The sequence below is a fragment of the Anomaloglossus baeobatrachus genome, chromosome 2, assembly GCF_048569485.1.
Source record: "Anomaloglossus baeobatrachus isolate aAnoBae1 chromosome 2, aAnoBae1.hap1, whole genome shotgun sequence".
Taxonomy (NCBI): domain Eukaryota; kingdom Metazoa; phylum Chordata; class Amphibia; order Anura; family Aromobatidae; genus Anomaloglossus; species Anomaloglossus baeobatrachus.
The window spans coordinates 672,218,028-672,290,116 of NC_134354.1; positions in this window are offsets into that span (position 1 = coordinate 672,218,028).

Below are 72,089 nucleotides of genomic sequence, written 5' to 3' on the forward strand. Positions count from 1 at the left end.
TATGAATGTCTATTATATTAAAAACTAGCTGTAAAACCCGGGCGTTGCCCGGGATAGTAACTGTCTCTTTGTCTCTCTCCCAGTCTGTCTGTCTGTCTCTCTTTCTCTTTCTGTCTGTGTCTGTCTCTGTGTGTGGCTCTGTCTGTGTGTCTGTATCTTTCCCTGTCCGTCTGTGTGTCAGTCTCTATCCATGTCTGTCTGTGTGTGTGTGTGTGTATATCTCTCTGTCTGTCTCTCTATCTCTGTGTCTGTCTGTCTCCTTCCAGGTCTGTTTCTTTCCCCCTCTGTCTCTTTCTCCCTCTGTCTCTTTCCCCCTGTCTCTTTCCTCCTTTGTCTCTTTCCTCCTCTGTCTGTCTCTTTCCCCCTCTGTCTCTTTCCCCCTCTGTCTCTTTCCCCCTCTGTCTCTTTCCCCCTCTGTCTCTTTTACCCCTCTGTCTATCTCTTTCCCTGTCTGTCAGTCTCTGTCTGCTTATGTCTGTCTGTTTCTGTCTCTCTTCTCGCTTCTTATACTAACAATTTATTTTGTTCCTATAGCAACCAATCACAGCTCTTATTAATGATCTCTAGCTCCTATCTTCATTGACTTTAATGGAGACAGGATTTTTGAAGTGTAACTGTAAAGCGCGGGGTTACATTTTCCTGTCAAAACAGAGTCTATGACGTTCCCTGAGTCACATGGGGCGTCTGTGCAAAATTTTGTGATTGTAAATGCGACGGTGCGGATTCCTTTAGCGGACATATACATACACACATGCATACATACATACACTCAGCATTATATATTAGACTAGAATGAATTCAGCAAAAGTAATGGGATTTTTTAATTCAACACCTCCAAAATACCCTAAATCCATTAAAAGAAACCTTGGCACCTGAAACATTTTTTTTGTAGACCTGTGTTATCGATTGAGTAGTTTATTTTGTTAACTTATGGTGAAGCATGACATTTCTTGTTTACATGCAGTTTCATAAAATATGTATTTTAACTCTAAGATTATTTAAATTGAAGCTGTCATTAGATTTCACAATTCAAACTTCATGGAATATTATATAAATCTCTTAGACCTGATGAGGCAGCTTTGCTTTGAAAATCCTTGTCAGACAAGCGGTTGGTATATTGGTAGAGATTGAGTTAATAGTTTATAAAGAATCAGACAGCCAGCCTAGCATGGATTTTCAAGGTAAGAGATCTACCGTGTTTCCCTGAAAATAAGACCGGGTGTGATATTGTTTTTTGCTCTGAAAGATGAGCTAGGGCTTAATTCTAGGGCTTAATTTCAAGGGATATTTTTTTTTTGCCACGAACAACAATCCACATTTATTCTTAAACACAAAAATCAACAAACAATATAATCAGGCTGTGAGTGTGACGCCCCTGAACTAGTCAGGGTGTCACAGGGTACTGCACTCCTATCTCTTTTGGTTCAGAGCTCAACCTCCCATGGTTCTGGGATCCTAAACTTTGGTATTGCTCCATCAGCATTCAAACCCTAACCACACCTCACACCACACCCTGTCAGGCACACCAGTGGGTGGTCTAGCTGGAACAGGGCGACCCGCCTAGGAGTCAGACAAACTTGTGGGAGGGACTGAGTCAGAACAGTGGTAGCCCTCAGAGAGTGAGGAGCTGGAGGGAGTTGGAGCTCCCTGGGAGACGTTGGCTAGGTCGCAGATGGTGGTCTGGGACAGGAGGAGTCGGAGACTCGGTCGCAGGGTGTTAGAGAGGAGCGCCGGACTTAGTTTGGGAGAACGGTCGGCACCAGAAAATCTAGTAACCGAACCGGTACCGAGCACAGCGGGGTACTGGACCCTAGATCAGGGAGTAGCTTCAAGCAACCTGATAACCTGATAATTAACCTGTGGAGGGTAGCCTCTTTATGAATTTTCCCCAAGAGCTCAGAGATCGAAGGCATCAATACAACGAGGGGGATAGGGCTTTCCAGCTTATGTGGCTCAATGAAATCCCAAGTGTCAGCCATCGAGAGCACAGCTCCTCTATTTAATTATAGGGAGCGGGACCCCGACAGCTTCAGGCCAAGGGGTCACTCAGAACATCTAAATTCTAGTGCATGGAGGTAGGTTACAGACCATCAGCAATACCAATGGGAGCGGACTCCCAGACTCCCCTGAAGTGGCAGCGGCACCCAGAGACTTGGTTTACTAGTATGTAAGAGTCTGCTTTATGGTGGCATCAACACCAGCACAGCCTGAGTGGTGAGTACGCTGCTTTCCCCTGCGTCCAATCTGCAGTACGCCCCCCTACGCTCCACCATTCAGAGTCCCGGGGCCTCTCCTCCCCGTGGAGGGAACGTCATCTGGTTGCCCCGCTCCATCTCCCCTAGGTACTCCCATCGGCAGCGGCAGTACTCCCCTTACCGCGAACCGTAACGAACATTAATCCCCTGTAAATAGCCTCCCTTTCATTTTCGGGTGACCACGAGCCCCCGGGTCCAGAGACCCTCGAGCCATGGCAACCCTGGATCCGAGCAGTCCGACTGCTGCAGGGGCGGTACATGAGAATATTGTCAAAATGGCGGTTTGGTCCTTCTCTTTAATTATGGAGAAGAATAGTGTGGGAATAAATTCCTCTAATAAATAAATCTGTGTGTGACCACAAATTAGACTACCATATTCTTATATTAAAAATATAAATGTCTTTATTGATACAATTACAACATGAAATCACAATATGTAAGAAAATACATAGAGAGGAGGTATATCAAGGAAAAATCGAGAAAACACCCAAGGAACTGGAGATGGAAGTTCAATCAGTATGCAAAAATATATATGGACAGGACACATATATCATATAGATTGCCAGTTTATGTGAAAGAGTAAAATATTTTAAAACCTGACACACAAAGGTCAGTGTAGAAACATGTCGTAAGTGCCTTGAATTGAATCTAAACCAGAAACTATGTGAGGTCAATGACACTGTGTCCAATAAATAATAGCATATAAAACAGGTTAATACAGTTGGGTCCACAAGTATTTGGACAGTGACACAAGTTTTGTCATTTTAGATGTTTACCAAAATGTATTCAAGATACAGTTAAATATTCCATATGGGTTAAAGTGTAGACTATCAGCTTCAATTTGAGGGTATTCACATCTAGAAATAAGCAAACCTTTTGTTCACGTTCACCAATTTAAGATTTGGTACGAGCCTTTGCTCAAAAGTCAGCAATGATCGGTAACTGTTCATTTGCACTCCCAGCGCCATCACAGCCAGGTCATGTATTGGCATGGCTGTGATTGGCTGTGGATATCACCGTTAAAAAAAAGAAGCGAAAGGGTTAAATAAAGAACAACATATTTACCGAGTCTTCGGCACCGATGTAACTCCTCCCGTGGCTATAACTGCTCCCACGACTGTACTTCTGTGCCGCTGATTATCCCTCATACATATTCAATGCTTTCCCCACTCACCAGCATCTCTGCTTGGCTCCTGTCAGACCCCACCCCCAGACAGCGTCTGTGATTGGTTCTGTCTACGGGTGTCTATTGTAGTATAAAATAAATAAATAAAATAAATAAAACAATTGATGTAGGGTCCTCCCATCTATTGATACCAGAACTGATAAAGCTCATGGCTACAGGCTGCAGCCCCCAGCCATGCACTTATCTTAGCTGTTTATCAAAATAAGAGGAACTACATGCGTGGTTTTTTTTTTTTAAATTATTTAGATAAATAATTTAAAAAAACAGCGTGTGGTGCCTCCCATTTTGATACCATCCATGATCCCACCCAACAGCTGCGGGCTGGTATTCTCAGGCCTAAAAATAGCAGCCTGCAACCGCCCAAAATTGCCGCTTCCATTACATGTGAGAATCCCAGCACTTTACCCAGCTCTTCCCGATTGCCCTGGTGCAGGGGCAATTGGAAGAATAAGGGGTTAATTGGAGCTCACAGCTTCCACTAAGCCCTAGATTAGTAATTGGGAGCATCTACGAGACCTTATCATTACTAATCTGTACGTGAAAATAAATAAAGACAAACACTGAAAAGATCCTTAATTTGAAATAAAAGACAAAAAAAATCATCTTTTACAGCTTTATTAATCCCAAAAATACCAATGAAGTTCCGTTTTTCCCCCCAATTATTTAAATAATAATAAGAAAAGCTGCATATGGTTCCTCTAATTTTGATACACAGCCAAGATAAGCGCAGGGTTGGGGGCTGCAGCCTGTAGCTGTATGCTTTATCTGTGATAGGTATCATAATTAGTGTTGAGCCACCCCCCTAGTGTTTGGGTTTGGTTCGGTTCGTCGAACAGCGACTTCGTTCGGTGAACGTTCGACGAACACCTTCGAACCCCATTTAAAACAATGGCAGGCAAACGCAATCACATACAAACACATTATACATGTACACATACAGTTAATAAACATTGCCATTACACTTACAGGTCCCCGCGACGCATCCTGCACTCTGTCTCCCGCCGCTTTTACTTACAATCATCGCTGCGCCCTCCCGGTAACCAGCATGTGTCTATTATCTCATTGGCTACAGACTGGTCACATGGCTAGACGTCATGCTAGGTCCTGTCAGTGCATCACTCTGGTACGCGGTGCTCCTTTGAGCATCTCTGTGTACCGGCGAGATGCTTGGGCACATGGTCGACTCCCCGTCCCTGCATGTCAGCGCTCTTTACAGAGTCAGCCACATGCAAGGACTGGATGCCACAGCCGGTTACTATAGCAACGGTGGCAGCGGTGATGTCACCGCTTACAACCCGCAGCCTCTGCTCACTCACTGAGTGATTAGACTGCATGGGAGAAGCAGCATCTTCCTCCCATGCAGTGCTGTCTGATGTAGCAGAGCTGCATGGGTTGAAGGAGAAAGTAGACAGAAGAACAGAGCAGCTGGAAGAGTTGGATACAGCGCCAGATGATGGCGTTTCTATGAAAGCACCATTTTCTGGCGCGGCTGCGGACTGCAATTCGCAGCAGAAGGGCCCAGAAAGCTCGGGCCAACCTGTGCTGCGGATTCCAATTTCCAGCTGCCTAGTTGTACCTGGCTGGACAAAAAAATGGGGCGAAGCCCATGTAGTTTTTTTTTTAATTATTTCATGAAATTCATGAAATAATTAAAAAAAAGGGTTTCCCCATATTTTTAGTTCCCAGCTGGGTACAAATAGGCAGCTGGGGGTTGGGGGCAGCCGTACCTGCCTGCTGTACCTGGCTAGCATACAAAAATATGGCGAAGCCCACATCATTTTTTTGGTGGGCAAAAAACTCCTGCATACAGTCCTGGATGGAGTATGCTGAGCCTTGTAGTTCTGCAGCTGCAGTCTGCTCTCCTGCATACACTAGTGGATGAAGTATGCTGAGCCTTGCAGTTCTGCTCCCCCTGCCTCTCCCTCCAGCATACAGACCTGTATGGAGGATGCTGAGTCTTGTAGTTCTGCAGCTGCTGTCTGCTCTTCTGCATACACTAGTGGATGAAGTATGCTGAGCCTTGCAGTTCTGCCCCCCCTGCCTCTCCCTCCAGCATACAGTCCTGGATGGAGGATTCTGAGCCTTGTAGTTCTGCAGATGCTGTCTCCTCACAGACAGACAGCAGACAGCAGCTGCAAAACTATAAGGCTCAGCATACTCCATCCAGGACTGTATGCAGGAGTTTTTGCCCCCCCCCAAAAATTACCTGGGCTTCGCCATGTTTTTGTATGCTAGCCAGGTACAGCAGGCAGCTACGGGCTGCCCCCAACCCCCAGCTGCCTATTTGTACCCGGCTGGGAACCAAAAATATAGGGAAGCCCTTTTTTTTAATTATTTCATGAATTTCATTTAAGGGAAAAAAAAAATGACGTGTGCTTCGCCCAATTTTTGTGTCCAGCCAGGTACAACTAGGCAGCTGGGGATTGGAATCCGCAGCTCAGGGTGCCCAAGCTTTCTGGGCACCCCTGCTGCGAATTGCAGTCTTCAGCCACCCCAGAAAATGGCGCTTTCGTAGAAGCGCCATCTTCTGGTGCTGTATCCAACTCTTCCAGCTGCCCTGGTGATGGGTGGCTCGCTGGGTAATAATGGGGTTAGGGCTAGCTGTATATTATCAACTGGCCCTAAGCCAGAAATTCATGGTGTCACGCCAATATTAGACATGTCCACCATGAATTTCTAGTACAGATAAGAAAAAACACAACACACAGAAAAGTATTTTTATTAGAAATAAAACACAACACAATTAGTGACTCAATCTTTATTGAAATAAAGAACCCCCCTCCGCAGTAATCCTGGGTCAAGGGTCCTGCGCCGTCCAATCTGGATCCAATGTCATCTGATCGGTTTGCTTGAAGGCAAAGCGATCAGATGATGTGTCAGGTTCAAGGGCCTGAATCACATGACACAGCAGCTGATTGTATAAACAGCTTTTATACAATCAGCTGATGCATCAGTGCAAAAAAAACGAACAAAAAAACCTACACACTTCTGTGCAGGCTCCTGTCCGACAGCAGCAGCTGATAGTTTAGCCGGCTGGGCGGTAAAAAGCCGGCCTCACCGCTCGACTTATAGTGTCAGCTGATTCCGTCAGGTGACCGCATCAGCTAATCATCGCCAGGTCTGAGAGAGAGAAAAGATAGAAGAGAGAGAGCGAGAGGGAGAGAAGAGAGAGAACAGATTGAAAAGAGAGAGAAAGAGAGAGAGAAAAAGAGAGAGGAGAGAGAAGAGAGAGAGGAGAGAGCAAAGCAACCTCAATCCGTGAACTGCTCCGATTTTAGAGGTGTGTCCCGCGGCTCACAGCTGATGTCCGGCTCCTCCCCTCAGTGCATAATTAAATTAAATTAAATTCTAATTATAAATAAATAATAATTATAATTTAAAATTATAAATAAATTAAATTCTTTACCGGGACAGCCGGAACTCGAAGTCGTGAACTAACTCTCCTTAGGCGGCAGCTCTATCCATTGAGCCACTGCCTGTAATGAAAAGTATAGGAAGATTTGGTAATCTTGACATCTGTATTGCAGTAGGGAATCCAGAAGTGGCTTATTCAGCTACAAAGAGGAGAAAGAGAGACAGAGAGAAAAAGAAATAAAAAGAGAAAAAAAGAGAGAGCGAGAAAAAGAGACAAAGAAAGAGAAAAAGAGAGAGCAAAAGAGAGAGAGAATAAGAGAGAAAGAGAGAGAGAGGAGAGAGAGGAGAGGAAGAGAGAGAGAGAAGAGAGAGGAGAGAAGAGAGAGAGAGACGAGAGAGAGGAGAGAGCAATGCAGCCTCATTCCGTGAACTGCTCTGATTTTAGAGGTGTGTCCCGCGGCTCACAGCTGATGTCCGGCTTGTCCTCTCAGTGCATAATTAAATTAAATTATAATTATAAATAAATAATAATTATAATTTAAAATTAAAAATAAATTAAATTCTTTATCAGGACGGCCGGGATTCAAACTTGTGAACTAATTCTTACTTAGGCAGTAGCTCTATCCATTGAGCCACTGTCTCTAATGAAAAGCATAGCAAGATTTGGTAATTTTGACCTCTGTATTGCAGTAGAGATATATCACGCCAGGCACTACCTGAGTGAAGTCTCCGGTGACAGCGCGGCTCACTTCAGCTGCTGCGTGGATCTGACTACGGCGCTCCTGTGAGCTTCATGTAGCAGAGCTGGATGCGTCGCGGGACCTCGTGGATTACGCCGGACCTGGAGGGGTATTTGGGGATTTTAATAAAATAGTGAAAGAGGGTGTTTTTTTGTCTTTTATTCCAATTAAAAGATTTTTCGTTGTGTGTGTTTATTTACTTTCAATTACAGGTTAATCATGGAAGGTATCTTGGGGGGACGCCTGCCATGATTAACTCCTTATTACTCCGATTGCCACCGCTCCAGGGCAATTCAGGATGAGCTGGGTAGAGTCCCGGGACTGTCGCATCTAATGGATGCGGCAATTCCGGGTGGCGGCTGGGTTATATTGTTAGGGTGGTGGGCTCCCCATAACATGGCGCTCCTTATCCTGACAATACCAGCCTCCAGCCGTGTGGCTTTATCCTGGCTGGTATCAAATATGGGGGGAACTGCATTTTTTTTTATTATTTATTTATTTATTTTACTGCACGATATAGACCCGCCGACCAGCGGCTGTGATTGGTTGCAGTGAGACAGCTGTCACTCATCATGGGGGCGTGTCTGACTGCAACCAATCATGGGCGCTGGTGGGCGGGGAAAGCAGAGAATATCAGATTGAATAATGAAGCGGCAGCCATTTTCAAAAGAGGAAAAGCCGCCGGAGCTTTGTGACAGCCGTGCAGCGCCGCGCCCGTGATTGGTGAGTAGGAAACAGAGAGGGATTGTGCTGGGGATGCAGGACGTATGCAGATACGCAACGTGCGCACATAGCCTTACTGTGAAAAGCCACGCTTTTGGTGATCGAACCGTTTTCGAACGTAACTCGAACAGCCGAACTTGAAGCAAATCGTTCAAGTTCGTCGAATGACTCGAACGTCGCCCAAAATCACTCGAATTTGAAATTGGCAAACCGTTCGAAGCGAACATTGCTCAACTCTAACCATATAATACGAGGAGACCCTATGCCAATCTTTTTAATTTTTACACGCCGCAGACAGGGTATGTGATTGGTTGCAGTCAAACACTGTCACACAGGCTGGGGGTGCATCTGACTGCAACAAATCACAGACGCGAGGACTGCCGGTGGGTGGAGGAAGCAGTGACTACGCGGCCCTGGAAGAAGAGTGAGCGGACCAAGAAGCAGCGACAGCTGCGCCGGAGGCTCGATAAGTATAGTGCGCATACTTTATTTTTATTTTTCCTTTTTTTTTATTTACAGAGTTGCCGGAGCCCGATCATTAGCCAGACTTCCTGAGAACTCTGGGCCCGGGTCTGCCACCTGGATACTTTTGAAACCATGCAGATCTGGACTTTTACAGTCCAGGTCTACCAATCACTAGCTATTACCTCTTTAATCCATTATCGGTTAAGTCTGTAAAAGGTTTGGAGCTTATTCCATGTGAGGCATTTGAATTTGCAATCTGTTGCTGTGAACCCACAAAATGCAGTCAAAGGAGCTCTTAGTGCAAGAGAAACAAATCATCATTACTGTAGACTGAAAAAAAGAAGAAATCCATCAGATAGCAGAAATGTTAGGAGTGACCAAATCAACAGTTTGGTACATTCTGCCAAAAAAGAGGGTGCCCTGATGAGCTTGGGAACTTAAAAAGGCCTGGATGTCCATGAAAGACAACAGTGGTGGTTGATTGCAGAAACCTTTCCATGGTGAAGAAAAACCCCTTCACATCATAAACCCAAGTGAAGGACACTCTCCAGGATGTAGGTGTTTCAATATCAAGTCTACCATAAAGAGAAGACTTTATGAGAGTCAATACAGAGGGTTCACCTCAAGATGCAAACCATTAATGAACCTTAAAAAGTAGAAAGACCAGATTAGACTTTGCCAAAAAAAAATCTAGAGAAGCCGCCCAGTTCTGGAAAAGTATTCTATGGACAGATAAAGCTAAGATCAACCTGTACCAGAATAATGGTAAGATGAAAGTATGGGGAAGGCCTGGAACTACTCATAATATAAAGCAAAGCACTTCTTCTTTAACACATGGTGGAGGCAGTGTGATGGCCGGGCATGCATGATGTCCAATATCCCTGGGGCACTAGTGTTTATTGATGATGTGACTGAAGACAGAAGCAGTTGGGTGAATTCTGAAGTGTACAGGACGATACTTTTTGCTCAGATTCAACCAAATGCAGCAACATTAATTGGACGGTGCTTTTCAGTACAGATGGACAATGACCCAACACAACACATACTGTGAAAGCAACCCAGGTGTTTCTTAAGGCAAAGAAGTGACATATTCTGCAGTAGCTGAGTCAATCACCAGATCTCATCCCCATCGAGTTGCATTTCACATGCTTAAGACAATTGAAATACTATGTCCCAAGAATGACAAAAGTATTTTAGGAGTGATACCTTTATAGGCTAACCAGAAAAATCTTAAGACAAAACTTAAGCCATAAAGACCCACAATCAAGCAACAACTGAAGACAGCTGCAGTAAAGGATGGTAAAGTATCACAAAGAGAGAATCCCAGTTTCGTGATGTCTCACACTTCAGGCAGTCATTGCCTGCAAAGGATTCTTTATAAAGTGTTAAAAATGAACATTTATTTGGACAACGTTACTATGTCATAATTACTTTTGAGCCCCTGAAATGAGTTTTTGGAGAAAAATAGTTGCAATTCCTAAACATTTCACAGCGTAGTTTTAATTAAACCCCTTTGATTAAACTGGTAAGTCTACACTTCAATTGTATCTCACTTGTTTCATCTTAAATAAAAAATAGTGGCCTGCACAGCCCAAATCAAGAAAGATTCAGTCACTGTCCAAATATTTCTGGACCTAAAGGCCCCGTTACACGCAACGACGTATTAACGATATATCGCCGGGGTCACGGATTCCGTGACGCATATCCGGCATCGTTAGCAATGTCGTTGCGTGTGACAGCAAGGAGCGACTGTTAATGATGGAAAATACTCACCTTATCGTCCATCGTTGACACGTCTTTTTTTTCAAAAATTGTTGATTGTTCAGCTCGCAGGTTGTTTGTTGTTCCTGAGGCAGCACACATCGCTACGACAAACAACAGCTTACCTGCGGCCGCCGGCAATGCAGAAGGAAGGAGGTGGGCGGGATGTTACGTCCCGCTCACCTCCGCCCCTCCGCTTCTAATGGGCGGCCGCTTAGTGATGCCGCTGTGACGCCGAACGAACCGCCCCCTTAGAAAGGAGGCGGTTTGCCGGACACAGTGACGTCGCTCAGCAGGTAAGTCCGTGTGACGGGTCCGAGCGATGTTGTGCGCCACGGGCAGCGATTTGCCCGTGACGCACAACCGACGGGGGTGGGTCCTTCACCAGTGATATCGCTAGCGATATTGCTGCGTGTAACACCCCCTTAACTATATATTCAAATACAACCATGTCATCACACACAGACTTCACATACAGATGGAAATATAATCACACTGCACATACAGTACATACCAGCCTGTCTACTCTTTAGACTCTTGCATTTAAAGGACCTTTGGTGACATCATGGGAACATGACTTTGATGTCACAAAAAGTATTTAAAGGGAACCTGTCATCAGAAATTTAGCTTGAAACCTAAAAGTTTCCCCCTCTGCAGCTCCTGGGCTGCATTCTAGCAAGGTTCCTGTACTTTTTGTGGCCCCTTTTAAACCAAATTAAATACTTTATAAACTTGTACCTTTTGCTATGTAAATTTTGTAAATCGTCCATGGGGGCGGGCTCTCTGCTGACCGTTCCTGTTCCTCCAGCACATTGACGCCGTCCCCCCACGCTCCATTTCATCCATCAGGACGCCGCCCACTGCGCCCGAGGTGCCGCCCACGCCAGGATCGCTGTGTGCACGTGTGACCACTGGTGACGTTTGGCGCAGGCACGAGGTTAAGGGCGGCGCTGTGATTGCATCGCAAGTGCCCGCCCATAATCTCGTGGACGCGCTTTCCCCCACTGCCCCCAGCATTCTGCGCAAGCGCTCGCCGGCCAAATGACCTGACGTCACCTCCTTCCCATCTTACCCTGCAGCTGGAGGAAGAGGGGAAAGTGCGGTCACGAGGTTATGGGCGGCACTTGCTGATGACACTCACAGCGCCGCCCATAACCTTGTGCCTGCGCCAAACGACACCAGCGGTCACACGTGCACACGGTGCACAGTACCGCTACAGTCGCACAGCGCATGCGCGGGACCACGGGCGCCCAGGGGCGGCGTCCTGAGATATGAAATTCAGCGTTGGGGCGGCGTAAATCTGCTGGAGGAACAGCAACGGTCACCAGAGAGCCCGCCCCATGGACGATTTACAAAATTTACATTGCAAATGGTACAAGTTTATAAAGTATTTAATTTGGTTTAAAAGGGGCCACAAAAAGTACAGGAACCTTGCTAGAATGCAGCCCAGGAGCTGCAGAGGGGGAAACTTTTAGGTTTAAAGCAAAATTTCTGATGACAGGTTCCCTTTAAGCACTCTTAGAATAGAAATGCTGGGAACCCCTAAGAGACTGGAGGACCTGAAAAATTGCCCAGTTTGCCCCAGCTTTCACCTAATTGCGGCTCTGTAATCCAGCCTGTCTCTTCTTCAGTTCCTCTAGACCAGACCTGGGCAAGGGGCGGCCCGCGGGCCGGATGCGGCCCGCCTACTGTCTGTGACCGGCCCGCCCGTCTTGCTAAGAGTTGGAGGCGTGGCCTGATCTATGCCTCAGCCTTGCTCTCACTGCCGGGAGCTATGATTCCCGCAGTGCAGTGATAAGCAGCTGCCACGCCCCCACTCTGCCTGTCATGCCTCCTCTGGTTGCTGATCACACTCCTCGGATGCCTCCCTTGTCCCCTCCTCTTGCTCTATCGATGCTGGCCGCGCCCCCTTTGCCTGCCCCTTCTACCCTGGGATCCTCACATGACCGGCCACTTCAAAAACGTTTGGTCTACAAACTGAGGTAATGTGCACTTGTGCAGAAGTAGCACCGGTGAGAGGGCAAAGTGGCTGCAGAAGGGGGGAGCAGGGGAGCAGCACTTGTGCCTTCTCAGGTCCCCCCTGTGCCTGCAATAGAGGAAGCAGACACACAGGGGACTCAGAGAAAGCAGCCAGAGGAGCCCTCAGGCTCTGCTGCTGTGCTGCCTGCCTGTGCCCTCAGCGTCCCCAAGGCCAGTATGCATGCCCCACTGGCCACCACTGTGAGTATGCATGCCCCACTGTGAGTATGCATTCCCCACTGGCCACCACTGTCAGTATGCATGCCCCACTGGCCACCACTGTCAGTATGCATTCCCCACTAGCCACCACTGTGAGTATGCATGCCCCACTAGCCACCACTGTCAGTATGCATGCCCCACTGGCCACCACTGTCAGTATGCATGCCCCACTAGCCACCACTGTCAGTATGCATGCCCCACTAGCCACCACTGTCAGTATGCATGCCCTACTAGCCACCACTGTCAGTATGCATGCCCCACTAGCCACCACTGTCAGTATGCATGCCCCACTAGCCACCACTGTCAGTATGCATGCCCCACTGGCCACTACTGTCAGTATGCATGCCCCACTGGCCACCACTGTCAGTATGCATGCCCCACTGGCCACCACTGTCAGTATGCATGCCCCACTGGCCACTACTGTCAGTATGCATGCCCCACTGGCCACCACTGTCAGTATGCATGCCCCACTGGCCACTACTGTCAGTATGCATGCCCCACTAGCCACCACTGTCAGTATGCATGCCCCACTGGCCACCACTGTCAGTATGCATGCCCCACTAGCCACCACTGTGAGTATGCATGCCCCACTGGCCACCACTGTCAGTATGCATGCCCCACTGGCCACCACTGTCGGTATGCATGCCCCACTAGCCACCACTGTGAGTATGCATGCCCCACTAGCCACCACTGTCGGTATGCATGCCCCACTAGCCACCACTGTCAGTATGCATGCCCCACTGGCCACCACTGTCGGTATGCATGCCCCACTAGCCACCACTGTGAGTATGCATGCCCCACTAGCCACCACTGTGAGTATGCATGCCCCACTAGCCACCACTGTCAGTATGCATGCCCCACTAGCCACCACTGTCAGTATGCATGCCCCACTGGCCACCACTGTCGGTATTCATGCCCCACTGGCCACCACTGTCAGTATGCATGCCCCACTGGCCACCACTGTGAGTATGCATGCCCCACTGGCCACCACTGTGAGTATGCATGCCCCACTGGCCACCACTGTCAGTATGCATGCCCCACAGGCCACCACTGTCAGTAAGCATGCCCCACAGGCCACAACTGTCAGTATGCATGCCCCACAGGCCACCACTGTCAGTATGCATGCCCCACTGGCCACCACTGTCAGTATGCATGCCCCACAGGCCACCACTGTCAGTATGCATGCCCCACAGGCCACCACTGTCAGTATGCATGCCCCACAGGCCACCACTGTCGGTATGCATGCCCCACAGGCCACCACTGTCAGTATGCATGCCCCACAGGCCACCACTGTCAGCATGCATGCCCCACAGGCCACCACTGTCAATATGTCTGTTTCACAGTCCCCAGTAATGTCTATGCCCCCCACTGACCCCAGTAATGTGTATGCCCTTCACTGCCCCCCCACTGACCCCAGTAATGTGTATGCCCCCCACTGACCCCAGTAATGTCTATGCCCCCCACTGACCCCAGTAATGTCTATGCCCTCCACTGATCCCAGTAATGTGTATGCCCCCCACATTTTCATTGAATCTTATTGTTGTTTAACTTACTGTTTGTTTATGAAGGGATAGTATATATACTATATACAGTATTGGGTAGAACTGAGCTAATTACATTAGTCCGGCCCTCTAAAACCATCCCAATTTCTCATGCGGCCCCATGGAAAAATTAATTGCCCACCCCTGCTCTAGACTCTTGCAATTGAAGGACCTTTGGTGACATCATGGTCATGACCATGTCACCAAAGGTCCTTAACCAGTTTTAAATTTGTAATCTAAATGCTGAGGACCCTTAATAGAGTGGGAACCCTATGCAATTCACCAGTCCCAACCCTTAAAGGCCAGCCCTGGCTGTAACTAGAGCTTATTTTTGGAGTAGGGCTTATATTTCAAGTATACTCCAAACACCCTGTGAAATCAGGCTAGGGCTTATTTTAGGGGTAGGTCTTATTTTTGTGGAAACACGGTATGTAATATGGTATGCAGTTTGTGTTATGAAATCTGGTGACAGCTTCAGCTTAAATAGACTTAGGGGCACTTTGCACACTGCGACATCGCAGGCCACTGCTGCGATGCCGAGTGCGATAGTCCCCGCCCCCGTCGCAGCAGCGATATGTGGTGATAGCTGGCGTAGCGAAAATTATCGCTACGCCAGCTTCACACACACACTCACCTGCCGTGCGACGTCCCTGTGGCCGGCGACCCGCCTCCTTGTTAAGGTGGCGGGTCGTGCGGCGTCACTGCGACGTCACACGGCAGGCGGCCAATCGGAGCGGAGGGGCGGAGATGAGCAGGATGTAAACATCCTGCCCACCTCCTTCCTTCCGCATAACCTACGGAAGCCGCGGTGACGCCGGTAGGAGATGTTCCTCGCTCCTGCGGCTTCACACACAGCGATGTGTGCTGCTGCTGGAGCGAGGAACAACATCGGACCGTCGCGTCAGCGTAATTATGAATTACGCCGACGCTGCACCGATGATATGATTACGACGCTTTTACGCTCGTTAATCGGATCATCTAGGCTTTACACACTGCGATGTTGCATGCGATGCCGGAAGTGCGTCACTTTCAATTTGACCCCACCGACATCGCACCTGCGATGTCGCAGTGTGCAAAGTGCCCCTTAGGCTGCTTTCACACATCATTTTTTTGCCATCAGGCACAATCCGGCAAAAACCTGAAAAAACGGATCCGGCGTCTGTTGCCGCCGGATCCGTTTTTCCCCCATAAACTATTAGCTTCTATTAGCGCTGGATTGTGCCGGATGGCCTTGCATTCCATACGGCTTTCACCGGATCCAGCAAAATGTGCTTGTCCGGCGGCCGAATGGAACGCTGAGGGGAACGTTTTATTGTTTCCAGCTAAAAACCGTATTGCGCCATACGGCGTGTTTTATAATGGATGCCTATGGATGCTGGTTTTTTGAACTGAGCATTGCTAAGTAACACAACGGATCCGTCAAAAAACTAAAGGAACTGATGGAAAAAACTGATGCAACTGATCCGTTTTTTTGCCGGATCCGTCGCATCATTTATTTCGCCGGATGGTGCCTGATGGCAAAAAACTGATGTATGAAGGCAGCCTTAGTAAAATAAGTTCAGATACATGTGGGAGAATACATAGAACTAATAAAAAAAATCACATTGAACAACATGTACACAAGTAAATATAAAATTGTCATTGATATGCTGAAATTTAACACGATCACAGCATGTGATAATTACAACATAGGACAAATTGCATATATGCAAATTGTAACCAGCCTCACCAGGTCAATGAGATCTGTGCAATAATGTATGCTGTTCGTATTGTACAATTTGATGACAGGGCATTAAAGATTGGTAAACCGGGTGGTGAAAATATGGTAAAATAACTTTACATTGAAGGCCAACATTACACATTTTACTATCATGTGTGTCAACTTAAGCAGCACAAGTCCCCTTGTCATCATACACAACTGCATTTTCGGTTAAAGCAGCAGTATACATCCATATTAGGGTTATCTGGGACAAAGCGCTGGTTTTCCTCACTTCATATGACAATGTTTAAAGGAGTTGTCCGACATTAGCTTAACAAAAAATGTTGAGTTTATCTGTGCTGTATTGTCATATAAATCACACCTACATTGTTATTTTTTGTTTTCTAACTTTTGTTCCTCTTGAATTATCCCTTTATTCTCTGCAGCACCTTGTTTACATTCAGATCCAGCAAACATGACCACTTCCTGTGCTGAACCTCAGTCAGAGCTGTCACCACCCAGCCTTAGTGTCCAGCCCCACCCCAGTGTCCAGCCTCGCCCCCTGCCCGCCCCCTTCACACACATTCCCTGTCAGTATTCTTCCCCAGCACCTGACCTGGTATCACTACAGCATTGCAAATAACAGCCCCACATCGGGCTCTGCACCGCACACGCACACATATGGTTCTGCACCGCACACGCACACACATGGCTCTGCACACGCACACATATGGCTCTGCACACGCACACATATGGCTCTGCACCGCACACGCACACATATGGCTCTGCACACGCACACACATGGCTCTGCACCGCACACGCACACACATGGCTCTGCACACGCACACATATGGCTCTGGACTGCACACGCACACATATGGCTCTGCACACGCACACATATGGCTCTGCAACCCCCCCATCCCCATCCCCATCCCCATCGGGAACACATGTGGAATACATACTCACCCTTCCTCGGTCCCCGCCGCTCCTGCACGTTCGCGCGCTGTCTGTGCTCTGGCCATATCAGCACAGTAGTGACGTCACCGCTGTGCTGAAGAGAGCACAGACAGCGGGAGGGACAGTGATGAGCAGCAGCGCTGCGCTGCTTCTCATCAGCACTTTCAAATGTACCGGCATCGGTGATCTGTGATGCCGGTACATTTGAATGTGTGATCCTGAGCAGGGGGCCCGGTGCTGGAGCTGACACCATGGCAGCTGCCGCCAGGCCCCGCCCCCAGGTCACGGACCCCACAGCAGTGCAGGGGGAGGTTACTGGAGAGTAACAGAGGTGCGGGGGAATGTGTGGGAGGGTGCAGGGAAGGGGGCGGTGACTCCTTGCACTGTACAGCCCAGCAGGGAGGTGACATGCTGTTTCCACATTTGCATGTCAACATGGCCCCGCCCATGTTGACATGAAATGACCGGAAGCAGCAAAATCGCAGCAGGAGCGGTCACATGACCGCTCTGAGCCGGGGGAGAGGGGCTGACAGCAGGGCAGGTAAGTGCTCTCTATCTACTTACCTGCCCCAATGTAGCCCAATAGGGAAATAAAAAAAAAAATGTCAAAGAAGCCGGATAACCCCTTTAACAGTAAACCTTGGAACCTATAGCGCCTGTGTGGACAAAGTATAGAAATAAAGATGTGAACTTGTAAACTTTAAGAACAACAATATGTTGTCACTAAATATCAATTCTGATAGATGGAATCCAGTTGTTGACCCTTTTTTCCAGTGATATTAGTTGCTACAAATGCCTGGTATGTGTAGGGCACAAATCATGTTAAGACACATACAACAACATTCCCTTATCTCTCCGTTCTTGGAACCAATGTTGTTCTGGTTTATTCATTGTGCTTTGAAGTCCCCAGCACAGCTTTCCGAAGAATTTGTGGAATTTGAAGAACTGTTATCCCAGCCTTGCGACCATCTTGTTGCTTTTTGCTTCTTTCCGCTTGATCTGTTAAAGCATTATCCATATGGATGCCATTAATTAAGAGTATATTATTATTATTAGTATTATTATTATTAGATCTGTACATCAGGAACAGTAATGTAGATCAATGCTTGGCAGGAGGTCTAAAAATTCAGCATAATAATGTAGGGTCAAACTTAATACCATATCTACTAAAGTTAGATATTGGACATTTCTGATTATGACTATATATACAGTATATACTGTCCAATTTAGTAGATATGGTATTAAATTTGACCCTACATTATTATGCTGAATTTGTAGACCTCCCACCAAGCATTGATCTACATTACTGTGTGTGTATATATATATATAATATGTGTGTGTGTATATATTCTTTTAAAATATTTTGTTCAATTTTACCACTGAATGTGTTCATTGCTTCTAGTAATCACGACCAATTTCTACAAGTCTCACGAACATACACCAGGACCAACTGCACAGGAAACCAACCAAGTGATCAATTAGTTTATTTTCAGAATTGGATGTGAAATTGGAAGATTCTCTTAACTTATAGAAACCAATTTTTGTATTTTGTATATTAGAAATCTTTATAAAATGAAATCTGCCAGTCAGAATATTAGGCATTGTTGATATTTTGGTCCTGAGGAAGAGTTTTTTTTACACCTCGAAACGCGTAGACCTATGGAATAAGAGTTATTAATTTATCAACATTTCTACATCTCTTTCTGGCAGATTGCGTGGGGTTAACCCCTTTTTTCTCCTCCTACTTTGAAGTCAGAATAATTTAACAATCCAAATGTAGGAAAACTACATTTTAATAAAATGGAAATACTAATATTTTGTAGCCAAATACAGTATAACTATATAACCAATAATTTATTGTATGTAATTAACAGATCAAGCTATATTATTAACAGTCCATACCATAATGAATATCAGATTATCAAGAACTCATACCATATTATAAAAAGTCTATATTGTATTCTCTACATTATTACTAGTGCATACCATGTTTTTATTTAACCATATTATTTTATGCCTAATCCATAAACCCCATACTTTAATATCAAAGCCCTTTAATATATTACCAATATAATCCATACTAAATGAACAATTGATCCTATTATATTATCAGTAGTAATTGCTTGTTCCATAATATAAAAAGCAATTTTGTTATCAGTAATCCATACTATATTTTCAACAGTCTATAATACACAATGACAGTCTATATGATATAATGTTATCTGTCCCTATTTTATAATCAATAGCCTATAATATATTCTGAATAAACTATACTATATTATCAAACCCTAATTATCCATATTATCATATTAACAGTTAATACTGTATTTTCAAAAGTACAAAATCAATTATCAGCAGTCCGTACTATTGTCACAAGGTGACTATTAGGATAGTGGGGAACAGGGGCTCCTATGCTGTCTCTCATGCTATGGGGTCCTAGGCTATCCCTACTCTCAGGGTTACTGCTAATGGTGGAGATGCCTGAGTCCCGTTCCTGACTATGCTCTTGCCCAGTACTATTCTAATACCCCCCTTCCACTAGGGAAGGACGGGGCAGGAGTGTGATGGAAAACAGATGAATATAATAGACAATGAGAGACTCAGGAGTAATTGAAGAGCAGGAAGGTAGCAACAAAAATGCAACAAGAGTTAATTCAATTGCACATGGCAACAAGTATAACAACTACCAGATAGGCAACTACCAGATAGGCTGGATCCCAGCACCTCACCAGACCATCTAAGATATAGAATCTATAGCTGGTATAGAATGAAGAATCCACAAAATTCCAAGGCACCAAGAAGGTCCTCCGTTTATAAATCTTTATTTGTTCCAGAATACAGAAGGAAAAGGTGCAATAAAACAGCATTTCGGCCAACATTGGGCCTTTTTCAAGTTCTTTGTCGGCCGAAACGTTTTTTTTTGCAATTTTTCTTTCTATATGCTGGAACAAATAAATATTTATAAACGGAGAGGAGCTTCTCGGTGCCTTGGAATTTTTTGGATTCTTTACAAAGTTGCAGCTGGTGGAGAGCTGTACAAAGCAGCACGAGTGGTGGAGTGATGCATGGGATACTGTTGATTCTGGTATAGAAGGAAGGATCTAGCCAGCATATAGTGATAGTCTCTTTTCATCACATGTTGTGGGGGAGCCAAACAAGCAGACTAGCAGAGATGAATTCTTGCTAGCCTGCCTATGAATTGCCACTCTGCAACTTTACGCCTGAGTCTGCCTGCATTCATCCGAGACACCAGGGAATTTGTTAGAGTGTCAGAATCTGTAGTCTGAACAACAGAAACTGACGCCACCATGACAGTCAGTGAAGTTTGTAAAAATCTCTGTGTGATAACTATATTATCAACACTAAGGGGCCAACTTATCAAAGATTTAAGCTTCGAAGAGTCACAAGAATTTAACACAATATGGAGTTGTGCAAAAATTCTGCAACTATTGGCATTTTCACACCAGTTTTAATCCGCTCCGCAGAAATGGGTATAGCTGGGGAGGAGCAGAGGTTGGACGGGGCAGGACCATGCCCACCTGTTCAATTCATTAAAACTGGAGGGACTGCAGTAGTATTTCTGGCACGGCACATGGAGGCACACGCCACTCAGAATAAGTTACAAATTCAATAATTGGCATGCATCACCTAATGAATTTGGCGATTCTTGTACTCTCAACACTGGCATAGTGTGACCATACGCTACCATAATCTTTATAAATCAGCCCCTAAGAAGTTTTTTTTTATAAGTAGCTAATAAATTCTGACAAAACAGCTCCAATTCAGCAGAATTTTTCCAGTTGTCATCACCTTCAGTGCAGATTATAAGGTTAATTAAAGCCGCTACTTATCTTCCAGAGCATGTCACTTACATTTACAAACTAACCTTAAGAAATGTTTGAACTGAGGAGCATCAGTCATTGAGATGGGGCAAAATGATAGATGTTTGTAGCTTATCAAAGCATTGGATTCCTTCAGGTTATCAACTTTAGACATCCTTCCTATAGTATGTGGAATGAAGAATTTCACCATGCTACAGATGAATCCTATTCCCAACACTTACTGAATGAAATGAACACTGTATGAACTTACAACCCTATCTGTGATGTCTGGATCGGCAGATAAATACAGACTGAACATTCCAAATAAAGACCATCAATTAATGACACATGTTAATGATGAAACCATTTAAGACTTATTTAGAGTAAGGTATATCATCATTGACAGCCACTAGAGTTCAGCAAAAAAGTGTATATTGCCCTAGTTTGGCGCCTAGCCTAGTCTGCTGCACCCAGAACTCTCAGCCCACACATCCTAGATGCCTCTTGGTGCAGAAGTAAAGACTGCCCAAACCCAGCAGATACTGAGGTCCGAACAAGATGACAGTTCTCCATATAAGTCAATGGGGACCAGAAGCCGGTGCTTTAAAATGGTGGAGAAAGGGACAGTGGGATTAGATCAGGTGTGTTATAGTTACCAATCTCCAGCTTGTCTGTAACGCTACTTCCAAAACCGCTCATTAACTTCTTGCATATTAACTGCTCCCCTGCCCACCGGCAGCCCCGAAATCTCTGGTTGCAGTCAGACCACGGACCTACCCTGCATGACTGTGTGTCTGACTGCTTGAAATCACAGGCGCTGTGTGTGTCCCTATAGGGTAATAATAAATAAACTAAAAATAATTGGTGTAGGGTCCTCCATATTATGATTAGAGATGAGCAAACCTTTCAAAGTTTGGTTCGCTGACCTTTGGCGAACTTCCCGATGTTCTCTGAACGATCCACCAAATATTTTTGAACTCCATTGGATTCAATGGGAGGCCAAACTGTTCTGATTCAGGGACCGAGGAGGATCAATAAATGCGGAAACCCTAGAAAGTGACCAGAGTGGCTGGAACTTTAACGGACTGCAGACCTAATCCTGATACACAACTAGAATTAGCCATGGGACGAGCCTACAATGACCTAGTCGTCTCGAGACAGCCGGAGAACTTAATATTCTTACAGATAGAAATATAAGAAAAGCTAATCTGCCTCGGAGAAATCCCCAAAGATATAGATAGCCCCCACATGTAAAGACTACGGTGATATAGGAAAACACAATACAAAGCTAGAAAATCAGGTTCAGCAAAGGGGAGGCACAAACTATCTTTATAGGAAAGGATAGGAAGGAGAACTGTCTGCAACCGTAAAAGCCCTAATAAATACAAGCACGTCTGATATGGAAAAACCCTAAGACCAAACGGCCTCTCCCCCACTATATCAGCACTCTGATGTTACTGGGATCCAAAAACACTAATATATATGAGGGACTGAATTTAATACTAAGCATGACAAAACACAATACATTGCAGAATCATGGAGCTGGGTATACAGATACTCCCAGCAGGGAATGATCCAATTTCACCAGGAACTCCACACAGACAAAATAGGAATCAAGCATTAGTATCAAAGCAGAAAAAACAACAAGAAAGTGGAAACAATAAGCAGAGGTACGAGAACAACTTACCTGAGAGAAGTTCTGGAAGCGAGAGCAGAGCTGGTTTCAGAATGTCCTTAACACATAGGATATCCATTGTGCACTGGCAAGTAACAGGAGAAAACTACTCAGCTATATAACCCAATTTGAGAGACCTGATTGCCAGTCCTCCACAGGTGTGTGGCTTTCATTCCACAAATCAACTGCACCTCCAGCACTGACCACAAGAGGGAGCCCCAAACTGGAAAATGTATTCACAACACCAAACCTAAGGCAAGAAAACACCTTTAGGGGGGGGTTAAATAGCTTCCAAAACAGCAAACATATGTTTTACAGTGCAGCCCCACTGTTTTGGTACAGCCATTAGCTTCCTAAACTATTGGCATAAGGAATATTGAGGTGGATGAGAGACCAGTACAGACTCTGCCAGTACAGACAAGACACAACTTGGAGGCCAATCTTGGAGTCTTCATACTGTATTTAAAAAAAAATTCAGGCAGACAGCAGGACAGTGCCATTAACACCCCCCCCCCATTTCCCCATAGTGTCTTTGCACAGATGTTAGATATGGTCCATGCAACACACAGGATGGGGTCTGACATTTCCATTTTAAAAATCAAGAGGTAGATGAGTGACAGGATTAGGCCTCCTGCTCCCACACCCCTGCCAGTACAGACAAGAGAACTTGGAGATCCAGCTTGGAATTTTGATATTTAAAAGCATTTCAGGTAGACAGCAGGACAGTGGCATCAATTGTATCCCCCCTTCATTTCCCCATAGTGTCTATGCACAGTAACAAAAAAGGGGGGAGTCAGAGCTGCTTGAGAATGACATGCAATCAATTAAAAGTGAAAATTCACATATTATTCCAACTGTACTATAATGCTAAATGAGATTTTTAGCAATTAATTGATCAATTTTTTGAGCCACCCCTTCCAAGTCACGGCAAATCTTGATAGGGGTGTCCTACTCTATATTTAATATTTACATTGTGACATGCGGCCTCCTAAATTCATTAAAAGCAGAACCATATTGAAGCAACACATATACCTGTAACATTTCAGAAACCGCTTCCATGTTTTCAAGGAAAGGATTTAATTCGCAGTTGCCTTTCCTTGAAAACATACTTCTGAAATATTACAGGTATATGTGTTGCTTCAATATGGTTCTGCTTTTAATGAATTTAGGAAGCCGCATGGCACAATGTAAAAATTAAATATAGAGTATAACCCCCCTAGGGTCCTTATCCCACCGTGCTCGGTACCGGTTGGTTCTTTTGGGGTTCTGATGCCAACAGTCCTCCTAGGCTACGCCCGTCGCACCCTTTCCAATGTCACTGCCACCGGTCCCCAACTCCTGTGGTCCCGGACCACCGTCTGCGACCCAACCTGTTACCTCCCTGGGAGCTACAACTCCCCAGCTCCACACTCTCTGAGGGCTACTACAGAACTCCCTCTCACTTTGAGAGCTGACCCCAAACTGACTCTAAGCTCTGCTCTCCACTTCCTCCCTCCCACCAGTCTGCCTGACCCCTAGGTGGGTGGCACTATCCCAGCTTAACCAACCCACTGGTGTGTCTTACAGGTTTGATGTGAGGTGTGGTTGGGATTTGTAGTGCTGATGATGTGACACCGGTTATTAGGAACCCGGAATCATGGGGGGTAGACCCTGCACACTGGGTAAGGATTGCAGTACCCTGTAGCACCCTGATATATTCAGGGGCGCCACATACACATACAATGATATTATGTTATCAAAACCACAAACACACAATTAAAAAAAAAAACATAAAAACACATACAAAAATGGACCGTTACTCTAATATCATATAAAGATGTAATTATCATCTAGGAATGGGGTAACAAGAAAATACAGCAGGCATAAGAATGAATCTGTCTAAATACGAAATACCTCTAAGCAAAAAATATATACAGTACAGACCAAAAGTTTGTACACACACCTTCTCATTCAAAGAGTTTTCTTTATTTTCATGACTCTGAAAATTGTAGATTCACATTGAAGGCATCAAAACTATGAATTAACACATGTGGAATGAAATACTTAACAAATATTATATTCTAGGTTCTTCAAAGTAGTCATTAGACCTGAACTCAATCGAGATGGTTTGGGGTGAGCTGGACCGCAGAGTGAAGGCAAAGAGCCAACAAGTGCTAAGCATCTCTGGGGGAACTCCTTCAAGACTGTTGTAAGACCATTTCCGGTGACTACCTCTTGAAGCTCATCAAGAGAATGCAAGAATGTGCAAAGCAGTAATCAAAGCAAAAGGTGGCTACTTTGAAGAACCTAGAATATAAGACATATTTTCAGTTGTTTCACACTTTTTTGTTAAGTATTTCATTCCACATGTGTTAATTCATAGTTTTGATGCCTTCAAAGTGATCCTACAATTTTCAGAGTCATGAAAATAAAGAAAACTCTTTGAATGATAAGGTGTGTCCAAACATTTGGTCTGTACTGTATATGTATATACATAGCAACTATGACACAAATAGAAAGTCATTAAAAAAAAGAGAAGAAATAGACCATCTGAGAATGTGCCTTGTTAAAGCCTAAAGCCCAATGTAATTAAGCACAAGGCTCAATATCAAGATATTATGTACAGTCTACAAATCAACAGGGTCAAATAAGATGAACATATATAGGTGAATTATAATATGGATACAAAAGCCGGCAAGGCGACTATCAGTATAGTAAAAAAAGTATCCTGGACTACTGCAGCCATATGCTGCCTGTTAGCGCATAGAAGCCCCCAGACCATACTAATGGACCATGGCCCTACAGGTATCGTCAATCAAGGTGACTTCCCCAAGGGCAGAAAAGATAACATAAAAGAGTGGTTATTTATATTAACCATAAGAGCACTCACCCACCACCTGTGTGGCAATGGATTCAGACACTTGCGCTATTTTTTCACTTGCGGCTGCAGATATATCAGACACCCACGCATGTGCAGCAGCCACAGAGATCTCTGAACACAGCGCTCGCGCTGTTGTCAAGGTAAATATACGGTAGAGGCGTTCTATGCGCAAGCACAAGAGATAGAGGTTATGCAAATGCACTAAGAGATGCGTACCTTAAGTAAAGAATGTAGTACATGCGCACCACATATACCAACTAATAAACCAGAAAATAGAGCCTAACACATAATATCACAGCAAGAAAATATGAAAGTATGTTATTTAGAAGCACATATGTCATCCCTACAACAGGGACCTTGGCATAATTAAAAGGATATATATCAGTCACCAATAAATGAGGCCTAAATAGACAATACAGTCCTCATGTCAAATACAATACATACAAACCATAAAATATAATATCCAAAATTGAAAATACAACAAGAAGCACAGGTGCAAGGGAAGAAAGATGTCTTCAGTTGTAGTCGACAGTCGATATACGGGAATTCCATCCAAATTCAGAAGGCGTTGTACGGGTCCAGAATAAAAGGGGGGTGAACAAGCCTCCAACTGGGGAAAAAAATTTAAACTCAAATTATTATAGCCTTTAACACATTTTTATAAATTCCCATGAACAAAAAGTTCCACGTTGATGCCATGAGGAGCCAAACTATGTAAATCGTAAATCCATTTGGACTCATAGCACAAGAGGATTTTGCTAATATCCCCACCTCTGATGTTAGGAACAACCAAGTCAACCCACATGGAAGTCCAAGAAGTGAGCAGCAACAGAGCTCAGGGATTTGCCCTTCGCTCTGTCAGCTCATGCTGTAGAAATATTCGAGGTGTGATGTTGCAATCTTTTTCGCAGTTCTTGTGTGGTCTTCCCAACATAGAGCTTTGGGCATCCACACACAAGAACATACACAAGATTGAATGGATCAACAATTGAAATAACGTCGGATTCTAATACAATAAGGAAAGATAGAAAGAGATAACGAATCTGATCCAATCAAAAAAGGGCGTATTGAGCAGGAACCACATGGGTAGGTACCCTTGATCGAAAAACCCGTACCTAGTTTTTGTACCAGCCGTTTGAAGTGGTTTGATGTTAGGAGGTCCCTTAAACTTCCAGCTTTGTGTGCCACAATTTTGGGAAAACCAGAAATATGTGCTTGTATCCGTTGATCGCTGTGCTGGATTCCCCAATTTCGTTCCAAAATACCATAAAGGTCCTTCCACTGGTTATTGTAGGTAGTAATTAAGTTAACTTCATCTTGGAATCATAAGGTCCTTTCTAGTGGCAAGATTAGCTTGATTGAATGCCTCCGAGATCACGTTTTTAGGATAGCCCCTGCAATGGAACCTATTAGTCAGTTTTCAAGCATTTTGTCTAAAGTCCTGTTCCCTACTGCAGTTTCTTTTCACTCTATAAAATTGCCCCTTCGGAATACCATTATGTACGTGTTTAGGGTGAAAACTACGATAATGTAAAACACTATTCATAGCTGTAGGTTTCTGGAACAAAGACATCAAAACTGAATTGTTGTCGAGGATAAAGGCGGCATTACACGCTACAATATATAGTTCGATCGCATGAGCGATCGCACCCGCCCCCGTCATTTGTGCGTCATTGGCAATTTGTTGCCCGTGGTGCACAATGTCGTTGACCCCTGTCACACGTACTTACCTCTCTAACGACGTCTCTGTGGGCAGCGAACATCCTCTTCCTGAAGGGGGTGGGACGTTCGGCGTCACAGCGACGTCACACAGCGGCCGCCCAATAGAAGCGGAGGGGCGGAACATCCCGCCCACCTCCTTCCTTCCTCATTGCCGGCGGGACGCACATAAGCTGTGTTCGTCATTCCCGGGGTGTCACACGTAGCGATGTGTGCTGCTTCAGGAACGACAAACAACCGGCGCGCAGAAGGAGGAACGACATGTCAACGAGCAACAATAAGGTGAGTATTTTTGCTCGTTAACAGTCATTCGGAGGTGTCACATGCTACGACATCTCAAACGATGCCGGATGTGCGTCACAAATTCCGTGACCCCGACGATATATCGTAGCGTGTGACAGTGCCTTAACATTAACCCCTTCACGACCTTGGACGGATCGATCCGTCATAGATCGTGTCCCGTTAAGCCCCGCCCCCTGCCGCGGGCAGGCGGCGTGGATCGGCACACATATCAGCTGTTTTCAACAGCTGACATGTGTGCCTGCTAGCCGCGGGTGGAATCGCTTCCACCCGCGGCCATTAACCCCTTAAATCTTGCTGCCAAAGTCTGGCAGCAAGATTTAAATGCGCGCGGCCATGTTTGTTACTCACCGCCGCCCCCACCGGAAGTCACGTGTGTTATCACGTGACTATCGGTGGTTGCCATCATAGCACAGGGTCATGTGATGACGCCTGCTGCTATGATCTTTCACTTTCATTTTCCCTCGGCCGAGAGCAGAGGGAAAACCAAAGTGAGTGAATCTGCTGATTACAGCGGTATTGCTGTGATCAGCAGATAGCGATCAGCGATCGGATTGCTGATTGCTATAGCCCCCTAGGGGGACTAGTAAAATAAAAAAAAAAAGTAAAAAAAAAAGTTTTAAAAAATAAAAAAAAAAACAAAAAACCTAAAAGTTCAAATCACCCCCCTTTCCCCCCATTGAAAATTAAAGGGTTAAAAAATAAATAAATATACACATATTTGGTATCGCCGCGTTCAGAAATGCCCGATCTATCAAAATATAAAATCAATTATTCTGATTGGTAAACGGCGTAGTGGCAAAAAAATTCCAAACGCCAAAATTACGTTTTTTGGTCGCCGCAAGTTTTGCGCAAAATGCAATAACAGGCGATCAAAACGTAGCATCTGCGCAAAAATGGTACCATTATAAACGTCAGCTCGAGACGCAAAAAATAAGCCATCACTGAGCCATTGATCCCAAAAAATAAGAACTCTACGTGTTTCGGAAAATGGCGCAAAACGTGCGCCACTTTTATTGGACAAACTTGTGAATTTTTTTTAACCCCTTAGATACAAGTAAACCTATACATGTTTGGTGTCTACAAACTCGCACCGACCTGAGGCATCACACCCAGACATCAGTTTTACCATATAGTGAACACCGTGAATAAAATATCCCAAAAACTATTGTACGATCCCACTTTTTTTGCAATTTTTCCGCACTTGGAATTTTTTTGCCGTTTTCCAGTACACTATATGGTAAAACTTATGATTTCATTTAAAAGTACAACTCGTCCCGCAAAAAACAAGCCCTCATATGGCAAGATTGACGGAATAATAAAAAAGTTACAGCTCTTGGAAGAAAAGGAGCAAAAAACAAAAACGCAAAAACGGAAAGTGCCCGGGGGCTGAAGGGGTTAAGGTTCAAGAATTCCACAGAGTAGCGGTGCCGCAAAGCATTCAACAGCAGTAAAACGATGACGGCAGCGGCAGCCCTGGCCCCGGAGGACAGGTGAGAATAATGTTTTGTGGGAACCGCACTCGAGTATAAGCTGAGGGGGGCATATTCAGCATAAAAAAATGGTCTGAAAAACTCAGCTTATACTCGAGTATATACGGTAATTGGAACATTACCTTTTATAATGCTAATTCTGCTGCACATTGTGCATTTCACCCATATGCTTATATAATGTAAAGCAGCACAAAGCCTTTACTACTTAGTAAGCAGATCTCAGATCTGATAACTGCTACACATGCTTTATATAGTATATCAAAATGTGGACTCCATTTTTCAGTCACTATATAGATATAATCTAGTTATGAAAGTGGTCACGTTGCATTAAATAACAGTAATTTGGACTTACAATTTGAATTCACAATTACTAATATATAGGGCTGCACGGCGGCTCAGTGGTTAGTGCGGTTCCTGTGCCGGGACCTGTAGTATAAATCTGACGAAGGACGACATCTGCATGAAGATGGTGTGTTCTCTCGGGGCTTGTCTTGTTCTCTTTTGGGTATTGTGAATTGTGAGCTCTGCTGGAGACAGTGAATGATGACAGAATCTGTTGCTGCTATATTAGCAACAGAAAATAAAAAATATCTGTCACAGTCGCACCCCTGATCGCCGACGTTACAGTTGGACATTTTTTTACTACATCAGATTTCTGTACAGTGCCTTGGATAAAGTGTAATGTGATATAAAAAAATGAAATCTATAGAATTTTTACATTTACTTACATGGCGACCCACGTTGTGGCCCCTTCTTGGGGTTATGTTTTGGCAGTGCGTTACCAGGTTCTCTAGCATGCGAACTGAGCTGTAGTACTGTTGAATAGACAACAATAAGGAAGCAACAATCTGCAGCGTCTGTATAGAAACCTCAGTAAAGCCGAGAAGATAAAAAGAGGAAGCGTCATGTGTGCAACTAATCAAAGGCCAAAGTTGTAATAGCAGATAATGTGCAAATCCAAAACCTCTCAGGGGTGAGGGAGTTAAGCTGATCTAAGCTGGAAACTTTGATTCAAGACCCACCAAGCTTTACAAACCGATCAAGCACCAGATATATATGCATTTGATTCGGAGAGTTTAGCCCCGATTTTCATTACTATAACACCCTGATACCACTGTCTAAGTGGCTTATCTTTTCAAACTTAGTAATGCAAATTTGATTAAAGGAGATCATAAATGTCTCTGAGGAATGTTTTCCCTCTCCCTGGTTTTAATTCTGGCTATGGAAGTTTAATGGATATCGTAAATAGTGCAGATGTCGCTATTCACGGGAATTACCCACAGTTTAACAAGATCTATCTAGTTACACATCCTGCACAAATCTTGTGATTTGAAAAGACTCATACAGTGAAGACTTCAAGGTCATTTGAAGGACATGAGGGTATCTGATGGTCTGACTAAATATTATAGAAATTCCCTAAATTTAAATACATCAGCCAGATGAAATACAATTAATAAGGTATCTGGTAAGGCTCAAAAACACATGATCAAAGAATTCTATAGTGGCTGCATGCGAAAACAGGTGACAGGAATGCAACAAAAGTGACATAGTAGTGACACACAACAAGTATTTAATTTTCCATTAACAGGAAATAAGTGGAATGGTGGGCAATCCGCGAGTGATGCAAAAGTCCAAGATACAGTAAATGAATTTACAGTAGGTAACATACAACATGACAATTGATTGCTTTATTACTTAAGACTACTTAAGGGGTGCTTCACACACAGCGAGCTCGCTGCCGAGATCGCTGCTGAGTCACGCTTTTTGTGACGCAGCAGTGACCTCATTAGCGATCTCGCTGTGTGTGACAATGAGCAGCGATCTGGCCCCTGCTGCGAGATCGCTGCTCGTTACACACAGCCCTGGTTCGTTTTCTTCAAAGCCGCTCTCCTGCTGTGACACACAGATCGCTGTGTGTGACAGCAAGAGAGCGACAAATGAAGCGAGCAGGGAGCAGGAGCCGGCGTCTGACAGCTGAGGTAAGCTGTATCCAAGATAAACATCGGGTAACCAAGGAGGTTACCCGATATTTACCTTAGTTACCAGCCTCTGCAGCTCTCACGCTGCCTGTGCTGCCGGCTCCGGCTCTCTGCACATGTAGCTGCTGTACACATCGGGTTAATTAACCCGATGTGTACAGCAGCTAGGAGAGCAAGGAGCCAGCGCTAAGCAGTGTGCGCGGCTCCCTGCTCTCTGCACATGTAGCTGCATTACACATCGGGTTAATTAACCCGATGTGTACTGTAGCTATGGTAGGAGAGCAAGGAGCCAGCGCTCAGTGTGCGCGGCTCCCTGCTCCCTGCACACACAGCTGTGCGCTGGTAACTAATGTAAACATCGGGTAACCATACCCGATGTTTACCTTAGTTACCAGTCTCCGCAGCTTCCAGACGGCAGCTCCGTGCAAGCGCAGCGTCGCTTGCACGTCGCTGCTGGCTGGGGGCTGTTCACTGGTCGCTGGTGAGATCTGCCTGTTTGACAGCTCACCAGCGACCATGTAGCGATGCAGCAGCGATCCTGACCAGGTCAGATCGCTGGTCGGATCGCTGCTGCATCGCTAAGTGTGAAGGTACCCTAAGATTTCTTAAAACCAAAGATTTCAGTGACTAGCCCAATAAATGAAATTGTAAAGGGCACTGAAAAAGAGGAATCAAAACACTAAAGCTGAAATACAAAGTTCTTTATTAATAAAAGGGTGAACAAAGGACAGACAGTGAGGGCAAAAGGATGGAGTACTTGCCAGATACAGAAAAGTACAAAACAAAACACACACACACCACCTGACATTAATTAAATGAATCAAGGTGCCGAGATTATACTTATCAGATAGACTGGGAAAGAGCCATAAGGTGTAACACACAAATGGTTTAGGTAACACAACACCATAGGGATATTACTCCCATAGGCGCATATAGGAAAGTCAGGAATTACAGCAGTCATTACCTTGAGACATCATGGAAGTAATAACGCAACAGTCAGGTCAGTGGTGGGGGCAGGGCCTCGACCCGCGTTTTACCAGCCTTCGTCAGGATTTCTTACTGACATTACCCACTCCCGATCTTTGTCAGGGAAGCGTCACTGTCAATATTTCTGGTCACAGTATTCTCTTATGCAAACAAACCTAATAATTATATAAATGAGACTTTATTAGTTGTACACTAGACTAGGCTTCTCTGTGTTAAAACCTAACTAAACTTTACTTTTTCAGTACTGTATGTCAAGGTGAAAAGTAATGGCCCGGCTCTCTTGGACACTGCATTGGAGCGAATGTTTGTTTTCCAGTCTCCGGTCTTTAGTATTCAGTCTTCGGTGCTTGACCGTGAAGTCTGGTTCTCCTCTGGAGACACTGTTCGGTGCTCTGTCTTCAGAGCTTGATCACAAAGTCTGATCCTCCTCTGGAGATGGTATTTGGTCTTCGGGTTTCTTTGAAGACAGTATAACTCAGGGCTTCTTGGAATTCAATTAGCTCCTTGAAACTTCCCCTACAGTAGACACAGGCCTACTCCGTTATATACACCTCAACTTCCCTACTAGTCGTGGCACCAACTCCTCCTTTTTCCTGAAAGCCTTGCCTTTAATATTTTGTAGCTGTGCCACAGTCTTCACTTGTTTGAGTGTCCCCTCAAACTCTTTTCTTGAGGAAACATACTGTTTGCACTTTAGTTAATGTCGGTTCTGTCCAACCAGCAGATGGGAATATTTGTTAATAAGTGTTGTGGTACACGTGCACAATGGGTAGTCGGAAAATGATCTAGGTCCCCAGGTATTGTGCACCAGACCATGCCTGATTTCTGACAGGAGAGGAGGACTTTTATCCACAGCCTTACATCCTTACAATCAGCTGAAGGGGACTTCTGTGGTTATTTAAACCCTCCATCCCCCTTTTGTCTCTTCTTATCAATATAAGAAGCAGACTTACTTCTGATGAAACATTCAGAATGTTTGTTTTTCCTGAATGGATTTATAAAACAACTGATTAACCATTGAAGGGTTCACTGACCTGTTATGGGCTGAGAGCCCTCTGTTGTGAAATATTTCATCAGAGTGAGGCTATATTTATGAATGGAAAAGAGGTCCCACTGATGAATTCTATTACATTGTAAAAATATCTTTATTTGAAGAATAAGAATCTAAACTGATATATTACAACGTGTGATACACTATGGAACATATGTAATATTTATACCCCTGATGAACCTCCACCCAAGGAGGCGAAATGCGTTGGGTAATATTTCTTGGGGCTAACTTGTTTATGCTTTTTTTGACATAAAAAGAATACTGTATGTTTGTTTTATCCCACTACAGTACTCTATAATTATATCTTCTTACACTGTCCTACCAATAATACATATAGTTCAAGTTTCTGTATTTGAGAGATATATGCCAATCTATCTAAAAATTTATGTGTCGCCCTGGGCAAGCCAGGGGACACAGGTCACAACACCACCACACCCCACACTCCAGGTAGGCACATCACAGCTAACCACAAATCCTTGTTGCCTTCCTCCAGGGGTTGATGATGCACACCAGGGGGTGGGCCAGGCGGTTGGCTCCGCCCACCAAGGAGCTCACAACACTGGAGGCAGGAAGTAGCCAGGCAGTCAGCTCAGGGAAGAGCTTGAGTAAGCAGTTCTGTCAGGGAGGAGGAAGTGGAAGGAGTGAAGTGAAGCCCAGGCAGGGCAAGTGTGAGGAGCTAAGAGAGAAAGTAAAGCAACTAAGTGAAAGTAAAGTGACAGAAAAGAAAGACAGCCTGAAGGGTCCAGCTTTGTGAGGGCCAGAACAGCAAGGTCAGCAATGGCGGTGACTGTCTGGAGGGGGACCGTTTGGAAGTTCCTGGAAGGACCCCGTTGGCTGTGTGCCCGGTGGTCTGGAGCAGTGTTCCGAAGGACAGTCAGCACCAGGGCAGGGGCCTCTCGGACCCCGGCAAGGCTAGGAGTCGCCAGATTTGCCAAATCCGTCAGTGACGGGGACGCAGATCCCCCAACAACCAAGTCCCGATTGACGGCAACAGCCCGACCATTACCGGGGAGACACCGCCACCGCCAGGGCACCAGTTTCCCCAGGGCCAGCGCCTGCGGGCAAAGTGTAGAGCTCCTCCGGCCCAGATTGCAGTCGGGGAGCGGGTAACCGGAGGGAATCCACCGCTACCATCAGACAACACAGGTGCAAGGAAGAGAGACATCACCGTCACCTACCGGGAGTGCAGGTGCAGCCGTCTGTGGGACCGTCCTACCAGCCGTTGGTTTACCGTACAGACTGTGTCCGTGTGTCAGGCTGAGTGAGTACCATAGTGCCGCAAGGCACAGCGCTGCCCCCGCGTCCCTGCGCCCTCCAGGCCCTACACTTCACATCTCATCACCGGGCCCCGGGATCACCAACCCCTACCCACGGAGGGGCAACACAACACCTGGCTGCTCCGCAACACCATCCCCGGGACCCCCGAATTGAGCAGCGGTGGTGAAATCACCACAACCGTGGGTGGCGTCACGAACTATAACAACCCCCACACCCAACAAACACCCCCTTTCACTCACGGGCGAGGAGTGTCGCTCGAGAAACCCCGGGATCCGGCCCACAGCTCGAGCCACCAGGAGCAGCTGCCGGACCCGAGCAGAAGGGGTGAGCGCGGTGTGCTGACACCCTCCTCCCCGCCCGCGACAACTTGGCGTCACGAACAGGATCTTACCGCTCTGCCGTCAGGTAGAGGTGCGCCTTGTTACCGCCGGAGGCATCCGGCAGAAAAATTTCAGAAGCCGCCATCTTTGGCGCGAAAAGTTCCCGCTCGAGCGTCTTCTCGAGCAGTAGAGGCGCGAAGGCCAAAACCCAGCCCCAAGAGAGGAGGGGCCGGAAAGAGCTAAGGGGGACGGAAACAAGATGTCTGCGCCCGACGGAGCCGCTGGAGGAGCGGTGGTCGCAGCCGCAGCGGCACCCGCGGATGGGAATGGGCCTGCCCAGGTCCCGGTCGTACCGGCGGGAGGTGCCGCGGCCCCCGCGCTTGCTCCGGTCATGTCGTTTTCCTTGCCCTATGCGCTCGGAGCTGCCTGGCTACCGCAGTATGACGGGAAACCGGATGCCCTACAGGCCTTCCGGAAAAAGCTTAACCCGTTGCTAGAGCTGTACCCCCTGACCGATAAGCAACGAGCAGCGATAGTGCTAGGCCAGCTAACCGGCGCGGCGGAGCAGGAAGCGGAGACCTGGACCGAGGGGGACCGGCTCTCTGTAGCCACCATCTTCGAGAAGCTACAGACTGCCTTTGAGACCCGGACTGAAGCTGAGCTGAGGATGCAGTTTTACCAGTGCCGGCAACGAGCTGGAGATAGCATTCGGGATTATGCTCTACGTCTGCAGACCGCCCTCCGCACGCTGAAGCGGGTGAACTCTATTAATGAGGCGGATAGCAGCAAGATGTTAGTGGAGCAATTTGCGCAGGGGATGAGGTCCCCTGAGGATCGTAAACAACTCCGGCTGTGGGCCCTGGAACACCCTGATGTGGACTTTGCTGTGTTAAAGGAGCGGGCTATCAAGGCACTACAGCCCCCAGCTGCTGAAGTCCTGGAACCCGTCCCGTGGCCCGTCGAGACAGCTCCCGTTGCGGCGGCCTCCGCCAAACCAACCTCCTTAATACCTGCAGCCCCGAGCAGCACCGTGGAAGAACTGGCAGCCCAGGTCGACCAGATCTCAGCCTCCAGCGCAGATACAGCTTGCTGACAGTCCCGAAGATGTTCCCTGGATGCAGCGGAGAAGCGCTAACAACCCGCGGAGCAGACCCCCAATCTGCTACAAGTGCCGTAAGCCGGGCCATATTTACCGACAGTGCCCGTTAAACGAGCAACCCCTGGGGCCCCGGGCCAATCCTCAGGAGTAGAACACCGTGGCCCCCCGGACTGGCGAGACCGATATGTCGGGGCCCGCCCTATCATCCCCGTGGCTGTGGACGGCATACCGGTGATGGCTCTCTTGGACACTGGATCACAGGTAACCACCATACCGTACACGTTGTATCGGCAGTATTGGGCCACAGACGAGCTGGCGCCTCCAGACAATAGTATAAATTTGATTGCCGCTAATGGACTTCCATTGACCCAGGTGGGGTATAAACAAGTGGCTATGACAGTGGGGCAAGCTGAACTGCAACACCAGGGTATGATTGTGATCATGAATGAACCCAGTGATCATAACCCGAAAATAGTGCTGGGAACCAATGTGATGGAACACTGCATGGCTGATGTGTTGAACCTATTGCAACAGCTAGCCGCCACAGCGGCGGGGAGCCGGCAGAGGGCTGTGCAGCGTGAGATCCGCGCCCTGATGTACCGCCAGCATGTAAGCTCAACAGGAGGGGAGATTGGTGGAGTGAGTGTGATGGATGTTGCTCCGTTGACTGTGCCCCCTAGGAGTGAGATGATGATCTGGTGTAGGGCAGCAGTAGGGCCTCAGGGGCGTGACTACCCTGCGATGATGGAGCCCATGCCCTCCGAACACTGGCCCACTGTAGTGGCCGCCCGAGGGGTGGTAGATGTGAAGAAAGGGAGAGTGCCCGTGAGAGTGTTGAATTGTGGGGAGGAAGAAGTCAGGCTCCCCCGGTATGCCACCATTGCCAAGCTGCTCACCCTGGACCCTCACACTATCCATGAAGCCAGTCCATCCACACTCCCACCTACCCCCAGCACTTCCCCACCCCAGGGGGACACAAAGGAGTGGCACCAACAGCTACATGTAGGCACTGATGATACCCCTACACATCACAGGGCCGGGGTACACAGGGTGGTGCAAGAGTACGAACAGGTTTTCAGTAAGCACCCCCTAGACTTTGGGCGGATCAAGGGGGTCCAACACCACATTCCCACAGGTGAACATCCCCCTATCAAAGAGAGGTATAGACCTATTCCCCCTGCACTTTACCAGTGTGCCAAGGATATGTTGAGGAATATGAAGGAGGCAGGGGTTATTCGGGACAGCTGTAGTCCCTGGGCCGCTCCGTTGGTACTGGTTAAGAAGAAGGATGGTACCATGCGGATGTGTGTGGACTACCGGAAGATCAACCAGATAACCCATAAAGATGCCTATCCATTACCTCGTATTGAAGAGTCTTTGGCTGCACTGAGAACTGCAAACTACTTCTCGACCCTTGACCTCACCAGCGGATACTGGCAAGTGGCCGTGGCCCCAGAGGACCGGGAGAAGACCGCCTTCACCACCCCGATGGGACTCTGCGAATTCAATAGCATGCCGTTTGGGCTGTGCAATGCCCCTGGGACCTTCCAACGGTTGATGGAGTGCTGTCTGGGACATTTAAACTTCGAGACCGTCCTGCTGTATTTGGATGATGTGATTGTTTATTCCCAGACGTATGAAGCCCATCTGGAGCACCTGGCCGAGGTGTTCGCGTCCCTTGCCCAGTACGGGATGAAGTTGAAGCCCTCAAAATGCCACCTGCTGAAACCCAGAGTGCAGTATCTAGGGCATGTGGTGAGTGCGGATGGCGTCGCCCCCGACCCTGAGAAGATTACTGCCATCCAGAGCTGGCCGACACCAACTACAGTGAGGGAAGTAAGGCAGTTCCTGGGTCTGGTGGGGTATTATCGGCGCTTTATAAAGGGATACACGAAGATGGCTGCCCCCATGCAAGATCTCCTCGTGGGACAGACCAAAGGCGGTAGACCCATTGGGGCCCCACTGTCGTGGGAGGACAAGCATGAGGAGTCCTTTTGCCAGTTGAAGGCGGCCTTGACCGGAGAAGAGGTCCTGGCGTACCCTGACTATGGGAGCCCGTTCATCCTCCACACGGACGCCAGTAATGTGGGGCTAGGAGCGGTCCTATCCCAGGTCCAGGATGGAAAGGAGAAGGTGATTGCCTATGCTAGCCGAAAACTCCGGCCGACCGAAAGGAACCCTGAGAACTATAGCTCCTTCAAGCTTGAGCTATTGGCGTTGGTGTGGGCTATCACGGAGCGGTTCCGCCACTACTTGGCAGCAGCCAAATTCACCGCGTTTACGGACAACAACCCGCTGACTCACCTGAACACGGCCAAGTTGGGCGCGCTGGAGCAGCGGTGGGTAGCCCGGCTAGCCAACTATGATTTCACCATAAAGTACCGAGCTGGTCGTGTCAACCTAAATGCCGATGCACTCTCCCGGATGCCCCATTTGTCAGAAGAGGGGTGCGAGGATGACGACCTCGAGGAGATTGAGTTGCCTGCGTTTCACCAGCTGCCTACTGAGAGGGTACAAGTCTGTCAGCAAAGGGTGGATCTGGACCCGCGGCCCAGTCAAGAGTGGCAGGACGCCCAGGACCAAGCGCCGGCTGTCCGCCTTGTCAAGACTCTGGTGGAACAAGGTGCTATGGGAATAGACCCTGCCGCTCCAGCAGAAGCTCAACGCTTGTGGAAAGAACAAAAACGACTTTACCTACACCAGGGGAGGCTGTACCGTGAGCTGATCAACCCGAAGACCCATGAGAAGATATGCCAGTTGATCGTTCCTCAAGCTGAGGTCGCTACTGTCTTGCGGGCATACCATGATGGTGCCGGCCACTTCGGGTGGAAGAAGCTGGAGATGCTGCTGAGGGAGCGGTTCTATTGGAGTGGGATGCGTGAATCGGTGGAAGCCTGGTGTCGAGAGTGTGGTCCTTGTACACTGAGGAGAAAGGACGAGACTAGCCAGAGGGCACCCATCAGCCGCTGGAGCTGGTCGCCCTGGACCATGTCAAGCTCACCCCTAGCCGAAGTGGGTACACCTACGCAATGACCATGGTAGACCACTACTCAAGATTCATGGTGGTAGTCCCCGTTAAGGACCTAACTGGTCGAACCGCTGCTCGAGCGTTCCAGGCTTATTTCTGCCGACCCCATGGGTACCCCGAGAAGGTGCTGACTGACCAAGGCCCGGCTTTTGAAGCAGAGGTGTTTCACGAATTCTGCCAGTTGTACGGCTGCAAGAAGATCCGGACCACTCCGTACCACGCCCAAACCAACGGCATGTGCGAGAAAATGAATCACTTGGTCCTGGGGCTCCTCAAGACGCTACCGCTGGAGGAACGGAACATGTGGCCGGAAAAGCTACCTGACTTGGTCGACATGTATAATAATATCCCGTCCAGCTCGACGAAGTGCACCCCAGCGTATCTGATGAGGGCTCGGCCTGGCCGCCTGCCGGTGGATCTGGAGATGGGGTTGGAAGCCCCGGAAGCACTCCCCTCAACGGCAGAGTGGGAAAGTCGGAGGAGGGCACAGTACCGGCAAATCCAGGAGTATGTGGAGAAAAACCTCAGTCGAAGTCGAGAGCAGCAAGAGCACCGGTTCAACCAGAAGGCGCCTGCAGGTCCTTTCCAGCCAGGAGATGTGGTGCTGAAACGGAAGAGAAAAACCCACAAGTTGGATGATCAGTGGGAGCAAGTCCCTTATGTCATACAGCCCACAGAATGGGGAGATGGGAAGACCTACCAGATCAGTCGTGACCAAGGGGACACCCTAGCCACAGTTTCCCGGGACCATCTAAAGAAATGCCCCCCAGCGCTGAAGGCAGAGGCTGAAGTACCGGTTCCTCCACCAGTGGAGAAGGCAGCAGAGGTAATCCACACTGTAATGGGTGACTTCCCAGCAGACTGGCCTACACAGAACGGCGCGGTGATTCTTCCAGTGATACTGTTCCCACAACCCGTGGATGAAGAAGTAGTGGAAGCGGTTAACCGTGAGCCAGAACCAGTGCCAGTGCCCAGGGATAAACCTGTACCCAGCCCCCCTGCACCTCCACCTGCTCCACACTATAGCAGGGAGGAGGAACCTATTGTTCCCTCTACCCCGCTGTCTAGCACCACTGACACCGGGCCCCGAAGGTCCACCCGTTCCAACCTAGGTAGACCCCCACTTAGGTACAGGGAGACCGTTCTATGAATGAAAGGGGTCCGCAAATGTAAAAGAGTGTTGTTGTTGTTTGAAAAAGTTTAGAAAGTTTTGAAAAATGATGATAAATGATTATACCGAGTTTGTCACCTGATTGTCTGCAGTGATTAGAACCGGCAGGAGCCGGCACCATTGTCCCCGTGGGGACCGTTTAAAGTTTAATAGGCATGGGAACTATCCATGGACAAGCCCGTGAACTTGCAGGGCACCACAAACGTTAAGTGGCTTGTAAATATGTTGGGTACCGTTACCGTTTCCGCTATACCGTCTCCGGAGAGGCAGGTTGGAGGGAGGGCCCTGAGCAGAGCAGGCCAGGGCCCAGCCACCAAAGGAACCGGTGGCCACCCTCTGGAGGGGAAGGACAGATCCCGCTCGGGTAACTTGTGCTGGACTGTGGGTCAAGGGGTGCTGCCTGGGTTTTAGGGGCAGCATCAGGGCCAGGTTGGTTGGGTGGGAGAGAGCGGAAACCGTGACCGTATACCGTTGCAACGTTTAAGTAAATGTGCCTCCCGTCTTGGGAAGAGCTTTTGATTAAAAATGTATTTATGTTTTGTTTAACCCTGTTATCCCCTTTTTACAGAAAAATAAAACCGGTGTAGGACGGCAGCCTGCGGATGGTCTGCATTTTGCTAAGGGGGAATGTGTCGCCCTGGGCAAGCCAGGGGACACAGGTCACAACACCACCACACCCCACACTCCAGGTAGGCACATCACAGCTAACCACAAATCCTTGTTGCCTTCCTCCAGGGGTTGATGATGCACACCAGGGGGTGGGCCAGGCGGTTGGCTCCGCCCACCAAGGAGCTCACAACACTGGAGGCAGGAAGTAGCCAGGCAGTCAGCTCAGGGAAGAGCTTGAGTAAGCAGTTCTGTCAGGGAGGAGGAAGTGGAAGGAGTGAAGTGAAGCCCAGGCAGGGCAAGTGTGAGGAGCTAAGAGAGAAAGTAAAGCAACTAAGTGAAAGTAAAGTGACAGAAAAGAAAGACAGCCTGAAGGGTCCAGCTTTGTGAGGGCCAGAACAGCAAGGTCAGCAACGGCGGTGACTGTCTGGAGGGGGACCGTTTGGAAGTTCCTGGAAGGACCCCGTTGGCTGTGTGCCCGGTGGTCTGGAGCAGTGTTCCGAAGGACAGTCAGCACCAGGGCAGGGGCCTCTCGGACCCCGGCAAGGCTAGGAGTCGCCAGATTTGCCAAATCCGTCAGTGACGGGGACGCAGATCCCCCAACAACCAAGTCCCGATTGACGGCAACAGCCCAACCATTACCGGGGAGACACCGCCACCGCCAGGGCACCAGTTTCCCCAGGGCCAGCGCCTGCGGGCAAAGTGTAGAGCTCCTCCGGCCCAGATTGCAGTCGGGGAGCGGGTAACCGGAGGGAATCCACCGCTACCATCAGACAACACAGGTGCAAGGAAGAGAGACATCACCGTCACCTACCGGGAGTGCAGGTGCAGCCGTCTGTGGGACCGTCCTACCAGCCGTTGGTTTACCGTACAGACTGTGTCCGTGTGTCAGGCTGAGTGAGTACCATAGTGCCGCAAGGCACAGCGCTGCCCCCGCGTCCCTGCGCCCTCCAGGCCCTACACTTCACATCTCATCACCGGGCCCCGGGATCACCAACCCCTACCCACGGAGGGGCAACACAACACCTGGCTGCTCCGCAACACCATCCCCGGGACCCCCGAATTGAGCAGCGGTGGTGAAATCACCACAACCGTGGGTGGCGTCACGAACTATAACAACCCCCACACCCAACAAACACCCCCTTTCACTCACGGGCGAGGAGTGTCGCTCGAGAAACCCCGGGATCCGGCCCACAGCTCGAGCCACCAGGAGCAGCTGCCGGACCCGAGCAGAAGGGGTGAGCGCGGTGTGCTGACACCCTCCTCCCCGCCCGCGACATTTACATTTTATGTAAGTCTCTTTTTCAATGCATGGTTAATTATTGGATCTGGATGATAATATTTGTATATTAAAAATGTTTCTGCAATGAATGTTAAAAAATTGATGTATCATCATTTGTAAAGTTGACCGGTGGAGCGATATAAGCCTTTCCCACCATTTGCTGGGATATACAGCTGGCTGCTCCACGAGACTGTATTTTATATTGTACTTTAGACCCTTAGGGTAGTTTATATTTTTCTGAACACCCCCCCCCCCTCACTTTGTTTCAATATATTGATATTGATATTTAATAAAAGTTTAACGTAAACATTTTTAGGAGAATTTTTTCTGTGATTATATTTTCGGGTTACTCCCCTTTGATCGATTTTTCTGTGATTTGTCATGTGCACCTTAACAGCCAGTGTCTAAAACTTGTGAAATTTACTTTATCAGGATTGATTTGTTTAGGCCAGAAGACATTGTGTAAGCATCTATGTTTAATTGACACAATTTATTTTTTTTAACTAGTAGTTACACAGTCTTTTCCAGGTTTTGTGTTCCCTGTAACTTGGGCTAACATATAAGCACTAAAAAATATAAAATTTAAAATAATCTAAAGATCTCTGGGTGTATATATATATATATATATATATATATATAAAAGCAGTCAGGGCCAGAAATATTTGGACAGTGACACAAGTTTTGTTATTTTAGCTGTTTACAAAAACATGTTCAGAAATACAATTATATATATAATATGGGCTGAAAGTGCACACTCCCAGCTGCAATATGAGAGTTTTCACATCCAAATCGGAGAAGGGGTTTAAGAATCATAGCTCTGTAATGCATAGCCTCCTCTTTTTCAAGGGACCAAAAGTAATTGGACAAGGGACTCTAAGGGCTGCAATTAACTCTGAAGGCGTCTCCCTCGTTAACCTGTAATCAATGAAGTAGTTAAAAGGTCTGGGGTTGATTACAGGTGTGTGGTTTTGCATTTGGAAGTTGTTGCTGTGACCAGACAACATGCGGTCTAAGGAACTCTCAATTGAGGTGAAGCAGAACATCCTGAGGCTGAAAAAAAAGAAAAAATCCATCAGAGAGATAGCAGACATGCTTGGAGTAGCAAAATCAACAGTCGGGTACATTCTGATAAAAAAGGAATTGACTGGTGAGCTTGGGAACTCAAAAAGGCCTGGGCGTCCACGGATGACAACAGTGATGGATGATCGCCGCATACTTTCTTTGGTGAAGAAGAACCCGTTCACAACATCAACTGAAGTCCAGAACACTCTCAGTGAAGTAGGTGTATCTGTCTCTAAGTCAATAGTAAAGAGAAGACTCCATGAAAGTAAATACAAAGGGTTCACATCTAGATGCAAACGATGCATTTCACTTGCTCAAATCCAGACTTAAGACGGAAAGACCCACAAACAAGCAAGACCTGAAGGCTGCGGCTGTAAAGGCCTGGCAAAGCATTAAGAAGGAGGAAACCCAGCGTTTGGTGATGTCCATGGGTTCCAGACTTAAGGCAGTGATTGCCTCCAAAGGATTCGCAACAAAATATTGAAAATAAAAATATTTTGTTTGGGTTTGGTTTATTTGTCCAATTACTTTTGACCTCCTAAAATGTGGAGTGTTTGTAAAGAAATGTGTACAATTCCTACAATTTCTTTCAGATATTTTTGTTCAAACCTTCAAATTAAACGTTACAATCTGCACTTGAATTCTGTTGTAGAGATTTCATTTCAAATCCAATGTGGTGGCATGCAGAGCCCAACTCGCGAAAATTGTGTCACTGTCCAAATATTTCTGGACTTAACTGTATATATATATATATATATATATATATATATATATATATATATAAAAAAATTACAAAATAAATAAAGAACTACTGCAAATAAATAAAAAGAAAAAACACAAAAAACACCACCATAAACTACTACTGTGGCCTTGTGACAACCCAGTTATATATGTGACGCCCTGGACTAGCCAGGTAGTCACAGATAGCGCCCCGCACAACACCTGTCCCCTAATAAGGTGTCAGCAGCCAACCAGTAAAACCCTAGTCACCCCTCTCAGGGCTTGATGTTCACACCAGGGGACGCAGCCAGGCGGTTGGCGACGCCCACCGAGGAGTTCAGAGGGCCTGAGGTGGGAAAACAGTAGTAGTCAGATCAGTTCAGAAGGTGAAGGAGAGTAGAAGCAGGCCTGTGCCCAGGTCTGCAGCAGTCTGACAGGTGCCGGGGTTGGAGCCCGGGCACCTTTGGCTAGGAAGCAAGCGGTGGCCTCAGCCTGCAGGAGCTGGGAAGACGGCTCGGTGGAACCGAGGTGGACCGGGACAGGGTAGTGGCCCGCCGGTACCGACCCGGGGAACTGACTCGGAAACCGGAGCACAAAGGGGAGTACTCAGACCCTGAAACAAGGTCCAGAAGCCACTGGACCAAGTTAATTAACTGATTGCGGTCTGGACTATAAGTCCTTTCCCACCCAAAGTCCCGACTGAAGACAACAGCCCAACGAGAGGGATAAGCAGCCACCTCCGCGGCTCAAAGATCCCACGGGCCAGCGTCTGTGGGCAAAAGGGCTCTCCCGACATCCACAAAGCCGGGGAGCGGACTCCCATCACTGAAGCGCAGGCAGTCCACAGATACACAACACGGTGCAGGAAAAAGGCAGAGACCACCAACGGGGTGGGGGACCCGACTCAGCCGGATGCGGGCACCGACCACCATCAACTTGTTTTACCAGAGACTTGTGTGTGTTACTAATCGTGAGTACAACAGTGCCCTCCGGCTGCGCACCTCCCTGCACCGCCCAACCACACAACACCCAACGGGTCCCGGGCTATCATCCCGGCCCATGGAGGGGTTAACATCTTGCTGCATAAACATCTCCCCCGGGTGCCCCGTAACTGCAGCGGTGGTGTCTACCTTCACCACATCCCGAGGGTGGCGTCACAAACTTAACCACGGCTCCGGCCGTACACCTACGTCCCCTAAACCGCCAGCCCCTTTCAAATCGAAGTGACGACAGGGCCCCCGGGTCCGGAGACGCTTGAGCCACCTACCAGCGAGCCCGGATCCGAGCGGCTCGGCTGCGGCCGAGCATGGGGCGGTACATATACATCCCTTGTTGACAACCATCCAGACATTCCAGGACAGTCTGTAAAAATATAAAAATAGGGCACTTTTTTGCCCTGTCCATAAAAAAAATGAAGGCTGAAAAAAATAATACAAATTATTTGGACTGTAATTATCATTGTACAGTTTACAGTGAATGGATCTGATGTCTTATTATCAGAATTTTGGACTATAAAGGTGTATAATTTATATTCATAATGATTTGTTATGCTTTACAATGTGTCCATAGAAAAGTATTGACTGTGCATGATTGTTCGATAAGCTGTCCTGAAAAAATAAAAAATCAAGTTGACAACCATACTCACTGATGTACCGCCTATGGCGGCAGACCACTCTGCCGCTTTCTGTCCCATGAGTCAGAGGGGCTACAATGAATACATTGTGGGACTCGTTATACCATATAAAAGGCATTGTGGGGCCTATAATGTGTTATGGAGGGCAACGTAGGCACACTATATCATATGGAAGGCTATGTAGGGCCCATTATACCATATGAAGGGCTATGTGGGGCTCACAATACCATATGGAAGGCTGCGTGGTGCCCATTATAGTATATGGAAGGCTATGTGAGGAGGAGGCATTATACTAAATGGAAGGCTATGTGGAGCCCATGATACCATATGGAAAACTAGGTGGAGCCCATTATACTATATGAAGGGCTATGTGAGGGCCATTATAATATTTGGCGGGTTATGTGGAAGCCGCTATATGTAAGCGATCACATAATACAGTTTACAGGGATATCTGGAGATCCATTAAACTGTTTGGAGGGCTATGTGGGGGTGCCATTATTTTGTTTTCAGGACTATGAGGGGGCCATTATACTATATGGAAGCCTATCAAAACCAGGAGAACAGAGTAATTTTGCTTCAAAAGGTATCAAAAATTTATTAACAAGTTATTAAACATATAGTATCAAGTGTAAAACAGGCACAAGAGGAGACAATGATGTAAAAGGCAATAGCACCTGGGGGGCGGCGAGAAATGCGCAAGCGCACATCAGTGCGGCACGGAGCACAGAGAACCAGGTACACAAACTGATATAAGATCATGAATCATAGATAAAGACAACAGTTCATAATAAGATAATATAACAATGCAGCTGCATAATCCGGTTCCAGGGGTCCGTATGTAGATGGAGAATGGAGATATAACGGGATCACGGTGCACAAAGAACCAGGTATACAAGCTGATATAAAGTCATGAATCATAGATAAAGACAACAAATCATAATAAATTAATATAACAGTGCAGCTGCATGATCCGGTTCCAGGGGTCCGTATATAGATGGAGAATTGAGATGTATCGAAAAAGATCATATTTGGAGACCCAGATAAGAGATCTGTGCTAAATAACAGAGATAAAAATAGGGGAAAACACAAAATAAGGGAAAAAAGTTAAAACATGTTTAACAGACAAACACATTGGGCCACAAAAATAGTAGGCCACCGTATTGAATGTATAAAAAACAATAAAAAACCCCTAAAAAAGAAGAAAAAAAGGGGGAAGGGGGCAAACCCAAGGTGGTGTCAAAGAAAAGAGGCAAAGCTCAAAGCCTCGTTGAGGCCAGATGGGGCGACTGTTCCAAGAGTCACCATCCATCTAGTCTCACGCTGGGCCAACTTCCGCTTGATGTTGCCACCACGGATGCCGCTGTGAATGACTTCAATGCCGCGAACCAATAGAGATTTGGGATCACAACCATGGTGTGATTTAAAATGGCGCGGCAGCGTCTTCAAAGTGGCAAGATCATCCACTGTCCGAGCCGCCGCAATGTCTCGCACATGTTCCCTTACGCGGATGCGGAGCTCACGGGATGTCAACCCAATATAAATTAGTAAGCACCCGCATACCGCGTAATAAATCACATTGGATGTACCACAAGAAATGTAGTCTCTGATGTGAAACTCGCGCCTCCCATCAGCAGATGTAAACACGAAACTGCGCGAGACATTGCGGCAGGCCAGGCAGTGGCCACAAGGGAAGCAACCAACTCGAGGTTGGGTAGAGCCAAGAAACCCAGACGGAGGCGGAACATAGTGGCTCTGGACAAGCTTATCCCTGAGATTTAAAGACCTTCTAGCAGTCATCAGGGGATGGTCAGATAGTGAATCCCTAAAAGCAGGATCCGTCTTCAGGATAGGCCAGTGTCGATTAAGGATGGCCCTCATCTGCTGCCACTCACTATTATAGGTGGTAATAAATCTCACACTGGAAAAATCCTGAGGAGGTTTTTGTCTAGAAAGAAGGAGCTGAGAGCGAGAAGTGTTCTTAGCCCTGAGGTACCCACGTTTTATACTGCGGTTGCTATAACCCCTCTCACGGAAGCGGGACATCAGGTCAGCGGCCTGCTCCTCGAACTTGGCATCCGAGGAGCAGATCCTCCTCATCTTTTGGCTTTCACAGGTTAGCAGTTTTGGTGGATTAGGTCCACATGCATTTGGCTTTTCCCAGCTTTACTCTGCATACTGAACCCTTATGGGTCTCTCTACATACTGGGGATTGCCCGATGCATGTGCTCCTTTAGTATATTTACTGCTTGCCTGTTGTTCATCCTCTACTTAGGCCTGTGTGATCATCTAATAAATTTGGCTGTGCCTTTGATAAATGAGCCCACTGGGGCTTCTTTTCTTGTTCTGTTGGACACATATGGCCTGAGGGATAGAGATTCGATTTATTTTCAGTCGTGCAGCCCCCCAGGTGCTATTGCCTTTTACATCATTGTCTCCTCTTGTGCCTGTTTTACACTTGATACTATATGTTTAATAACTTGTTAATAAATTTTTGATACCTTTTGAAGCAAAATTACTCTGTTCTCCTGGTTTTGATGTACTCTAAGGGGCACTTTGCACACTGCGACATCGCAGGTGCGATGTCGGTGGGGTCAAATTGAAAATGACGCACTTCCGGCATCGCATGCGACATCGCAGTGTGTAAAGGCTGGATGATACGATTAACGAGCGCAAAAGCGTCGTAATCGTATCATCGGTGTAGCGTCGGCGTAATCCATGATTACGCTGACGCGACGGTCCGATGTTGTTCCTCGCTCCTGCGGCATCACACATCGCTGTGTGTGAAGTCGCAGGAGCGAGGAACGTCTCCTACCGGCCTCACTGCGGCTTCCGTAGGATATGCGGAAGGAAGGAGGTGGGCAGGATGTTTACATCCTGCTCATCTCCGCCCCTCCGCTCTGATTGGCTGCCTGCCGTGTGACGTCGCAGTGACACCGCACGACCCGCCCCCTTAACAAGGAGGCGGGTCGCCGGCCACAGGGACGTCGCACGGCAGGTGAGTGTGTGTGTGAAGCTGGCGTAGCGATAACTTTCGCTACGCCAGCTATCACCACATATCGCTGCTGCGACGGGGGCGGGCACTATCGCACTCGGCATCGCAGCATCGGGCTGCGATGTCGTAGTGTGCAAAGCCCGCCTAAGAGTAGCTCTGAAGTGGGGTGGTGATTTTGCATGACCCACCCCATTTCCTTGTCTGTATGGATTCTTGTAATCTATATGGAAGCCTATGTAGGGGCCATTATGCTGTTTGTGGGGACTAGCCATATAGCCATACTATATGTGGGGACCATTATACTGTTTGGAGGGCTATGTGGGGTTGCCATTATATTGTTTTCAGGGCTATGAGGGGCCATTATACCATATGTGAGGACTATTACACTGTGTGGAGGGCTGTGGGGGGACCATTATACTGTTTCAGGGCTATATGGGGGCATTTATACTGTTTTTAGGGCTATATGGGGGCAATTATATTGTTGGAAGGGCTATTTGGGGGCCAGTATACTGTTTGGAGGCCTAGTGGGGGCTATTAAATTTTTTTCAGGGCTATGTGGAGGCTATTATATCCTATGAAAGACTATGTAGGAGCCATTATACTATATAAGGTGGTCACATTATACTGTTTACAGGACTATGTGGGGGTCCATTATGCTATTTAAACGGCTATGTTGGTGCCCATTATACTGTTTTGAGGACTAAGTGGAGGGGCCATTATAAAGTTTTCAGGGCTATGTGGGGACCATTATCCTAAATGGAAGACTATGTAGGGGCCATTATACTATATGTGGGGACCATTATACTGTTTGGATAGCTATGTGGGTGAACATTATATTGTGTTCAGGGCTATATGGGAGCAGTTATACTGTTTTCAGGACTATATGGGGCCATTATATTATTTGCAGGGCTATATCAGATCCATAATACTGTTTAGATGGCTATGTGGTGGGCCATTATACTGTTTGGAGGGCTACTTGGGGTGCTATTGTACTGTTTGCAGGGCTTTATAGTGGCCAGTATATGGGCAGCATGGTGGCTCAGTGGTTTGCACAGCAGTTTTGCAGCGCTGGGGTCCTGGGTTCAAATCCCACCAAGGACAACATCTGCAAGGAGTTTGTATGTTCTCCCCGTGTTTGCGTGGGTTTCCTCCGGGTTCTCCGATTTCCTCCCACACTCCAAAGACCATACTGATAAGGGACTTTAGATTGTAAGCCTCAATGGGGGCAGTGTTGCTGATGTATGCAAAGCGCTGTGGAATTAACAGCGCTGTATAACTGAATAAATATTATTATTATACTTTATATCGAGCTTATGTGGGGTGCCATTATACTGTTTTCAGGGCTCTGTGGGAGCATGTATTTGGTTTTCTGGGCTTATATAGGGGCAACAATATTGTTTGTAGAGCTATGTGGGTGCCATTATACTGGTTGGTGGCCTAGTGGGGGCCGTAAAGGGAACCTGTCACCAGATTTTTCCCTATTAAACTAAAAGAATCACCTTCTGCAGCTCCTGGGCTGTATTCTATGAAGGCGCACTTTGGCCCTGACTTTCCTTCCAGACCCCAAAATTAACTTTATAAAACTTGTCCGTTAGGTATGCTAATTACCTGTGTTGGCCAGATGGGAGGGCTCATTTTCTGTTCCTTTCTCCCCTCCTGCCGCTGATTGCCGTCCTCCTTTCATGATTGACGGGATGACGCCCTCCATCATCCTCCTCATCACATTTTCAAATCTCGCGCTTGTGTAGATAGGTCAGCTCGTGTTGGTGAGCTAAATTCACAGGCGCGAGATTATGGGCGGGTACAAGCATGGCGCTAGTGAGGTCGGCGCTGTGCATGATATCACCAGCGCCATGCTCGTATCCACCCATAATCTTGCGCCTGTGCATTTAGCTCACCGGCGCGAGCGAGGGCAGCTATGTTTTCTGCTCTGCCCGCGATATGGCAGAGCGAACTGCGTCTGCGCAAGCGAACATAACTGCACAGGCGCAAGATTTGAAAATGCGACGAGGAAGATGATGCAGGCGTCATCCCATCAATCAAGAAAGGAGGACGGCGATCAGCGGCAGCAGGGGGGAAAGGAGCAGAAAATGAGCCCGCCCATCTGGCCAACCAAGGTAATTAGCATACCGAACGGCCAAGTTTCATAAAGTTATTTTTGGGGTCTTGAAGGGGAGACAGGGCCAAGGTGCACTGTCGAGGGCGGAGAGGGGTTTTCGGGAACGCCGCTCGCCTGGGGGAATCTCTGGTGCTCGGGTCCGGTGCTTCTGCTCCTCGGTGGCTCGAGCACAGGACCGGACCTGGGGGCTCGAGCAGCGCCTCCTCGCCCACGAGTGAAAGGGGAAGGTTTCGTGGTGGGATGTCGGTTGTGACGCCACCCACGGGGTTATTGTGATGGTGGGCAGCACCGCTGCTGATGACGGGGGTTCCCGGGAGCAATGGGGAGCAGCTGAGGTGTTGGCCCCTCCGTGGGTAGGGGCAGTTGGTCCCTGGGCCCCGGTTGGGGGGGGATGAGGTGTTTGGTTGGATGGATGTTGGTGGGTAGGGGCTAGGTGCAGGTGCCGATGCGGGGATGCAGTGGGAGCAGTGATACGGTTCAGCGCTGTGCTGGATGGCACTGCTGTACTCACTCAGGTAGTCAATAACAGAGTCTCTAGTAAACCAAACGGCTGGATGGACGGGGCCCGCAGTCGGCTGCGGCATCTTCACTCTCCCCGGACGGGTTGATGGCGGCTGTCTTTCCCTGCACCTGTGTGTAAGTGTTTGACCCCTATGGATTCCCACGGGTGGTCCGTTCCCTGGCTTGTACGTGTCGGGAGAGCCCATTTTGCCCGCAGGCGCTGGCCCTTGGATCTCTGGCCGTTGGCGGTGGCTCTTATCCAGATGGGTTGGGCTGTTGCCTTCTGATGGGACATGGATGGGAATGAACCCCTGAGGTCCAGACCGCAATCAGAGAATTTGACCTTTACGGCGGCTTCTGAGCCTAGTCGGGGTCTGAGTACCCTGCCTTGGTGCTTAGCTTCAATCCACTCCCCGGTTCGGTACCGGCGGGCCACCGCCCGACCCCGGTCCTACGGTTCCGCAGACGTCCACTAACTCCTGCAGATGGCCACCACCATCTGCCAACCTTGCTGATGGTGCCTGGGCTCCAACCCAGACACACACAGTCACTACTTCACTCCTCAACTCCTCAACTTCACTACTCAACTACAACTGTCTGCTTTTCCTGCCTCCAGGCCTGTGAACTCCTCGGTGGGTGGGGCCAACTGCCTGGCTCCGCCCCAACTGGTGTGGACATCAGACCCTGGAGGAGGTGTCGCGGGTGGGGAGGACGCCGCCGCTGCTGCGCTCTCGCTAACGCTCGGGTCCGGCGCTGCTGCGGCTGCTCGGTGGCTCAAGCGGTGGGCCGGATCCGGGGACTCGAGCGGTGCACCTCGCCTGTGAGTGAAAGGGGTGGTTGGTTTGGGGGATTTAGTCCGTGACGCCACCCATGGGTCGTGGTGAAGATGGGCACCACCGCTGCTGGCGACGGGGATCCCGGGAGCGATGGTAGGGAGCAGCTGGGATGTTATTTTCCCCCTCCTTGGGTAGGGGTCGGTGGTCCCGGGGCCCGATGATGTGACGGGGAGGCAGGGTTGGTGAGGTGCAGGGTTGCAGGGGCAGCGCGGCGCGTTGCCGGATGGCACGGGTGTACTCACTCAGTAAGAGATGCACAAAGTCTTCGGTAAACCAAGCGGCTGGATGGACGGGTCCCGCAGCCAGCTGCAGTGTCTCTCCCCGGACAGGTGATGGTGGCTGTCTTTCCCTGCACCTTGATGTTCTCGTTTGACTACTATGGATCCTCGACGCTCCCCGGTGTATGGGTACCGGAGGAGCCCGTTTGCCCGCAGGCGCTGGCCCTTGGGTCTCTAGCCTTAGGCGGTAGCTGTATACCCTCATGGTGTGGGCGGTTGCCTTCAATCGGGACTTTTGCTGTTAGGAAACCCCTGGGGTTCCGGTCACATTCGGATTTGACTATTATCGGCGGCTCCAAGCCTGGTCGGGGTCCGATGGCCCTGCCTGTGTGTGCTGGCTTCACTTCGCTCCCCGGTCGGTACCGGCGGGCCGTCCCCCGACCCCGGTCCTACGGTTCCGCGTTGCTTCATCACTCCTGCAGACGGCCACCACCGTCTGCCAACCTTGCTGTCAGTGCCTGGGCCACAAACCCAGACACCCAAGTGTTCACTCCTCACACTTCAACCTCCTCAACTGATCTGTCACTTTTCCCGCCTCCAGGCCTGGGAACTCCTTGGTGGGTGGGGCCAACCGCTTGGCTCCGCCCCACCTGGTGTGGACATCAGACACTGGAGGGAGGCAACAAGGGTTTTGTGTTTGGCTGGTGTCCCTGTCTAATGGGGGTGGGGTGTTTGTGTGTTATCTGTGACGACCTGGTTAGGCCAGGGCACCACATTCCCCCTTGGTGAAATGCAGACCGTCCATGGGCTGCCCGTCCATCACCGTTTTGTTTTGTTTTTTCAAAACTGTAAAAATATAAATTAACATGTAAACATTTTGAACATAAGTATTTTTGTGAGGACACTTAAATGTTGCACATATAAACATTTTTAATACAAACGGACGGATGTCTTCCGCTCTCCCACCCAAGCAACCTAGCCCTGATGCTGCCCCTAAGAAGTGGGCAGCACCCCTTGACCCCAGTCCAGGTTCAGGCTGCCCGATCGGGAACGGGTACGGTAACTCGCACCCGGCTGTCTCTTCAGGGGACCCCACGTCCAGGAGGACCCCTGACCCCCGGAGGATGGTTCTGGTGGTGGCCAGGCCCCAGCCTGCTCTGCCTTGGGCCCTTCCTCCAATCTGCCTCTCCGGAGGCGGCTCCGATAGAAAATCAACCCTCAACTTATTTACAAGCCCACAAGTTCGTGGGTGGCCTGCCAGTTCTCGGCCATGTCCATGAGTAGTCTCTCATGCAGGTGGTAAACACTTAGAGTCCCTCCGGGGACAACTTGCCGGCAACGGCCGGAATTATCACATGGACAATCAGATGAAGATCACGGTTGATTAATGTCATTCAATCACATATTTACATACTTAACATATGACACCCCTAAATCGTAGTTTCCCTGTACCTAAGAGGGGGTTGGCCTAGGTTGGGGCGTGTGGACCTTCTGGGCCCAATGCTATCAGTGGAGGGCAAGGGGACAGAAGAGACAGTCAGCTCCTCTTCCCGTCTACTGTGTGGGGCCAGCAGAGACTCAGGGGAACTGGGTACAGGTGCAGCCCTGGGCACTGGTTCACTGGCTGTTACTTCTGTCTCCTTTTCCTCCACGGGTTGTGGGAACATTATTACCGGAATAAGCACCGCGCTGTTCTGTGTAGGCCAGTCCGCTGGGAAATCACCCATTACTGTGTGGATCACCTCTTTCTCTTTCTCCCCGGTTGGTCTTGGGGTTGGAACTTCAGCTGCCACCTTCAACGGCGATGGGTGGGTTGTATGACATACTGGGTCTTTTCCCACTGGTCATCAAGCTTATGAGTTCTTCTTTTTCGTTTCAGCACTACATCTCCAGGTTTAAAGGGGCCAGCTGGAGCCCGCTTGTTGACTTACTGTTCCTGCTGTTCCCGGCTCCGACCCAGGTTCCTCTCTACGTACTCCTGGACCTGTCGGTACTGCGCTCTCCGCTGAGTGTCCCATCCAGCAATCGAAGGGAGGGCTTCTGGAGCTTCCAAGTCCATTTCTAGGTCTACCGGCAACCGGCCTGGCCGAGCTCTCATCAAATACGCTGGTGTACATTTGGTAGAGCTAGAAGGGATGTTATTGTACATATCGACCAGGTCAGGCAGCTTTTCTGGCCACAGGTTCCACTCTTCTAGCGGTATCTTTTCACACATGCTATTAGTCTGGGCATGGTAAGGTGTGGTCCGAATCTTCTTACAGCCGTACAACTGGCAGAATTTTTTTAACACCTCCGCTTCAAAAGCCGGGCCCCGGTCGGTGAGCACCCTCTCCGGGTACCCGTGCGGTCGGCAGAAATAGGCCTGGAATGCTCTAGCGGCGGTACGGCCGGTCAGGTCCTTGACTGGGACAACCACCATGAATCTCGAATAGTGGTCTACAATGGTCAGGGCGTAGGTGTACCCACTTCGGCTAGGGGTGAGTTTAACGTGGTCGAGGGCGACCAACTCCAGAGGCTGATGAGTGATGATTGGGCGTAGAGGGGCCTTTTGGCTGGCCTCGTCCCTTCTTCTCAGTGCACAGGGACCACACTCTCGGCACCAGGCCTCCACAAACTCCCGCATCCCACTCCAATAGAACCGCTCTCTCAAGAGCATCTCCAGCTTTTTCCACCCAAAGTGCCCGGCACCGTCATGGTAAGCCTGTAGAACGGTGGGCACACTAGCCTGAGGGACCACCAGCTGACGAACCTTCTCGTGGGTTTTCGGGTTGATCAGTTCTCGATACAGTTTCCCTTGGTCCAGACGCAGCCGGGCTCGTTCTTTCCACAGCCGTTGGGCCTCAGGAGGAGCAGCAGGGTCCAGGTTAGTGGAACCTTGTTCAATCATGGGCTTGACCACTTGGACGGCAGGCACTTGGTCTTGGGCTTCTTGCCATCCTTGACTGGGCAGTGGGTCCAGGTTCGCCTGCTGCTGCTTGACATGCAACTGCTTGACTGGTGGCCGGTGAAATGCAGGCAGCTCGATTTCTTCGAGATCATCGCCTTCCGGCCCCTCATCCGATAGGTGGGGAATCCGGGATAGCGCGTCCCCGTTGGTGTTCTTGCGGCCGGCTCGGTACTTGATTGTGAAGTCATAATTAGACAGCCTGGCCACCCACCGCTGCTCCAACGCGCCCAGCTTGGCCGTGTCCAGATGGGTTAATGGATTATTGTCCGTATAGGTGGTGAATTTAGCGGCTGAGAGGTAATGGCGGAATCGCTCAGTGATGGCCCACACCAGGGCTAGGAACTCAAGCTTGAAAGAGCTGTAATTCTCAGGGTTCCTCTCCGTGGGCCGGAGTTTTCTGCTGGCATAGGCGATCACTTTTCTCCTTCCGTTCTGGATCTGGGACTGGACTGCTCCCAAGCCTACATTACTGGCATCGGTGTAGAGGATGAATGGGAGATTATAGTCGGGGTACGCCAGGATTTCTTCCCCTATCAAGGCCATCTTCAGCTGGCGGAAGGACTCTTCGTGCTTCGCTTCCCATGCCAACGGGGTTCCAGAGGGCCTGCCACCTTTGGTCTGTCCCACGAGGAGGTCTTGCATGGGGGCGGCCATCTTCGTATACCCCTTAATGAAGCGACGATAGTAGCCCACCAGGCCAAGGAACTGTCTCACCTCTCTCACCGTGGTCAGTCTCGGCCAGTCCTGAATGGCAGTGATCTTCTCAGGATCCGGGGCGACGCCTTCCGCACCCACCACGTGTCCAAGGTACTGCACCCTGGGTTTCAGTAGGTGGCACTTAGAGGGCTTCAATTTCATCCCATATTTGGCTAGGGACGCGAATACTTCAGCCAGATGTTCCAGATGGGCCTCGTACGTCTGGGAGTACATGATCACATCGTCCAGGTACAGTAGGACCGTTTTGAAGTTGAGATGTCCCAGGCAGCACTCCATGAGCCGTTGGAAGGTTCCAAGGGCATTGCACAGCCCGAACAGCATGCTGTTAAACTCGCAGAGTCCCATGGGGGTGGCGAATGCGGTCTTCTCACGGTCCTCTGGCGCGACCGCTACCTGCCAGTACCCGCTAGTGAGGTCAAGGGTAGAGAAGAAGTTAGCAGTTCTCAATACAGCTAGCGACTCTTCGATACGGGGAAGAGGATAGGCATCTTTGTGCGTGATCTGGTTGATCTTCCGGTAATCCACACACATTCTCATGGTGCCGTCCTTCTTCTTTACCAGCACCAATGGGGCTGCCTAGGTACTACAACTATCCCAAATGACCCCCGCCTCCTTCATGTTCCTCAACATGTCTTTAGCTCATTGATAGTGTGCTGGCGGAATGGGCCTATACCTCTCTTTGATGGGTGGGTGTAGGCCTGTAGGGATATGGTGTTGAATCCCCTTAATCCTCCCGAAATCTAATCGGTGCTTGCTGAAAACCTGCTCATACTCTTGCACTACCCTGTATACCCCCTGTTTGTGATGCGTGGGTGTGGTTTTAGTACCTACGTGTAGTTCCTGGTACCACTCCTCTAACTGCGCAAAGGGTGTATGGTTACTGGCAGGGAATGTCGAGGTAGGAGGGGCAGCTTCGTGAATGGTGTGAGGGTCTAAGGTGAGCAACTTGGCGAGGGTAGCATAACGGAGAGCCTGACTTCCTCCTCTCCACAATTCAGCACTCTTACAGGCACTCTCCCCTTTTTAACGTCAACCACCCCTCTGGCCGCCATCACCGTGGGCCAGTGCTCAGAAGGCGTGGGTTCCACCATCGCCGGGTAGTCACGCCCCGGCGGGCCTACTGCTGCCCTGCACCAGATCATCATTTCACTTCGGGGTGGCACTACCAAGGGGACCACATCCATCACCCTCACTCCACCAATCTCTCCGCCAGTCGAGCTCACTTGCTGCCGATACAGAAGGGCCCGGATCTCACGCTGTACAGCCCTCTGCCGGCCTCCTCCTGCTGTGGCGGCCAACTGCTGCAACAGATTCAGCACCTCACTCATACAATGCTCCATCACGTTGGTCCCCAAGATTACTTTCGGGGTGTGATCACTGGGTTCATTCATTACCACAATCATCCCTTGATTCTTTAACTCCGCACGTCCCACAGTCAGGGTCACTTGCTTGTAGCCCACCTGGGTTAGCGGCAGTCCATTGGCTGCGATCAGGGTCAGGCTATCATCAGAGGGGGAAAGTTCGTCAGTGCCCCAATACTGCTAGTACAGTGTATATGGTATAGTGGTTACCTGTGATCCTGTGTCCAAGAGGGCCATGAGCGGGACGCCGTCCACTGCCAGGGGGATGATGGGGCGAGCTCCGACATACAGGTCTCGCCAATCAGGGGGGCCATTGGTGTCTACTCCTGAGGATTGGCCCTTGGCCCCAGGGGTTGCTTGTTTAACGGGCACCGCCTAGAGTAGTGGCCAGGCTTGCTGCACCTGTAACAGATAGGAGGCCCATACCATGAGTCATTGGTCCTTCTCCGCTGCATCCAGGGGACGTCCTCCGGGCTGTCGGCGAGCTGGATCCCTCCTGGGGGCTTGACTCTCGTCGGAAGCTGGAGTGCGGCGAGGATCTTGACTAGGTTTCCGTCCATGCGGCGGACCTGGGCTGCTAGTTCCTCCATCATCCCGATGGGTGCTGCAGGAGCCGGTAGAGCCGGGGGTGGAGGCGCCACCGTGATAGGAGCGGTCTCAGCTGGCCACGGGGCCGCCTCAGTAGCGTCTGGCGCTGTGGCCTGCAGGGCCTTGGTGGCCCGCTCTTTCAGTACTGCAAAGTCCAGATTGGGGTGTTCCAAGGCCCACAGCCGCAGCTGCTTGCGGTCTTCCACGGACCCCAGCCCCTGCAGAAATTGCTCTACTAGCATCTTATTACTGTCCGCATCATTGATAGTGTCCACCCGCTTCAGCGTACGGAGGGCCGTTTGCAGGCACAGGTCATAGTCTCTTACATTGTCCGCAGGCCGTTGTCAGCACTGATAAAACTGCATCCTCAGCTCCGCTTCGGTGCGGATCTCAAAAGCGATTTGTAGTTTTTCGAAAATGGTAGTCACCGAGGCCCGATCCGCGTCGGTCCAGGTCTCCGCCTCCTGCTCAGCCGCGCTGGTTAGCTGCCCTAGCACTACCGCTGCCCGTTGTCTATCAGCCAAGGGATATAAATCGAGGACCGGGCTAATCTTTTTCCGGAACACCTCCAGAGCATCAGGCTTCCCATCGTACTGCGGTAGCCAGGTAGCCCGGGCACATAGGACAGGGAGAACTGCATCACCTGGGTGACCACTGGGCCCGCGGCCCCCCCCGCTCCTGCGACCAGAGCAGGGACTATCCCGTTTCCAACTACAGGTACGGCGGGAGCTGCAACCGCCACTCCTCCAACAGCTCCGTCGGGCGCAGACATCTTTTTCCCGTCCCCCCTTGGTTCTCTTCAGCACTTCCGTTTGTTGGGGGCGGGGCTTCACTTTCGCACCTTCCCTGCTCGGAGAAGACGCTCGAGCGGGAGATTTTCGCGCCAAGATGGCGGCGCTTCAAAATTTTCGGCCGACACCGCCAGCGGAGATCACAAGGCACACTTCTACTGTTAAGTAGATGGGTTCAATCCTGTTCGTGACGCCAAGTTGTCGCGGACGGGGAGGACGCCGCCGCTGCGGCGCTCTCGCTAATGCTCGGGTCCGGCGCTGCTGCGGCTGCTCGGTGGCTCGAGCGGTGGGCTGGATCCCGGGACTCGAGCGGCGCTTGGGGGATTTAGTCCGTGATGCCACCCACGGGTCGTGGTGAAGATGGGCACCACCGCTGCTGGTTGATGGGGATCCTGGGAGCGATGGTAGGGAGCAGCTGGGATGTTGTTTTCCCCCTCCGTGGGTAGGGGTCGGTGGTCCCGGGGCCCGATAATGTGACGGGGAGGCAGGGTTGGTGGGGTGCAGGGTTGCAGGGGCAGCGCGGCGCGGTGCCAGATGGCACGAGTGTACTCACTCAGTAAGAGATGCACAAAGTCCTCGGTAAACCAAGCGGCTGGAAGGACGGGTCCCGCAGCCGGCTGCAGTGTCTCTCCCCGGACAGGTGATGGTGGCTGTCTTTCCCTGCACCTTGATGTTCTCGTTTGACTACTTTGACAACGTTAGTCCGCTCCCCGGTGTATGGGTACCGGAGGAGCCTGTTTACCCGCAGGCGCTGACCCTTGGGTCTCTAGCCTTAGGCGGTAGCTGTATACCCTCATGGTGTGGGCGGTTGCCTTCAATCGGGACTTTTGCTGTTAGGAAACCCCTGGGGTTCTGGTCACATTCGGATTTGACTATTGTCGGCGGCTCCAAGCCTGGTCGGGGTCCGACGGCCCTGCCTGGGTGTGCTGGCTTCACTTCGCTCCCCGGTCGGTACCGGCGGGCCGTCGCCAGACCCTGGTCCTACGGTTCCGCGTTGCTTCACCACTCCTGAAGATGGCCACCACCATCTGCCAACCTTGCTGGCAGTGCCTGGGCCACAAACCCAGACACCCAAGTGTTCACTCCTCACACTTCAACCTCCTCAACTGATCTGTCACTTTTCCCGCCTCCAGGCCTCTGAACTCCTCAGTGGGTGGGGCCAACTGCTTGGCTCCGCCCCACCTGGTGTGGACATCAGACACTGGAGGGAGGCAACAAGGGTTTTGTGTTTGGCTGGTGTCACTGTCTAATGGGGGTGGGGTGTTTGTGTGTTATCTGTGACGACCTGGCTAGGCCAAGGCACCACAGAGGCAACAAGGGTTTTTGTTTGATGGGTGTTCCCTACCAGGGGAGGGTGTGTGTGTGTGTGTGTGTGTGTGATGTTATTGTGGCACCCTGGACAAGCCAGGGGCCACAGAGAACAACACCCACACACCCCACACTCCCGGTCAGGCACACCAAAGTCAGACACAAACCCTTGTTGCCTTCCTCCAGGGGCTGATGTCCACAGCAGGTGGTGGGCCAGTCGGTTGGCCACGCCCACCAAGGAGTTCACAGTCCTGGAGGCGGGAAAAGTAAGGCAGATAGAGTTTGGAGTAGAAGAGAGAGGAGTGAAGTGGCAGGAGAGAAGCCTGAAGTTGGTCTGGGTGTGTGGCCTGGATGGATCAGCAAGGTTGGCAAACGGTGGTGACCGTCTGCAGGAGTGGCCTATCGGAGTCTACCGTAAGGACCGTGCATGGGCAGTGGCCCGGCGGTACCAGACCGGTACGCAAAGAGAAGTCAGCACCATCTGGCAGGGGCTTACGGACCCCGGCAAGGCTAGGAGTCGCCGTGAATTTGCCAAATTTGTTAGCGAAGGGAACCTCCTGGGTTTCCCAACAGCCAAGTCCCGACAGAAGGCAACAGTCCAACCAAGAGAGGGAAACACAGCCACCGCCAAGGCTACCGTTCCCAGGGCCAGAGCCTGCGGGCAAAAGGGGCTCCTCCAGCCCATATCCAAGCTGGGGAGCGGGTTACCGGTGGGAACCCATTGGAACCGTTTACAGTACACAGGTGCAGGGAAAGGCAGTCACCATCAACCTGCCGGGAGAAACAACACCGCAGCCGTCTGTGGGACCCGTCCATCCAGCCGTGTGTTTTACCGAGAACTGTGTCCTCATCATTGGCTGAGTGAGTACCACCGTGCCGTGCGGCACAGCGCTGCCCCCGCGACCCTGCACCTCACCAGGCCCCGTAACCCGCCTGCCATCCATCCCTACCCCATCACCGGGCCCCGGGACAACCAACCCCCTACCCACGGAGGGGAGAACTTACAAAACAGCTGCTCCCTGTCACCGCTCCCGGGATCCCCGTCTAGAGCAGCGGTGGTGTCACCAATATCACCACAACCGTGGGTGGCGTCACGGACAATCACCAAATCCCCCACCATCCAATCAATCTCCCTTTTCACTCACGGGTGAGGAACGCCGCTCGAGTCCCCGGGATCCGGCCCACCGCTCGAGCCACCACCGAGCAGCGACAGCCGCAGCAGCAGCAGCGGCCGGACCCGAGCAGTGGGAGAGCGCGGCGTCCCCTCCTCCGCCCGCGACATTGTTCTGTGACCCCTGGGGTCCAGGGCGTCGCAGCACCTTCATAGAATGCAGCCCAGGAGCTTCAGAAGGGGATTCTTTTAATTTAATAGGTAAAAATCTGGTGACAGGTTCCCTTTAATACTTTATGCAAGCAATTACACAAATGGAGGTTTATGTGGGGTCCATCATATTGTGTGGGGAGCTGTGTAGGGTCCATTATACTGTTTGGAAGGATATGTGGCATCAATTATACTGTTTGGAAGGTTATGTGGGGGTCATTATACTGTTTTCAGGGCTATATGGGGGGCATTATATAGTTTGCAGGACTACATAGGAGCCATTACACTGTTTAGAGGGTTATGTGGAGACCATTATACTGTTTGGAGCGCTATGTGGGAGCCATTGTACTGTTTTCAGGGCTACATAGGGGCCATTATATTGTTTCATTAACCAAAAAAGACTATTTTACCTAAAAAATCATTTTTATTCACATATATGCCACAAACAAAGTACACATATTAAAAAAGTGATGAGAAGAAAGGTGGGAATCAATATACCCTACTCCTCACCCTACCTGTCATACAGGGGTCGACGTCCTAAGGTTTACTGACGCCCCTGTTTCTCGTCGGCTGGAGTCCTATATTAGTCCTCCACTTACACTAGGAGAATACCGTGTGCCCTATTTTAAAGTGGATAAGGTGAAACACCCAAAGTCAGACCCATATAGACAGTATGTGACATTAGTTTATTCAAGATAATACATTTCTGTCAATAGATGTCATAAATTATCTATGGGGGAATTTTGACTCAGTCGACTATCAGTCAAGAATTTTTATAGACCATAAAAACTGCTGTTGTATATGTCCAGGATGCACCCTACGCGTTTCGCCCTCTTATCAAGTCAATAGGGCTCATCAGGGGTATAGAACATAGATCCTTGACAATTATATCACAGCTTCAACCGGTAACAATGAGTTGTACCAGAACAATTTTATACTGTTAGTAATTTCTCCTTCAAGGGTTTAGACCAGGATAATGCATCTGTTAGAGAAGACCAGGATTATAAACATATCCCTCAACAAATCTGGGATCTATCCCGAGGTTCAAGCACACCCATATGTGCACGTGCTGGTCTGGTCTGAATAAAGATAGATGTCAGCACATTAGAGGATTCATCCCGCAATACAGGCTCATTCACCAATGTGATGGTACAAATGTCCACAGGAAACGAGTCTCCCATCAAATAAATCCGGATCCTGGTATAAGCACAGCACCTCTGTTAATGCCTGGGTAGCGATGTGTATCCAGTACGGGTGTGTAGCAACGTACGTACAACATTATTAATACGTACACGTACAACAATCATACAATGGTATACGTACAACAATCATTAACAGTACAAAACAGACTGGTATAGGAGGAGAGAGGACCCTGCTTTGAGGGCCAGTGGGGGCCATTATACCTTATGCAAGAAATTATACAATATGGAGGTTTGTGTGGGGTCCATCATACTGTGTGGAGAGCTATTATACTGTTTAGAGGTAGTGATGGGCGAACCAGAACTGTAGTGTTTGTGCACACGATCATCAACACGAGGTTTCCTGGGACGCTCATGTTACAGTTCGGGTCCAGTTCAGGTCCAGGGGCTGTAAAAAAAAAAACACATTCACATTATTAAAAAACATTATGATTATACTTACAGGTTCCGCCACGCGTCCTTCCGACTCTGTATCCTGGCCGCTTCAGCTTCCGTGTCCGATCATTGCTGTACCCCCGGGTAACCACCACTGACTAAAAGATCTTCCACGACATCATAGCCATGTGACTAGTCTGGTGTGAATGCTGTACAGACATTGGCTTATAGACTGGTCACATGGCTATGATGTCATGGAAGGTCTTGTTAACTTACGGGGGTATTCATTGCACTGCTCATCACAGTCTCGCCAGTCTTCGGCTATGTTCAGCCGTGTTCGCAGTGACGTCAGTGTTCACCCGAGTCCAAGGCTCATGGACTCGATTGAACTTTGACTATCACTGTGCGAGTCTCGCATCGCATCACCCTGAGAGGCGCACACTCTTCCGACAGGAGCGGGCTGAGGCACTCCTGTCAGGAGAGTGTCAAGCCGTGTGGGGTGATGCAATGAGAGATTCGCACGAGTCATGCACAAGTGGAATCATACCCTCAGTGTCAGCCTGCTTCTCTCTCTGTAGAGATGCTCGTCTATACAGAGCAATGAAGCAGAGCTGACAATGGTCTCCATGCTTCTCGCTCTGTAGAGACACTTGTCTGTACAGAGTGATGAAGCAGAGCTGACATTGCTCTGTCTGTTTCTCGCGGTGTAGACACACTTGTCTATACAGAGCGATGCAGCAGAGCTGACATTGCTCTACCTGTGGACTACGTCGGGCTAAGCATTTTTTTATAATAAAGATGGAGTCTCTAAATATTTATTTCTAATAAAAAAATGTCATGTGTTGTTTTTTTTTTTACTGTTTACTAGAAATTCATGGTGGCCATGTCTAATTTGATAGGACACCATTAATTTTGGGCTTATACCATGTGCAGAATTATTAGGCAAGTTCTATTTTAAAGGATTTGTTTTATTATTCATCAACAACTATGTTCTCAATCAATCCAAAAGACTCATAAATATCAAAGCTTAATATTTTTGGAAGTTAGAGTGGGTTTATTTTTAGATTTGGCTATCTTAGGAGGATATCTGTTTGTGTAGGTAACTATTACTGTGCAGAATTATTAGGCAACTTAATAAAAAACAAATATATTCCCATCTCACTTGCTTATTTTCACCAGGTAAACCAATATAACTGCACCAAATTTAGAAATAAACATTTCTGACATGGAAAAACAAAAGCCCAAAAAAAATAGTGACCAATATAGCCACCTTTCTTTATGATGACACTCAACAGCCTACCATCCATAGATTCTGTCAGTTGCTTGATCTGTTTACGATCAACATTGCATGCAGCAGCCGCCACAGCCTCCCAGGCACTATTCTGAGAGGTGTACTGTTTTCTCTCCCTGTAGATCTCACATTTTATGAGGGACCACAGGTTATCTATGGGGTTTAGATCAGGTGAACAAGAGGGCCATGTCATTATTTTTTTATCTTTTAGACCTTTACTGGCCAGCCACGCTGTGGAGTAGTTGGATGCATGTGATGGAGCATTGTCCTGCATTAAAATCATGTTTTTCTTGAACGATACTGACTTCTTCCTGTACCACTGCTTGAAGACATTGTCTTCCAGAAACTGGCAGTAGGTCTGGGAGTTGAGCTTCACTCCATCCTCAACACAAAAAGGTCCCACAAGTTCATCTTTGATAATACCAGCCTATACCAGTACCCCACCTCCACCTTGCTGGCGTCTGAGTCGGCGTGGATCTCTCTGCCCTTTACTGATCCAGCCTCTGGCCCATCTATCTGGCCCATCAAGAGTCACTCTCATTTCATCAGTCTATAAAATCTTTGAAAAATCAGTCTTAAGATATTTCTTGGCCCGGTCTTGATGTTTTATCTTTTGTTTCTTGTTCAAAGGTGGTCATTTTTTAGCCTTCCTTACCTTGGCCATGTCCCTGAGTATGGCACGCTTTGTGCTTTTTGATACTCCAGTAACGCTGCAGCTCTGAAATATAGCCAAACTGGTGGCAAATGGCATCTTGGCAGTTTCATGCTTGATTTTCCTCAATTCAGGGGCAGTTATTTTGCGCCTTTTTTGCCCAACACGCTTCTTGCGACTGTGTTGGCTATTTGCCAAGAAACGCTTGATTGTTCGGTGATCACGCTTCAAAAGTTTGTCAATTTCAAGACTTTTTGGACAATTTTGGACTTTTCAGAGCCCGTCAAATCTCTCTTCTGACCCATTTTGCCAAAGGAAAGGAAGTTGCCTAATAATTACGCACATCTATAGAGTGTTGATGTCATTACACAACACCCCTTCACATTACAGAGATGCACATCACCCGATTTACTTAATTGGTGGTTGGCTCACAAGCCTATACAGCTTGGAGTAGGACAACATGTATAAAAAGTATCATGTGATCAAAATACTCATTTGACTAATAATTCTGCACACAGTGTAGTACCAGCTGAGAATACAAAGCTGGTATTAACCCTTTTATTACCCAGCGTGCTACCACCATCAGGGCCGCTGAAAAAGCAGGCTAAAGCGCCTGGAAATGGTGCTAATAAACAATGCACCATTTCCAAGGGTAGCTGTGGGCTGCGGTGTTTAAAGTGGGGGCCCAGAATGCTTGGGCTTTATCACACTGAGAATCACAGCCTCCAGCTGCCTGGCTTTACCTGACTGGTGATCAAAATACGGCGGTAGCTCACACATTTTTTTTATATTTTTTTAAATAATTAAAAAAAAAATAATGGGCTTTCCTGTAGTTTGATTGCCAGCCAAGGTAAAGCCAGGCAGATGGGGGTGGCAGTCTGTAGCCATCCACTTTCTCTGAGCTTAGAATCAAAAACACTGCAGAGTGCTACATAATTTTTTAAATGTATTTATTTTTACACTACTATATGTGTGAAGGACCTAACAGACAATCACAGATGCTGTCACGCAGAATAGGTGTCTGTGATTGGCTGTTAGAGTAACCTGGAATCTGCCCATACATTCTAGATACTAGAATATATCAGCTGATTTCAGATTACTCCAGCATCCAATCACAGACGCCCACTTTGTGACAGAATCTGTGATTGTCTGTTATGTTAACAATAAAATAAAACAACAACAAAGAGAAAAAATATTTTATTAGAAATAAAATAGAAGACATTTAAAACTCCACTGGTCATATCGCTATGATGTCATGGAAGGTCCTGTATGCCAGTGGTGGTTACCAGGGGGCACAGCAATGATCGGACCCGGAAGCAGAAGCGGCCGGGAGACAGACTCTGCAGGACACGTCGTGGGACCTGTAAGTATAATGACAATGTTTCTTATTAACTATATTCTTTATTTTACACCCCCCCGCCTCATCCCATAACTGTAAAGGTCAAGTTCGGTGTTTGGATGCAAGTTCGCGTTATCTCAGAACCCAAACTCAAACTTTACAAATTGTTCGGGCGAGGCTCCCAAACACGAACATTAGGAGGTTCACCCATCACTATTTAGAGGGCAATGTGGGGGCTAATATAATGTTTAGAGGGCTAGTGGAAGCCATTATACTGTGTGGATAGTTGTGCTGGGGTCATTATATTGGGTCATCATAATGTTTGTGTGTAGGGTACTGCTTTTGGGTGACACTTTTGTTGGCATCATACTTTATGGGGGCAATGAAAGGGAAATCTAGGGGCTTCAGTAGGAGGAAAACTTCTGTGACCTTGTCGGTTATTTTTATTTTTTATTTTTTTAGGTGGGGGGGCCCAATTAGAATTTCTGCTATGGAACCCCATGATAGCTATGTACGCCCCTGTCCCTGCTTTTATAACACTGGAAAGGGGGATATAAGTTAAATGTGTTTTTTTTTTGTTTGTCATGCTTATACATCACAAATAGAGGATGTAAAAACTATGTGAGTAACTAAATGAAAAAAACTGTCATGTTTTTCGACACAGGAAAACTACGTTTGATCATGCCTGGTTATTAAAAGCAAAAATTAGTGTACCAGGGGGTGGCGTACCAGGGGGAGCTTCGATGAACCATCAGACTTATACAGGGATGGGGGACCAAAATGATTCTTTGTCCAAGGTTAAGGAAAACCCAGCACCTGGCAGAACAGATAGGTCCTATTAGAGTCAATAGAGATCCTTCAGTTTCCTTTTGCATCCTTTATGTAAAGGCTCTGTAGTCCATCCAACTTCATTTTCCTGCTTGTAAGGCTCTCTTCACACGTCAGTGATTTCAGTACGTATGATGCCGTTTTTATACATACTGGAATCACGAACATAGGCAGATTCATTAAAATCAATGGGTCTGCACACACATTAGTGATTTCTCACAAACAATAAGTCCGTGTGGCGCACACGCATGTCATTGTGTTCCGCATGGAGTCAAATCTCTTTTTCTCCAGCAGCACTGATGTCACATGGACCAAACAGTGGTGTGATCAGTGTGACTTGTACCGGAGTAAACACGTGTCTTTGAAATAAAATTATTTTCCATACTCCCCTTCTCCAGTGCTACTGTCTTTGGCGCTACTGTCTCTGGATTCAGGGCCTGCTTATTATGCTCATGCATATTCACTGCACCGCGGACCCAGAAGCAAGTATGACTGCAGTGCCGGAGACAGCAGCACCAGGGACAGTAATGCCGGGAACAGGTGAGTAAAAAATTCCTGCTCTCCGTGTGCTATCCGTGATAGCACACGGAGAACACGTGTCAAAATCACGGAGGGCCATACGCACCTTCAACATGGCCGTGAAAAACGTATGTGTTTCACTGACGTGTGAAAGAGGCTTAAAATTGAAGTAATAAACGCAGATGTCAACAGATTTTCATCAGATTTATTTAAGGGTTGAAAAAAAAGAAGGTACAGTAGCAAAAATATAAATGCTTGTGTACCCAGCTGATATGATCCGGAACCATGGAAGACCACCATAACTCATTGGTAAAAAGTGACAAGAGCATTGGCAACTAATCTGGCTGCCATCCCCTTACTAACCATCAACACTAGAAGTAGCCGAGGGGTGAACTAACATCCTGTGCACCGCGAAGCCAGCCGGAGAACTAGCTATCCTAAAGGAAGGAAAGATGAATAACTCTCTGCCTCAGAAAATAGACAAAGAATAGCAAGCCCCCCACATTCAAAGACTGCGGTGATATAGGAAAACACAATACACAGATAGATGATAGGATTAGCAAAAGGTGAGGCCCCCACTGACTAAAATAGGGAAGGACAGGAAAGGGACTAATGGTGGCAAGAGAAAAACCCTGCAAAATTCCAAATTCCTGATAGTACAAAAAGGCCCTCAGATCGCACGATCTGCACTCCGTCCTATACCAGGCACTCTTGTCATACCAATGGAAAGAAAACAAGAATCATTACAAATTCAAAAAGCCACAAATACATGGACTTATAGGAGGTATTCTCCAAACAAAACTGCAGGGAGTTTCCCAGCTAAGCAACTGAGAGGGAAAATCCCTGCATGCAAATAAACTGAAAACAACCACAGCAAATGACAAACTCAGATAAGAGTAAAAGAACAAACAACAAATAAAAAGCAAAGCACGTATCTGGGGTAGATGTGGTGTGGAGCAGAATGAAGCAGGCTGGTGAACAAAGAACAACTGACATCCGGCATAGGCTGCTATCAGACCAGGATTTAAATAAGCAGAGAGTTAGCAATGGAAACGCCCATTGCTCAACACACCTGGTCTATGTCCAAACTATTCCTGACCACAAGAGGGAGCCTCCCAGCAGCCAAAGCATAACTGACATTCACAACAGTACCCCCCCTTGAGGAGGGGTCACTGAACCCTCACCAACGCCACCGGGTCGGGTAGCTCGGGATGAGCATGATGGAAGGCGCAAACCAACCTGTCCTCATGAATGTCAGAAGCCACAACCTAAGAGTTATCCTCCTGCCCATAACCCTTCCATTTCACAAGGTACTGAAGCTGACGCCTACTGCGATGGGAATCCAGAATTTTTTCAACCTCATACTCCAGTTTCCCTTGTACCAAAACAGGGTCAGGAGGCGCTGCTGCAGGAACTGTTGGCTCCACATGTTTCTTCAACAAGGACTTATGGAAGACATTGTGAATCTTAAATGACACAGGCAGAGTCAAACGGAAAGATACAGGGTTGATAAACTCCGAAATCTTATAAGGTCCAATAAATCTGGGCTTAAATTTAGGAGATGGAACTCTAATAGGAATATTTTTAGAGGACAACCACACGATATCCCCCACTTTAAACCGGGGACCAACAGTCCGACGCCGGTTGGCAAACTTCTGGGCAGTTTCTTGGGACTGAAACAATTTATCCGCTACCTGCCCCCAAATCTGCTGCATTCTGTTTACCACCAAATCCATCCCTGGACAGTCAGACGCCTCTAGCTGCCCCGAGAGGAACCTGGGGTGATACCCAAAATTGCAGAAAAAGGGGGACACCAATGTGGTAGAGATAGCTCTATTGTTAAGGGCAAATTCAGCCACAGGCAAAAACTAAACCCAGTCATCCTGATCCGCAGAAACAAAACACCGTAAATAGGTCTCCAGGGTCTGGTTAGCCCTTTCAGTCTGACCGTTGGTCTGAGGATGAAATGCCGAGGAGAAAGACAGCTGAACACCCAATTTGGAGCAAAAAATCCTCCAAAACCTGGATACAAACTGCACCCCTCTGTCAGAAACAATGTTTTCGGGAATACCATGCAAACGAACAACATATTGGAAAAACAAAGGCACTAACTCTGATGAAGACGGCAACTTAGATAGATTCTCCAAGATGGTCCACTTGGTTCCCCTATCACAGATCACCCAAATCACAGTCATTTTCTGAGAGACGGGAAGCTCTGAAATAAAATCCATAGAGATGTGCGTCCAAGGTTTCTTAGGTACCGGCAAAGGCAATAATAGCCCACTAGAACGTGAAAAACAGGGCTTGGACCTAGAACAAACTCCACATGACTGCACAAAACGACGGACATCCCGGGACAGGGAAGGCCACCAAAAAGAGCGTCTCACAAGATCCCGAGTACCAAAAATGCCAGGATGACCCGCCAAAACAGAGCAATGAACCTCAGAGTCAACTCGGTCTCTCCATTGGTCCGGGACAAACAGTTTCCCTGTAGGACATCTCTCAGGTTTATCCCCCTGAAATTCCACCAGTGCCAACCGCAGATCAGGCGAAATGGCCGAGAAAACTATACCATCATTCAAGATAGTAGACAGCTCGACAACCTCCAAAGAGTCAGCGCAGAAACTCCTGGAAAGGGCATCGGCCTTAACATTCTTGGTGCGTGGCAAAAAAGAGACCACAAAATTAAACCGGGTAAAAAACAAAGCCCACCTGGCCTGCCGAGGATTCAACCTCTTGGCCGATTCCAGATAGGTAAGATTCTTGTGGTCCGTAAGCACCACAACTTGATGTTTAGCCCTCTCCAACCAATGCCTCCACTCTTCAAATGCCCACTTCATAGCCAATAATTCCCGATTCCCCACATCATAATTCCATTCAGAAGGAGCAAACTTCCGAGAGTAAAAGGCACAGGGCTTAAGTTTACCTGAAGTAGCATCTCGTTGAGACAGAACAGCTCCTGCTCCAATCTCTGAGGCATCGATCTCAACTTGAAATGGGCGAGACACATCAGGTTGCTGCAGGACTGGGGAAGAAGTGAATCGCCTCTTAAGCTCCTGGAAGGCCACCATAACTCATTGGGAAAAGGTGACAAGAGCATTGGCAACTAATCTGGCCGCCATCCCCTTACTAACCATCAACACTAGAAGTAGCCGAGGGGTAAACTAACATCCTGTGCACCGCGAACCCAGCCGGAGAACTAGCTATCCTAAAGGAAGGAAAGATGAATAACTCTCTGCCTCAGAAAATAGACAAAGAATAGCAAGCCCCCCACATTCAAAGACTGCGGTGATATAGGAAAACACAATACACAGATAGATGATAGGATTAGCAAAAGGTGAGGCCCCCACTGACTAAAATAGGAAAGGACAGGAAAGGGGCTGATGGTGGCAAGAGAAAAACCCTGCAAAATTCCAAATTCCTGATAGTACAAAAAGGCCCTCAGATCGCACGATCTGCACTCTGTTCTATACCAGGCGCTCTTGTCATACCAATGAACAGAAAACAAGAATCATTACAAATTCAAAAAGCCACAAACACATGGACTTAAAGGAGCTATACTCCAAACAAAACTGCAGGGAGTTTCCCAGCTAAGCAACTGAGAGGGAAAATCGCTGCATGTAAATAAACTGAACACAACCACAGCAAATGACAAACTCAGATAAGAGTAAAAGAACCAAACAACAAATAAAGAGCAAAGCACTTATCTGGCGTAGATGTGGTGTGGAGCAGAATGAAGCAGGCTGGTGAACAAAGAACAACTGACATCCGGCATAGCCTGCTATCAGACCAGGATTTAAATAAGCAGAGAGTTAGCAATGGAAACGCCTATTGCTCAACACACCTGGTCTATGTCCAAACCATTCCTGGCCACAAGAGGGAGCCTCCTAGCAGCCAAAGCATAACTGACATTTACAACACCCAGCATTCACTAGTATCCAACTGATGGGCGTAGACTTCCCTTTATTATTGCAGTCAGGGACCACTCTTGTCTCCCCACCCTATCAACCAGAGCGGACCATTTACCAGGTTTTCGAGTGGAGCAAGGGAAAAGCCTGTTCCATGTCCAAACAAACAACATGGGTCATTCCACAGGGTCCATGGCTGAGTTGGGGTTTTCTACTTAATTTTTCTTTTATCAAATGTGTTTGGGACATGATATTGTGATATGTACTACAGCTTCTCCTCCTGCACTACAGAGCTAAGAATAAAGAGATATTTCCAATATTTAAAGCTAAAACTAAAATTTAATAACAATAAAAAAAAGACCTCTATCCTCCTGTACCTGTCTGTGTCTTGTATTGTTTATGATTATTGTACTTGCCCTATTATGTATACCCCTTTCACATGTAAAGCACCATGGAATTGATGGCGCTATAATAATAAATAATAATAAAAAGACTGCTGGAACGCCATTGTAAACGTGAACATGGTGCTAGCCAAAATATACACAATCTATATAAAGTGAAAGCTGCACACCAAATTCAGAGAAATATGAACAAGCATACCTGCTTTATAATACATAAGGAATGAAAAATACAATTAGCCATATGAAAAATTTAAATGTGACATTGCATAACTGCTAAGGATTATTTGAAAAAAGGAGATATTTAGCTAATGTATTGATCAATTCATTACCGCCCCATAACCACTTCACGGTAATCTCTTATTTATGGGGTCCTTAACCAAATGTTACCTCTATATGCGGTTAAAACCTGCTTGTGTGTATGGGTCCCTAACCAAACGTTACCTCTATTTCTCTGAATTTGGTGTGCAGCTTTCACTTCATTTAGATTGTGTATATTTTGACTAGCACCCTGTTCACATTTACAATGGTGTTCCAGCAGTCTTTTTGATTGTTATGCAGTTTTTTCTGTCTGAGAACCCAGTCCCGCCCTTTAGCCATGTTTATTCAATTTCCTTTATTGCCATGTTCCTCGCTTCCTATACACAAGCAGGTTTCAACCGCACATAGAGGTAACATTTGGTTAGATACCCATACACACAAGCAGGTTTTAACCGCATATAGAGGTAACATTTGGTTAGGGACCCCATAAATTACAGATTACCGTGAAGTGGTTATGGGGCAGTAATGAATTGATCAATACATTAGCTAAATATCTCTTTTTTTTCAAATAATCCTCAGCAGTTATGCAATGTCACATTTAAATTTTTCATATGGCT